General features: G+C 46.1%; 4 protein-coding genes across 4 annotated transcripts; 2 read left to right on the plus strand and 2 right to left on the minus strand.

Annotated features, from left to right (window-relative positions):
• Positions 1–1,014: 1,014 nt before the first annotated feature.
• fam228a (family with sequence similarity 228 member A) lies at positions 1,015–4,224 on the plus strand (the record flags this gene model as incomplete). The annotated part of the gene is made up of 8 exons (XM_084483926.1): positions 1,015–1,089; positions 2,017–2,124; positions 2,209–2,286; positions 2,396–2,590; positions 3,195–3,278; positions 3,358–3,445; positions 3,578–3,746; positions 4,031–4,224. 8 exons carry the CDS (start codon positions 1,015–1,017, stop codon positions 4,209–4,211), a joined length of 978 nt encoding a protein of 325 aa, XP_084340052.1. The 3' UTR covers positions 4,212–4,224.
• Positions 4,225–4,543: 319 nt separating this feature from the next.
• On the minus strand, positions 4,544–45,904 carry itsn2a (intersectin 2a). The gene is made up of 38 exons (XM_084483925.1): positions 45,844–45,904; positions 39,876–39,945; positions 34,444–34,536; positions 34,027–34,090; positions 32,954–33,129; positions 32,219–32,449; positions 30,242–30,335; positions 27,417–27,559; positions 27,137–27,200; positions 26,615–26,752; positions 26,263–26,357; positions 25,441–25,703; positions 24,111–24,248; positions 23,587–23,727; positions 22,573–22,660; positions 21,968–22,107; positions 19,618–19,757; positions 18,451–18,997; positions 17,837–18,036; positions 17,165–17,234; positions 15,862–16,112; positions 15,703–15,743; positions 15,293–15,459; positions 15,050–15,083; positions 14,802–14,923; positions 13,822–13,918; positions 13,222–13,413; positions 10,862–10,983; positions 10,421–10,527; positions 10,116–10,299; positions 9,555–9,653; positions 9,150–9,317; positions 8,436–8,666; positions 7,810–7,931; positions 7,588–7,670; positions 7,347–7,430; positions 5,646–5,819; positions 4,544–5,554 (listed from the first exon to the last, which is right to left on the minus strand). Exons 2-38 carry the CDS (start codon positions 39,880–39,882, stop codon positions 5,403–5,405), a joined length of 5,262 nt encoding a protein of 1,753 aa, XP_084340051.1. The 5' UTR covers positions 39,883–39,945; positions 45,844–45,904; the 3' UTR covers positions 4,544–5,402.
• Positions 45,905–46,765: 861 nt separating this feature from the next.
• On the minus strand, positions 46,766–55,351 carry ddx1 (DEAD (Asp-Glu-Ala-Asp) box helicase 1). The gene is made up of 26 exons (XM_084483697.1): positions 55,309–55,351; positions 55,139–55,190; positions 54,924–54,987; positions 54,702–54,731; positions 54,510–54,612; positions 54,148–54,195; positions 53,932–54,015; positions 53,744–53,827; positions 53,079–53,155; positions 52,929–53,001; positions 52,742–52,818; positions 52,495–52,609; positions 51,991–52,129; positions 51,700–51,760; positions 51,467–51,565; positions 51,276–51,365; positions 50,750–50,938; positions 50,110–50,161; positions 49,513–49,659; positions 49,006–49,100; positions 48,804–48,876; positions 48,594–48,666; positions 48,275–48,317; positions 48,098–48,193; positions 47,586–47,706; positions 46,766–47,460 (listed from the first exon to the last, which is right to left on the minus strand). The coding sequence occupies exons 1-26, from the start codon at positions 55,322–55,324 to the stop codon at positions 47,330–47,332; spliced, it is 2,232 nt and encodes a 743-aa protein (XP_084339823.1). The 5' UTR covers positions 55,325–55,351; the 3' UTR covers positions 46,766–47,329.
• A 273-nt stretch (positions 55,352–55,624) lies between these two features.
• LOC311364259 (NBAS subunit of NRZ tethering complex-like) lies at positions 55,625–60,687 on the plus strand (the record flags this gene model as incomplete). Its single annotated transcript, XM_084484255.1, has 7 exons — positions 55,625–55,719; positions 56,150–56,201; positions 56,423–56,459; positions 57,927–58,004; positions 58,671–58,718; positions 59,284–59,437; positions 60,682–60,687. The coding sequence occupies exons 1-7, from the start codon at positions 55,627–55,629 to the stop codon at positions 60,685–60,687; spliced, it is 468 nt and encodes a 155-aa protein (XP_084340381.1). The 5' UTR covers positions 55,625–55,626.
• Between the last annotated feature and the right edge of the window lie 341 nt (positions 60,688–61,028).

Genomic DNA, 61,028 nt, shown 5'->3' on the forward strand with positions numbered 1-61,028 from the left:
TCTCTGCAGGTCTCCTCCGGACAGTAGCCTAATCGTTAATGGTAAAGATTGGTGATGATGTGTCAGCTGCTCATTCTGATCGCCCTCCTACCACGGAAGTGGAGCTCATGGTTGTTGTTGGGTTAGGCTACTAGGTTTCGTTTCTGACGAAACCTAGTAACCTACAAACCAGCATGAGAAATGAATAGGCCTACGCCTTCTGTCAGGTTTACTAATACCTTTGTTGCATGATAGGCCAGGTCTATAAGGCATTATAATAAAACATGTGTTGTGTTTGTTGGAATTTAATTGCCTATTTCTGAAAATAAAACGTTTTACTTTAAGTTTCCATCGTAAAGTTGAAGTATAGGCCATGCATGCTTTATTTAGGACGGCGTTTTTTGTCAAACAAATCAGTAAACCGTTGACCGTTTTTGAGGTTGCGTGTGATCTGGAGAAAAACAACTGTTCGCCTTGCCTTGTTGTTCCTATTGCCTTGTTGGCTCGAGTGTCGCGCTGCCATGGTAACGACCAATCAGCCGGCCGTTACCTGGGCCGAGCTGGAGAAGGGGCGGCTGGTGAGGGCAGCTCAGCAGGTGTCTCCCCCGCATTCAGGCACCGCCCGGTGGGTCCATCTCTGTGGAGGCGCTCGTCAACCGATCTACTGGTATGCGATTATCCCATCCGTCTTTTTTTTTGGCTGTCACGATTTGTTTAAGGGATGGAATTCAAATGTGCATCGAGAACGGGGAACCCAACTCCGCCTGCTGTACAACATTCCTACTGATACAACGTTATGACGTAATGAGTAAAAGACGAGTAAAGACGTGTAGGTTATATACATATATATTATTATATTATCAAGTAGGCCTATGTAGGACAATACTATAATATATATCACTTATTCGCGTATTCTTGTTGAAGTAGGCCTCGTCTGTCTACTCATGGTTAATTGAGGTCAGCTTGACGTGTAACCTACAGGCTAATGCTTAGGCCTACAGCTAAAATTCGTTTTTGATATTTTACTATTTAGGCATGTCAACGAGAAGGAAAAACGTGTCTGATGACGTGATCACCCATACTTCTCCTCGCAGCTTTCTGCAGTCCGAGGTAAAGAAAACACCCATAACTATATATATTATATATATATAATATAATATATATATATAATATATATATAATATATAATATAATTATATATATAATAACTATTATTTTTTCAAATATGCCTAGATTACAACTTTACTATAGGCCTATTTGACCAATAAGGAATGGAATATGGAATATAAGGAGAAGTGTATGACGTTTATCTATCTATCTATCTATCTATCTATCTATTTTATATATATATATATATATATATATATATATATATATATATATATATATATATATATATATATAGGCTATATAAAGGGTGTCATGTCTAATTGTACAGCATTTAGACTTCAGTGACTTTGAAAAGGAGGCTTCCTGTTACTCTGATTGACAGACACAATAGACTAAACCTTTCTATTTAAATCAGTCTATTGAAAAGAATAGCAGTAGGCCTCAAGCAATTCCAATTGTTCCAAACAAATGTATACCCAAGTCTTGAGCATAAAATACATTTCAGAAGTCATTATGGATGATTCATGAAGGGAGATCCCATGTGTTTCATCAATCTGCGTTGCCAAGTCATGGTAAAACAGAGTGGGAAATCCCACCCACATTTCATATGTGGGTGCGCTTTAACGGTGAGACGCAGCTCAGGTTGCTGGGCAGTGACGTGATCTCTTACAGGCATGCTTCTCCTCTAGTGCTGTGCACCTGTATCTCTGGCACTGGCGAGGTGTACTCCTATAGGGGGAGAGTGTTTTTCTATCTTCCTGGCGTGGGAGATAAGGGCGACTCATTTTTACTTCTGTAAGACTTTTGGTTATTTCCCTATCCAGGAGGAGAGGACAGGAGAGGATGTAGGATGAGGGTGTATAGTGGTAAAGGCGCAAGCGTGTTACACCCAGCCTAAAGGTAGCCAAAAATAAAACGGTTTTTCAGATGAGCAGCAGGAGTGGACCATGGCTCCGGTCGAGAAGCCATGGGAGAAGCAGGGAGAATTTATTATGGAATGGCTGGCTCTCTAATCCCACCATGAGGCCATTACAGGTACTACAACTACTGACCGATGTTACACATGACATAAAGTTCAATTGTCTCAAATTAGTTATTATACAAACGTTATCTGTTCAGGAACAGTTGGAGGCCGAAAACCAAGAAGTAAGAAAAATTATCAAACCAATTCTGGATGCGGAAAATGGCTTAATCAAGGTGATTTTGGGGGACTTGGCAAATAGTTTGACCTCTTTTCTTGGTTGGGGGAATAACTACTATTAGTCATCCACATTAAAGTACGCATTTTGGCTGCGTGGATATGCAGGACCTGGAGCGCTTCCTGGGCCGACGGGCCGTGGTGGAGCTGCGGCGGAGGGAACTCCTCCACAAGCGGTGGACGGAGCGAGTGTGGCTGCCCACCCAGCGCCGGGTGGAGGACCACTTCTCCCGGCGGTGCGACCACGAGGCGGACAGGCTGCGCTGTTTGAACGCGGACTACATCAGTCACTGCAATGCCAAGGTAGCGCACTCGAAGCTACCGCAGAGCTAACCTCTTGTGATTGGTGGAGATTCATTGGATAGGCTGGAGATAGGCTCATTGGATAGGCTTGGAGACATTTTCCCGAAGAACTTGTGCATTGTTGTTTTATTCTTGATGGTGGTTCTCTGTTGATGTATGGTTCTCTGACCCGGCGGCCTTTTCAGGCTAATTAAGCCAATTCGGCACCCCATCAACATGGACAATACTTATTTTCAGATTTTTCCTTGTTGATTTTAAAACATTTGCTTGTAATACAATGTAGGTCCTATATGCCAATCATTCAATTGATTAAGAGGAAACCCCTTGAGATGAACCATCTCGTTTTTGAGGGGATTATGGCACCCATGTCACCCCATCCCATCACTGGAAGGAGGGATCCCCCTCTCTGCGTTCCTTCTCAAGATTATTTTCCTCGTTAATTAAGCGCTATATGGGGCTAGGGTTCAGGGTTGTCCTTAATATATGGCCTGTAAAGCCCTTTCAGACTGTTACTGTGATAAAGCTATACAAGTACCACAACATCCAGTCATTGAGGAGACTGGATCATGCCCCTGCTCTCCCCCCTGGTCATGTGTGTGTTCAGGGGTTCGTGTCCCTAGACTGTTATGATCCCCAGGAGTACGACCCGTTCCTCCTCAGCATCACAAGACCCCTCGACTACTACAAGGTGAGGAAATATACCGACCCCAACCACCACCACCTGCACCTGAGAACATATGGAGTATTTGGGGCCGGTTTATCCACAGCTCCAAATGCCTGTGTTAAAGGACCCACTATTGAAGGACCCTCGTGAAAGGATCAGGGATAAGAGAGCCGCCATCTCTTGTAAGACAGGTATTCTAAAGAATCCTACCACACACATTCTGAGCACCTCACCAAGGCATTTGCCATTTGACCGTTGATGAGACGAGTTTGTGAGGCCTCAAAGCCTGATGTGTGTCTGATGGGTTAAACCCTTCGTTTTAGGTCTCAAGTACACACGGGAGGAAGTGAAGGAGCTTCTATCCCATCTTAGTCCCAATGCAGGGACGCTCCCTCAGACCGCCCCGCCTCAGACCTTTTCATCTGCCTACCTCACCTCCACCTCTACCACTAGAGAGACTCCATTGGAGAGAGGGACAAAGTCCTCTCACAGGTAGTGAATTACTCCTTCATCATATACATGAATATGTCATGGGATAGAATAAACACATGGGTGCATGACAAAGGTGAAGGTGTGTGTAGAGTTTGGGTAAGAAACACCCTGTATAGGTAGTACTCGTAGGCATGTGCTATAGACTTGACTCCAACCTTCTCCTTAACAACATGCATCTGAAAAGTGATTCAATGAAAGTCGCTTTATTAAATCGTAAATAGTACAAACCAGATTGTGACCATTGTTTGTCATTGTTACCCAGGCCAAATGTAACGCTCTACCAGATCAAAGCAACCAGCACGGCTGATGGAAAATGCTATCAAGCCTGCTGTTGGTCCTCAAGAAGGAGATGATGGCGACTACAGCTGCAACCACAACCTCTGCGCTTCCATCTGTTCCGACTCACCCGTACCATGGATAGGCCTGTGGACTCCAGCTGTTTTTGCCATAAACTCACTTGCGTAAACTCCCAGTTTGTAGCCTCCCTCTGTGTCACCGCATCAAGGAGAGCACTGTTGCTGTGACGTCCCTCCTCATTACTGTCTTGTTCCTTATGGTGCTTAGTCCTTTCGGGTCGTGAGGAGATGGTTACTTTAAATGTCATCAAGATGGATAATTAGGGCTTTTAGCATCGAGGACAAAGAGGAGCACATGGGCCAACAATATTTTTATTATATATATTTTGTCAAAATATGTAACCAATTATTTCTTCATAAATGTCACGTTACAATTACATTTATTTATTATTATGTCATTGCACATTGCTGTGCAATGTTCAACCCTGAAAATGTTTTTTTTTTGAAGAAGCCCCCTGCTTTGAGCTCTGTGAGAAGGAGTCTTGTCACCAAATACCACTGAAGGAATCAGGTTTTTTCAGTTTTATTCACGCCTCATCAAGGTCACCCAATAGGAGACTTCGTGGCCCGGGACATCATATTGTACAGTAGTGTGCAACAGTTCAATAATGTAATTGGTTACATGTGTATTAGTATATATTAGAATAAAAACGGTGCCACAGATCTATATTTTAACATCCCAGGCTCAAAGAGGAGTATGGGAATTCTCTAACCACACATGATTCTTCGATGGCAGTATATGGTTATAAGACTGTACACCCTCCCAGCCATGGACATTGAGTTAATAAAGTGAATCAGCTCTCTATTATCAACCTTCCAAAAACCACCAAATCCTAAATTTGATATTCTCCAACAAAAAATTAAATAAATGAAAGAAAAGCAATTGCAATAAAATAAGGTACTTTGTTACTTAAACCCTTTATAGGTTTTTCTGTTATCACTGTGTGATTGGCCTCAACACAGGTAACCTTGGCTCAGGGCAGTATATGGCAACATATGAGAACAATCCTGGAGAATGGTACTATGTACATTGGGAAGAAGAAGGCACTTTAGGTGTGTGTGCGCAAGGTAATAAATCAATATTATCGTCTGGAAATATACATTTTTCTACAGGACATAAATGTATGTGTTTGTCTATGTTTGTGTGTTTGCGTGTCTGTGGGTTTTTGTGTGTGCGTCTGTGTGTGTGTGTGCATTTATGTTAGCGTGTGCATCTGTGTGTGGTGCGTCTGCGTTTGTGTCTCTTTTGTTTGTCTGTGTGAGTGTGTGTGTGTGTGTGTGAGTAAAGGGGCCCTGAGTTTCACGTGGGCTGCTCGTACAGCTGCAGGTCCAGCTTGACCAGCACCTCTCCGGTCGGGACCTCGTGCAGCAGCAGTCGGCGGGTCGCCGCGCCCTTGCTCTCCATCTCCTTCTTTATGGTTGCCACGGGAACCTCGGTGCGCCCCAGGAAGTCTGTATATTAACCAGGGGAAGAAGTTCAGTCTCGTCGCCGCAGGCTTTCTATGCGCGTGCGTGCGTGCGTGTGTGCGATCGGACCACCGACCGTCGGGGGAGAACTGGTCCTTCTCGAACACGGTGATGCACAGGACGTCCTGGTAGAAGTCCCGGACGAAGAACTGGCAGTTGAAGTTCCACTTGGGGTTGAGCGTGTCGCTGAGTGGCCGGGACGTGTAGCACTGGGCCCCCATGGTGAGCTCGCAGTACGGGTTGCTTTTACCTGAGGACGCGGAGGCAGGCAGGGTATCTCGTTAAAGGGTTGGCGGGTAAGCTGCAACCCTCTGCCCGGGATCAGAGGCACAACGTCACCTCAGACCGGAGGAGCTGCTCTCACTGAAGGCAGTCCAAGAAATAGCAAATGACTCGGGGTATATTTGAGGAAATCTCGAATGTTGACGTTCATTTTCATGTCAATTGTCATATTAATGTTTGCAGCACTTTCTGCCACCCTGCTCATGGTGCTGCTGCCCAACATGTCAAGTACTTTTTTATATATATCAAAGAGACTTATGCCGCTTTTCCACCGCCAGTACCTACTCGACTCGACTCGCCACGCCTTATTTGCGTTTCCATTGGCAAAAAAAGTACCTGGTACCTAGTACCGGGTACTTTTTTTTAGTACTACCTCCGTCGAGGTTCCATGCCAGCGGAGTAGGTACTTTTGTGTGACGTAAACAGGCTGCTGGTAACTGATTGGCCAGCGGCTGTAAATGGGAATATTCACTCAAGTTAAGTTGTGTCCGGCGTGGTTGGAGTCCACGAACCCGCTCCCGAGGGGGACACTGATCAGCGTTTCGCCGTGTGTGTCGCTCCTTTCCCGGGGCTAGAGTTAGGCTGCGCGTCGTTATGTGTGTCGGGCGTGGTTGTGTGTGTCCGGCGTGGCTGGAGTCCACGGACCGGCGTTTCGCTGTTTCGTTTCAGTGTCGTTCCTTTCCTAGGGCTCGAGTTTCGCCTCTATCAACGTTACCGTATGACAACAATAGACGCGCAGTCATTGCGCTTTTTATTTTATTTTATTTTATTTCCCATCATAACCTTTCCCGGGAATCAGGAAATAGTCTTGATCAGATTCAGATTTCCCGGGAATCGCGTCTCCCGTGATTAAAACCTAATGACGACCCACCCATGGTGGAGAGGTTCTTTTCTACGACCCGCCCACATTGAAGAGGTACTTTTTTAGATGGAAACGCAACCAAACCGAGTTGAGTCGAGGCGAGTCGAGTCGAGTCGAGTTGGTACTGGCGGTGGAAAAGCGGCATTAGAGACTGGTTAAATAAAGGTGAAATTAGGGTTATCAAGGCAAGGGTAAACAACTACACACCCAACATCAGTACAGATACACACACAGTTCAAGTGTCTCCTGGGAGGACCTCAAAATTTATGCCATCATATTTGATGACACCTTTTTGTTTTTTCATTAATCCCCTCACATCCTCTAGATTAAAGAGTGAGTAAACATCTGTTTTAATTTGGGGAGCCATGTCAGAAAAGTTTTAGAAAAAACAGTTGTCAACAATTTCACACATTCTAGTCCAAAAGAACCAGGAGAAATGTCACAGACACTTTGAGAGACCCAAACAGAACACACAGATTCAACTGAACAAAGTGGGGGGGGGGGGTTAACCTACTTGATAAAATATAAAAGACATGAATCATCCGTTCAGACAAGCGCTCCACTAGGATAATATAGTGTGGTGTACAGCGTTCTGTGTGTGTAGGGGAGCGTGGAGGTTGAGGCGTCTGTTACCGTTGGGCTTGCAGGCTTTGAGCTCCTGGGCCTCGGTGACGGTGACCAGGAGCCGTCCGATGCCGCTGGTCTTCAGAGAACGTGCTGGGAACACAGAGACGCGTTACTTTCAAACACACATTTGTGACCGAAGGGCCGCATTTCAAACGTTGCTGATACGTAGCATTCTTATTCTAGCAGGTCCTAGAGTAGATAAACGACATCAAGCACACACACAGAGTTCATAAATATCTGTGTTTACCTTGGTACGCCTTCTCTCTCTTCTTCTTCTCCGTCTCAATGAAGACTTCGGAGGCTGCTTTGATTCTCTGGACCCAGTTCGTCCTGTGATTAGCAACAGTCGTCGTGAAATCATTAGATCAAGGGTTAGGGTTAGGGGTGGTAGGTAGGTAGGTACTGTAGGTAGGTAGGTAGGTAGGTAGGTAAGTGGGTGGGTGGGTGGGTGTGTGTGTGTGTGTGTTACCTCTCGTTCAGGGTGTCCGCCTTGAGTGTGTACACGCGGTCGATGTGTGATATGTGGAAGAGCGGCTCGTCGCTGGATGGGTCCGGGGGGTTCTTCACCAGCACCTCGTTCAGGAACAGAGGCTGTGGAGGGGGGAGAGATGAGGGGGTGAGTGGCGGGAGGGGGGGGGGGATGGGAGGAGGGAGGCGGCGGGACGGAGGGAGGGACAGACGATAGATGTATAGGATGGATTCACAAGAACGGACGGAGAAACAGACGGATGGATGGAGGACAGCCATGGTTAGACGGAGAGAAGTACGGACGTGAACGATGAATGGATAGAACGATGCATGGATGCAGAGAGACGGACGGACAGTGATGGATGGAAGGATGGCAGACAGATAGAGGACATGAATGAATGGAGGGATGAACAGATGGTCACGAGAGGAGGGAGCGACGACGTGCACGCATGGCGTCACTTGTAATTAAAAACAATGCCCCAAGGGGCCCCGTGTTTAGATTTGGTTTCAGTTTTGTTTACGCAGTGTAATGGAGTTTACAGAAATCGACGACTAACCACATTAACGCCTCACAAAAAAAACAAACCCAAAAAACGGTGACACACACACACACACGCACGCACACACCGTCTTGTACATCTTGAGCTGCACGTTGGCCTTGTGGCTGAAGAGCCGGTCCGAGGCCAGGGAGGACGAGGAGGACGAGGAGAAGGACTTGGCCGGGCTGTGGGTGAGGAGGAGGAAGTCGTTGAAGAGGAAGACCCAGAGCTCGCGGCCGCCCCGCGTCTTGTGGAGCCGGCCGCTGTGCAGCAGCTTGCGCGGCCCCAGACAGTTGGTGAGCGAGTTGAACACCAGGTGCTGCGGGCCGATGAGAGGAGGAGGAGGAGGAGGAGGAAGAGAGGGGAGAGGGGGGTGGGAGAGAGGAACGATGAGGGTCCCGGGACGATCAACCGGCAGAGTGCCTGGGGGTTCGACGGTGGCTGGGGAGACGCCCCGTGCTGAGAAATGTACTCGTTTGGCGTGGACTCCTTTGCATTCAAAATCGCCCTGAACTAAAAGGTGAATGCGGATGACTAAACTTGTGCGTTTAGCATAGGGCTCTGTACATATACACGCAGCGAGGACTCAATGTAATTATGGCAAGAATAAAAGTTCAAACCCATTTTATTTGTATCGCCCATCATCCAAGCTACAATCCCTCTCAAAGGGCAAATAATGACCATTACTTACCACTATTTAAAAATAGTATTAAAAACAACAGTTTGACAGCGCATGAATTGGACGTGTCTATTACGACATGCGAGTGCTCACGTGGTGCACTTGCCCCGTGTTCCTGCGTACCTCTATGAGACCGTCACACTGGACGTGGGTCTGGATCCACTCCAGCCTATCAGAGTTCTCCTTCTCCCTGACCCCCTCGTTGACCTGAGAGCACAGCTCCTCCGCCCGCTCCAGGGCCTCCCGCAGGGCCCCCCGGTCCACGTGGCCCTCGGGGGTGTTCTCCAGGATCTGAGAGAGAGAGAGAGAGAGAGAGAGAGAGAGAGAGAGAGAGAGAGAGAGAGAGAGAGAGAGAGAAAGAGAGAACGAGAGAGAGAGCGAATGAGAAACAAACAAGAGAGAAAAATAATGAAACAATCAAAGACGAGACAAAAGGGATGATGTTTACAAAGAGATGACTCTGAAAGTTACTTTCAAAAAATGTCGATATTTTTGATTTGCTTGACCACAAAATGGGTGTCCACCTACGTTCTTTATGAGCAGAGGGTAGCGTGTGATCCTCTGCATGGGCTTCAACAGGAAGCTGGACAAGGGCATCCCTTTACAGCGGTAGTTAGTGGCTATCTTCTGCTCAGAGAGTGGGAGAGTGAGAGAGAAAGCAAGAGAGAGAGATGATGGGTGACTACTTTGAGGACTGGGGAATGAGCACCATAAAGAAATTGCTGATTGTTAGTTATTTATTGACGATGATAGGATGTGCTACCTTATGTAATTTCATGCAAATTAAATTTACATTTTAATTTACATTTACATTGAGGGCATTTAGCAGACGCTTTTATCCCAAGCGACTCACATAAGTACATTTGTCAGAAGAGAGAGAAGCAATATAGGTACAGTATATAGGTACAGTAAAGATATACAGCTGTCGGTACAGTAAAGATATCCATAGAAACAAGTGCTAAGATTTGACAATTGATAGGTGAGTCTGTAAAATCAACAATGGCTCACCTCATGGAGTCACACAAAAAAAAAAACACCGTATTGTGGTGGTTGTGTTACTGGAGCGGGATAGAGGGGAGCTCGGCGCACCTTGAGGAAGTCCTTGAAGTCGGGCTCCGAGTTGGTCCTCCTCTGCAGCAGGGCGGCGGCGTTGAGCTGGCAGGAGCAGAAGCGGATGTAGGGCTGCATGTGGGCCAGCTCCGCGGCCAGCAGGTCGCCGATCACCTGCACCGCCATGTTCTCTCCCCCCGTCTTCTTACGCACACGCAGGGCCCTGGGTACGCACACAACGGTCCAAGACGGTTTCAAGAGCCCTCTCTGAATAACACGTGGATCGTCAGGCTGGCCGATGCCGACGCCTGAATGGCGCCTACAGTACAGTGATGTTGACCTACTTCAGTAGTTTGGTGTTGCACATGATCAGCTCCCTCCAGTTGACAAAGATGGTCCCCATCTCTGTGGGGGTCAGACGGCCCGACTCGGACATGGGCTTATGGAACACCTGATCACATGGAGGGAGGGAGGGAGGGAGGGAGGGAGAGAGACTAAATGCCTAATCATTGCTCAGGACTAATTATTTATTATTTCCCTTGAGTCTTCATATGGCTGTGTTTACACTCTGGTGTTTGTGTGTGGTTACTGTCTGTCTGTCTGTCTTTGTGTGAGTGTGTTTACACTGTCTGTCTTTGTGTGAGTGTGTTTACACTCTGTCTGTGTGTCTGTCTTTGTGTGAGTGTGTTTACAGTCTGTCTGTCTGTCTGTTTATTGTCTGTCTGTCCATCTGTCTTTGTGTGTGTGTTTACTGTCTGTCTGTCTGTCTGTCTGTGTGCATGTACCTCCAGCACCAGCTCCAGGTCCTCTACGTAGGTCTCCTCGGTCTGGATCAGCTCATGGATGTAGCCCTGCCTCTTTCTCTCCTGGGGGGTCATGCTGTCCAAGCTCATCAGGTCAGCGCACCCTGCAGCGCACACACACACACACACACACACACACACACACACACACACACACACACACACACACACACACACACACACACACACACACACACACACACACACACACACACACACACACACACACACACTTTCTCTCTTTAGTTTTGTGGTTGAAATCTTGTGTTGTATGTAGATTAATGCTCACAATTATACAATAATAATACAATTATACTGACAACCCAAGTGCATGCATGCAGTAGAAATCAAACTCCTAACCGTGGCAGTGTCAAGCACTAACAATTGAGCAAAACTCTTGAGCAAATCACACACACACACACACACACACACACACACACACACAAATCAAACAAACAAACGTTAAAATCTCTTTTATTGTCAGATTTATGTACAACTTATGCAAGGACCAGAGTGAGGCACATCGTATGTCATAGAACACGGAACATTGAACCTAGAGATAGAAGAGAGGTTACCAGGCATTGCTAATCGATCACCGCTAACACCATCCACCGTCCACCGTCAGTCTTTAGAGAAGCACCGTTGGTGTTGGGCGGGGCTCGGGGTGGGGGGTAGGAGGGCTTGCGCTAGCCAGGTGATTGCATAGGTGTGGATGAGGAAACTCGGAGGTCACAAGAACGTTCCGGAAGACATTTGCTGTCATTGTTGTGACATTAACAACTGCCTGTTTAGTTTTTGTTTTAGCTGGTGTGTGTATTACATTTCAGAGTGGAACGCTTCTCAACTGTATTCCGAGCAAACAATAATATATGATGATGGTACAATGTTATTTGAATACTGGCAATGTACTTGGCGAGGGACAAGGTTATTTCCGCTGATGAGTCATAAACTGGGATGCTTGACATTGGTCCTTTTTAGTTCCTAGGAAGTCTTCACTTTGTTAGTGCAAAAATGATCGACTCTGCGGAAAAATATCTAGCGTGTTGACTAAAAGCTTCTATTTATAAAACTAGATAAATTATAACTTTGGACAGAGTTAGACACAACTAGAGACAGATACAACAGTTACATCGTGTTTATAAACTCTTTGCCATGCCTTTTGACATGATGGGTCAGAGGGGATAAAGGTTTCTCAACCCTTTCATTTGCGTTAGTAACTCGAGGGAAATAGTAGAACAGAGAGGACTTAGAAAAGACCGGAAGGGAGGAAGAGGGGAGATAGAAGGAACGAAACAGTAAACAGTTCAATGGAGCAGTTAGAAAAACAAAGCAGCAGTCAAAACGGACACAGAAGAAGGAAAAACAGAACCAAAGAGAGGACGGGACGCCACGGTCCTGAAATGAGGTTCGGAAAAAGCGCAGAGCTTGGTTTGTTCTGGCCGAGAGGCGGGACTTCCTGTTGCGACAGGGCAATCCGAGCTCTGATTGGCTCAGAGAGAAGCGTGAAGTAAAGGAGCAGCAGCAGGAGGAGAAGGAGGAGGAGGAGGAGGAGGAGGAGGAAGAGGAGCAGAGAAGAAAGCAAAGCCAGCGTTACTGTCCTGAGGAGGAAACAAACAAAGACAGAGGGCATGGAGTGGAGGAGTGGCAGGGGGAAGAGGGTGAGATGGCGGAAGGGTGGAAGACAGAGAGAGACAACAGGCGTTAAACACAGTTTGATTATTTTTGGGGGATTATTCACGTTGGAACTTCACAGGGTTTTTTTTTCACATGCGGGCACATTGATCATGGAGGTGATTGCTGATTGCTTTCAGTTGGCACACAATAGACAAGTAAGTTAACGGGTCAGGACATTACAAATGGGAAAACACTTTTATGGTTTTTCGTGTGTCTCTGAAGAGTTTTTTTTTTTTTACCTTTCTCGACTGTGTACAGTGTGTACAGTGAGTGTGTAAAGTGTAAATACAGACAGCACTGAAGTACATTTGAACATAATGATGTCCCAAAACAGTGAGAGAGTGGAGGGTGCATGGTGGGGCCCCATTCATTCATTCAGTCATTCATTCAGATGTGAACATGTACCAACATGTACCATCTCATGAGGCCAGTTTCCCCCAAACAAAGAATTGACACCACAACAACACCAAACCAAAACATACTCACCAAAGTCCTCATTTCCCTGCTCTGACATGGATAAACTACCCACTGGATCTGAAGTCAACCAAGTCACCCCGTCAGACATAATATGAATATATTCAGATTTGATCCATGTTAAATGCATAGCATTCCCCTCACCGTTAGAAACTTAGGGTTAGGGTTAGAAAACGTGTGATTCGTCCACTCACATTGCTGGCTGGGGTCAGACTCGGTCGTCATCTTCACGTAATTGGTCGGCAGCAGGCCAGTGACTCCGTTGACCTCGCCCTTCCACCAATCAGGGTTGGTCTTGTCCAGGACGCTGATCAGCTGACCCTTGGAGAAGCTGAGCTCGTCCTGATTGGCCGCCGTGTAGTCGTACATGGTGATGACCTGGCACACTGAGGGGGGTCGGAGGGAGGGATTTATTAGGGAAGAATACTACAATACCATCTAGAATACTTGTATAGTATTCCATCAATCATGCATGTTGTTTAAAGTTGTTTGTGTCAAAAAAAAATAAATATATATATATATATATATATATTAAAACTATACTTTACAGCACATTATCTTACATTTTTAAAGGTTGTTATGTTTTGAGTTGGTAAAAAAAGAACTTCATATATATGAATAGAAATAAAATATTTATTGGAGGGAATTATAACTTGCATGGTGGGGTTGGATTCCATTCATGTATTGTAATTATTCGTTGATTCATTCCAAAGGTGTGTGTTTAGGGCTATGGACCTCACCACCTGTAGACCCCCACTAAGTGTTTCTGTTCAGCGCTTGCTGGGTGGGCTTACCTGGCAGAGGAGAAGGAGTCGACTTGCCGCTGGTGGGGCCCAGCAGTTTGACGTTGGAGGAATGGAACCAGCCTCTCTGTCGCTTCTTACCTCTGGCCTGAGGAGAACCAATCATGAGACGCCCTTCTCTCAACAGTAGTTACACAGGTGAGGTAATACATGACGAATAAATGACTGAATGACAAACAAAAAAGGGGGAAAAGGTTAAGATTTTATTTTTTGAAAACTATACTTAATGAATAATAATAACCACCAACCCATATTTATAATCAACCAATAATAACAATGTGTGTAATAATCCCCCCCCCAAAAAAAAAAATCAAGCTTGTCATAATTGTGATTCAATTCTACAGGAATCATTACATCATTACAACATAAAAATACAAAGTGTAACCTGTGATGTATTACTTCTACAAATAAAATATAACAATTTAAGGATTGCAACTGACTGAAGATCTTCCAAACAGAGAATAAAGAGGGAGTCGAATTTGGACTATAAAACCACTCGTTGGTAAAGGGGCCACAGCTGTGTGCCCCTAACGAGCCGGCAGCCTCCGCACAAGCTGCCCTCTGCAGTGTTTGATTGGCTAGTCCTCCTGGGCTATATTGGAGCTGGGCGATAGACAGACATTTTTTTGTTTTTGCCCAGCCTTTACCTCTGACAGTCTCCTCATTAAGTTGGCCTAGGGCTGGTATCTTTGTCGTATATGCTGTCTTGTCTTGCTACATATTTTCTATTCTTTGTATAGAACGACGGTATATTTTAAGGTTAATTTTACTCTCTTTATGGGACATTTTTCTCAGCATGGACTGGAAAGTAAACCAGATTTTGACAAGAAAAATAAATTATAAAGTTGTTTTTGAATAAATTAAGAACTCAAATCAAGTATTATTTCATTTTTTTTTTAGGGTTTAAACATTTTAGGTATAACATATTTCTCCCTCAAAAGATGTAATAAGCAGACACCATAAAGACCAACCTGCAGTTCCCCCAGCCACCAGCCGGTGGAGTTCTTGGCCAGAACCACGATCAGTTGCCCTGGCGACAGGCTGAGCTGCTGAGCTGTCGGGGCAACAGTGTTGACCAGCGCCTGGGCAATCTCTGGCAAAACATGAGGGACGTCACACGTCAGCGCCAGCGATAACACTCACATGATGGTGTCTAGAGGAAGAGTGGGGGTTTTTATGTGTGTGTGTGCATGCGTGTGCGTGCATATTAAGTCCTCACCAGGTTTTTTGACTGGTCCTCCAGGTCTTGAAATCTGTTGAAATGTAAATATAAATACCACATCATTTACACAAATACATTATTATTAGCCGGCTGTCGCCTTGCATGGCTGACACCGCCGTCGGTGTGTGAATGTGTGAATGAATGGGTGAAGGTTAGCCTATGTTGTGAAGCGCTTTGGATGAAAGCGCTATATAAATGCAGTCCATTCCATTTACGTATGCGTGGATGCAGTGACTTCACCTCTGGCTCCACGGGCCTGACGTAGTTGGAGGGGAACACGCCGGCGCGGTCTCCGATGCAGCCCCTCCACCACTCCCCCTCCCGCTCCGTCACCATGACAACGTCCCCCTCGTCGAACGTCAGGTCGCCGGCCTCCGGGCTCTCGTAGGTATACAGGGCCACAAAGTCTGGGGCACGACGGAGAAACATAAACGCAGCGAGCGTTCATCATCCACCACTTACACCTATCGATCAGTCAAACGTATTATAGCTGCTCGTTCAATTGCGCTGCAGTACGAGCGTCGCGTTGACATCAAAAGCTTAGACACTGCAGTCACCGTGACACCGGCAGCAACGATCCGAACGTTCCGTGGGAATTCATGTCTTATTTCCTTTGAGAGATGATTCAAAAAACGATAGCGATGACTTACCCTCCAGCTGAACAGCATCTAAGGTGTCGGAGCCTTCCGTGCTGGAATCAAAAAGAAAAAGAGTTTAAGTTTGCCTCCTACCTCACCCCTGAGAGATGAACCCCTCACGAAAACATCAAAACAGGAACGTGTATATATAATCGCCTGTTATCGTCCTACTCTGTGTTATCCGGCTCCAGAGTGACGTAATCTTTAGGGAACCATCCCTGGGTTCCGGCGAGCTGCCCCAGCCACCAGTCCTCCCTCTGCTGCAGCACGCTGATGACATCACCCTGGGAGAAGCTCAGCAGCGCCGTGATGTTATCACCGCCGCCGCCGCCGCCGCCGCCTCCATGGGGGGAGGGGTCCGGCTGGGCGTCAGAGGCGGACGACCACGACGTCACCGCCCGGGCCCTCAGAGGAGCCCCGTGCTAGAGGAGGAGGAGGAGGAGGAGGAAAGAGAGGAGAAGAGGAGGGAGAGAGAGGAGAAGAAGAGGAGGGAGGAAGCAGAGAAAAGGATACGATAGAGCGATGATAGAAGACACGATGGGGAGAGGATTGAGTGGAGGAGAAAATGGGGAGAGGAGGAGCAGAGGGGGAGAGGAGAAGAGGAGAAGAGGATGGGGAGAGGAGAGGAGGAGAGAGGAGGGGATTAGGAGCGAATGAAGAGAGGTTGGGTAGAGCGGTTTGGAGAGGATGAAGAGTGAATGAAGAGATGAGAGAGAGAGAGGGAAGAAGAGGGGTGAGGAGGATGAGGAGAGGATGGGAAGAGGAGAGGAGGGCAGGGGAGAGAGCAGAGAAGAGAGGCCAGAGGCCAGGTCAGGATTATAGGAAAGCAGAAAATAAACTGTTGCATCTATTAAAAAATAATATTTTTTGATCTCCAGCCCAGGACAAATATAACCCTATAACGTCGTAGCTCATCCATCAGACACGTCCTATACATGCCAGACCTACTAACAGGGAGGCTTCTGGCTGGAGCTCCGTGAATGTGTGCTAGACCTCGGAGGAGAACGACCCTGATGCCCGTAGGAACAGGGCTAAAAATACTCTGCGGGTCCAGTTGTTGAGATGTGGTGTGTTTTTGTGTGTTTCTGTGTCAGCCAATGAACTGCCCCTGCCAGACCTCATTCTAACGCCGGCAGCAGTCCATATGACTGTCGAGGCTAATTTATAGCCCACATATAACTGTCAGGGACTTAAGTGTGCTACACCGATCCCATTGTTTTAACTGCTTGGTTTAGACTGAGACCTAGAACACTGATGTTTTCATCTATAGTTTATTATCAGTTTCTTGACTGAACTTAGTTATTCAACAAATGCCTTTTCTCAAAAAGACCAAACCCACAACCCCCCTCTCCGCTACACTTTCATAAAGAAATAACCCTGTCCTATAAATATCTGTCCTTCGCTGACCTCACTTCCAGAGGGCCGAGTGAGCGAGAGCTGAGTGCCGATATGTAAATAGTGAATGTTCTCCTACATGTGACGACTGTGGGACCGGGGGGCCGGCGCGGCTGGGGCCTGCCTCTGCCATGGCTCCGTCTGCAAGCCTGGGTGAACACAGAGCAGAGGACTTTGAGGAGGGCTGGAAGAAAACACCTGAACAACCGCTGTGTCTGCAGCATCTAAATACAAGACAAAAGCCTTTTCTGAACGGGAGCGACGGAGAGGAAAACGGAGCATCTCACGAACGTACCGTTGTCATCATCACGACAACCTTTGTACACATGAAACAAACAGAAAAAAAATAGAAAAAGTTGTTTCTCCTGCAATGCGCTATAAATACATTTCTAAAAGGCTTTTGTTATTCAATGGGATCCACATTGAGTAATGGGCTGAATCCTTGTGTATATTGTTATGAAACCGTGTCGAGTGCGAGCCGTGCATGGATTAACCAAACCGAGAAAAAGACGACAATGAGAAACAAAGTGGAGAAAAAACTGTTTTCCAAATTGGATCAACCGAGAGGAAAAAGACACCGCACAAAATAGATGGTGTCATGCTGGTGAAATCCTTTGCATTTTCCCCAACAAACAGAGAAACGTTAACCAACAGAAGGACGGGGTTGCTTTGGAAGACCCAGGCAGTAGTAGTAGTAGTAGTAGTAGTAGTAGTAGTGAGTCGTCCGTCCCGGACGGATGAGCTGACCTACCCGCTGACAGCTGTCTGCGGGGGAAGAGGACCCGCCGGGGACGCGGGCGGAGCTGCCTCGCTGGAGCTGGAGGTGTTGGTGGTGCTGGAGGTGGAGGAAGCAGCAGCACATCTCTCCGCATAACTCTGGGGGAACCAGCCCCGGTTTCCACGGTAACTCCCGCACAGCCAGCCGGGCTCACCCACGGTGGCCTCATCCACCTGCCACAAATGAAGAAATGTATTCAAATAGTGATGATATGATATAGAATATATATATATATATATAGTATATGATATCATATTGTATTTAGAGGGGGACAGGGGGGATCATGGGATGAGCAGCATAACAACTTAAACATAAACATATGTATATTTATGCACATGCCATTCCTGTTTGTAGTATGCTTCACTACTAGGCCGTTGAAAACTAATATTCAACAAAAATATACATCGAGAAACGTTGCATCTCTCCCTTTTGTGGAAGGGTAATGAGAATGTATTGCTTATTTCACGGCACAAAATATTTAGCTCCACGAGTAGGTCAGGGCATGGAACAGTGACGTCCTGAGGAGAGGGATCTCAAGGTCAAAGGTTGTGCTGTGCCGCGTGAACGCGTTTGTGTGTGTCCTCTACCTCGATGAGGCAGCTGGCCTCCAGGCTGAGCTCGTCGGCGTTGCGGGCCACGAACGGGTAGAGCGCTCTGTAGACGGTCATCACCACCGCCGACGCTCCACCTCCCCCCGCCTCCTTCTGCTGCTGCTGCTCCCTTCTCCTCCGCTCCTCCTCCTTCTGCGTCCTCTCCTCTTCCTGCCTCCGCTTCTCCTCCTCCTCCGCCGCCTCCTCCTCCTTCCGCCGTCGCTCCTGCTCCTTGCGTCTCCTCTCCTGCTCCTCCTTCGCCTCCTTCTCCTCCTTCTCGCGCCGCCTTCGCTCCTCCTCCTCCTTTAGCCTCCTCTTCTCCTCCTCCTCCTCCTCCTCGTGCTCCCGCCGCCTCCTCTCCTCCTCCTGAGCCTTCTCCTGGGCTGCGCGGAGGCGGGCCTGCGCCTCCCTCTCCTCCTCCTCCCTCTGCTTGGCCCGCTGCTCCTCCAGGAGCCTCCTCTGCCGCACCTCCTCCTCCTCCTTGTCCCGCCGCGCCTGCTCCCTGCGCTGCTGCTCCAGTCGCTCCTGCTCCAGTTTGGCCCGTCTGCGAACCAAACAGGAAACAGGAAGTTGATGCACCCCAATGCAGGACAGCTTGATAAGATAACGCTCCTCCCACCGTGGACAGAGCCAGCCGATTCCCCCTCATTAGTGGTACTTCTGTGGGTGTACAAGATGGCGCGTCCAGATGGTGGTGGTGGTGGTGAAACTCTGGGGGACAAAACGCTAACCCTCTGTACCTGAGTTTGTTTATTTGGTTTGACAACAGAGCCGTCTGAAGGCATCTGCGCACAAATCTGGAGAAAACGTAACTCAGAAACCAAATGATACATGAACAACACCTAAGGGGCCAATCGACACCGCACCACGCCGCAACGGCAGAGTGAAGAGGGCTTTATGAGAACAGCTCTGGTTGTTCTCGGAGTAGGTTTGAGTGGTAAAACATGAGCGAAGCTTTTCACGACTGAAAACACTGTTCTGTGTGATCGGACCCTAAAGAACGCAGTATAGACTCAAATATTGTGACTCCCAGTGTGATGCTCATTTGCATCTATGGGATTGAATCAACCACGGTACTCGCGTCGTTTCATTACGTCAACGACGAGGAAAAAAAAAAGAAGTCAAAGTCACACGCATCAGCCTTATCATTAAATTCCTGCACACCTGGCTGCCTCCTCTTCCTCCCTCCTCTTCCTCTCGCTCTCCTCCTCGCGGCGCCTCTGCAGCTCCCTCTGCTTCTGCTCCTTGACGCGGCACAAGTCGTCCAGGGCGGCCTGCTGAGTCACCTGCTTCTCCCTCAGCTCCTGAGATGACACGGTGGTGGTTGTGTTAGCGACAAGAGCTAATTACAGCGAGAAGCATCCTCCCCCACACAAACACTACAGAAATGTACACACACACACACACACCGCACGCGCACACGCACACACACACACACGGCAGCATGCATGCGCGCGTTAGCGAGACATGCTAATTACCGCACGTGTCGCTATAGCTTAACACACACAAGCACGCAGCGATGTGATATCTTGTAGTCGCAGTCGCACGCGTGCTAATGCAATCGCAAGTAATTAAATAAGTCATTTATTTATAATGAAGTCATTAATCAAAAAGTAGCCTGGTAAGAGATGGCGGTAGCCTGTGACATTCAAAATGGCTTGATGGGAACAGCACTTATTACAACTATACCAACAAAAAAACAAACACACGCACATAGAGCATCCAACAGACAACATGCAAACGGTGCAGATGTCCAGTGTGTGTTTTCAACCTAAAACGTGTTCCACGGGGGGGGGGGGGGGGGGGAATAAACACACAACGACCACAAAGAATAAACGTGGGAGGAAATGTCGTACCAAAGTGGGCATCCTCCACCACAAGGAACGCAAGGTGTCAGAGAGCACGAGCGATAGCTAAACATTACACGGAAGGAGCAACCAGGGACACGACAAGCAGGGGAACACCAGTGTGAGACAGCGGGCAGGGGAGAGGGGGAGAAACAACCGACAGTAGTGCAGGATGCAGGGTGGTGGTGGCGGAGCGGGGATCGGGGGTCTGTCAGGGCAGGGTGGGTGGGTGGTAACCAGGGGGTTTGGTTGGGAGTTAGGAGTAACCTTGATGAGGAGAAAAAGCTGGCTGAGACAGGTCAGCAGGGACAGCAGAGCCCGTAGGAGGCAATCATCCATGTCCCCAAACTACCACGGCAACGGCGGCGCAGAGGGGTGAGAGAGAAAGGGGGGAGGGAGGAGGGGTAGGTTGGAATTTTATGAGGGAGGGAGGGTGAAAGACAGGTGAGGAAAATAAACACAAAACATGCAGCATGAGGAGGAGAGAGAGAGAGAGAGAGAGAGAGAGAGAGAGAGAGAGAGAGAGAGAGAGAGAGAGAGAGAGAGAGAGAGAGAGAGAGAGAGAGAGAGAGAAAACGTTGACATTGAATAAGGGCAGGAGAGAGAGAAAGAGAGAGGAGGGAGGAAACGTAAATACATGACATGGACAATAAGAAGGAGAAAGAGTGCGAAAGAAAGAAAGAAAGAAAGAAAGAAAGAAAGAGAGAGAGAGAGAGAGAGCGAGAGAGAGAGAGACAAAGACGGAGAGAGACAAAGAGAAATAGGAGAGGAAGCACGGAGGGGAAACGGGCGGTGAGATAAGTGGAATGGAAGCCAGGAACGAGTGAAAGATGAAAAGGTTTTGAAGTAAAAAGGTACAGGGTGAGATACGGAAAATGGCAGGAAGGAGACAAAAAGAGCCATTAGAAGACTGCAAACAGTTAGTTTTTGACAAGAGAAGAACAAGCAGTGTTGATTTTGTGAAATCACAAGTGTAGGCGATTAATAACAACACGTACACAACCCTGTGTTTGTTGTGCTGACAAGACATTATGTCACTCCGTATTCCCCGAGGACGTATTCCTTGGAGATATCCAGTTTTCATTGCTTTGTGTCACTGTTTGCGCGCGTGCGAGTGTGTGTGTGTCTCTGTTCGTGCATGTGTGTGAGTGTGTGTGTGTGTGTGTTATCAACACATAGGTTGGATAACAACGTGTTTTTTAGCCCCAGGAGAGAAGTTACCGTGTCCTGTTTAACAGGAATTTCTCCCCATTAGTTCCACCTGACCGACCCCAGGCAAAATGATCCTTGGAAATTGAATCGATACTGCGGTAGATTCCGCTTCAAAGCAGTAGCAGAGTATTTTCACTTTGTATTATGTCTCATATAGTATAGTATATAACTTAATCCCAGATGTACACACCCATCTCAAGCCTCTGAAGCTGCAAAATGATCAGAATATGTATGTCGATACTAATATTTATTCACAGGATCTATATAAAAATGCTGATAAGCTGTTCAGACTTCACACTCTTCTGAAGTCCAACCGAGCACAGGTTAACAGATGTTGTGTTCATCTTTCAAGTTGCTTACCGTTCCCCTATTAATCTGCCCTCTAAGCAAATATACCTGTGGAGAGGCTTTACAGTTCCTGCTATGAGGACACACACAAACACACACACACACACCTTGAGCTCCTTGTTGTACTGCTCCATCTGTCCCAGTTTATCCGTGGTCTCCCGCTCCAGCGTGTCCAGCTGGTCCTTCAGGCGGCGGCAGGTCACCCCCTTCTCCGTCACGCTGCTGCCCAGCGTGGCCAGGGTCACGGCTGCGGGGGGGGGGGCGACAAGGTGCGGTCGGGGTTGTTAGGGGTCGCTCTGCCACCCGGCCCGAAGTTTATGGGTTCAGTGCCCGCACAACAGGGTCGGCAGCCTAACCTGATCCCCTACTGGGCTGCTCCGTAATGACATGCATCCCGGTTCACTGGAACTGGATCTTAGTATAACCGAAGAGTATAACGTCGATTAGTTCACAGACGGATAAAGAAATAGAGGAGGCCTGTACATACAGTATGAACACAGATGAACTCTTCTACGTCCTTAATGACATGTGTCTGAATAAACTGGTAACGTGCTTAAAATCGTCTCCTAAATGGAGTGAATAATGAGTAACATTCAGTAAGTTCATAGAGTTCACAATAGAGGTGCTTGACACAGAGCCTGGCTATGTCCATGCGCTGCTCCGTGGCGTTGCAATACGTTTTACTGTCCCCAACAGGCCATGGATCACCCACAGGGGAGGTTGTTCTGGCCGATGCTGCGCAGACGCTCCGTCAGCCTCTGCTGTTCTGGGACCAGCTGGGACAGCTTCCTCTGCCAGTCCTGTGGTCCCAGAGAGGGAGAGAGAGAGACCCAGAGAGGGAGAGAGAGAGACCCAGAGAGGGAGAGAGAGAGACCCAGAGAGGGAGCGAGAGAGACCCAGAGAGGGAGAGAGAGAGACCCAGAGAGGGAGCGAGAGAGACCCAGAGAGGGAGAGAGAGAGACCCAGAGAGGGAGCGAGAGAGACCCAGAGAGGGAGCGAGAGAGACCCAGAGAGGGAGCAAGAGAGAGACCCAGAGAGGGAGCGGAGAGAGACCCAGAGAGGGAGAGAGAGAGACCCAGAGAGGGAGAGAGAGAGACCCAGAGAGGGAGAGAGAGAGACCCAGAGAGGGAGCGAGAGAGACCCAGAGAGGGAGAGAGAGAGACCCAGAGAGGGAGCGAGAGAGACCCAGAGAGGGAGCGAGAGAGACCCAGAGAGGGAGCAAGAGAGAGACCCAGAGAGAGGAGCGAGAGAGACCCAGAGAGGGAGAGAGAGAGACCCAGAGAGGGAGAGAGAGAGACCCAGAGAGGGAGCAAGAGAGAGACCCAGAGAGGGAGCAAGAGAGAGACCCAGAGAGGGAGAGAGAGAGACCCAGAGAGAGAGAGAGAGAGAGAGAGAGAGAGAGAGAGAGAGAGAGAGAGAGAGAGAGAGAGAGAGAGAGAGAGAGAGAGAGAGAGACCCAGAGAGAGTAGAAGAGATCCAGAAGGAGAGAGAAAGAGCGATACAAAGATAAAGAGAGAGAGCGAGACAAAGGTAGAGAGACCAAGAGATAAAGAGAGATCAACGAGAGTAGGGAAATGACGGACAAAAAGAGAATAGTAAAGGGAATAGTGAGATACTGACAGATGTAAAACCATTGTCCCTTCCAGAGTACCGCGTCAGCAAGCACCTGATATGACTATAAAGTGTGTGTGTGTGCGTGCGTGCGTGCGTGCGCGCGTTCCCTCACCTCAAACTGAACCTGCAGGCTGTTGATCTCGGCGATGCGTACGTCCCTCTTCTGGTTGATGAGGTCCAGCTCGGACTTCTGGATCCTCCTCTTGCTCTGGGCGTCGCGGAGACGGTCCGAGATCTGCTTGTGCTTGCTGCCCTGGAGACGACATCCCCACGGCGGACCAGATGAACCAGCGGCCTATCCGTTTTATCTTTATTTTTTAAATCTTTCTCGTAAGGGTGTGTCTGTGTTTGTGTGTGTGTGTGTATGTGTTTGTGTATGTATATGTATATATGTGTGCGCGCGTGTAGTGTATGTATGTGTATGCATATGCGTGTGTGTGTGTGTGTGACAGAAGGAAACACTTCCTGCTCCCAGCACTCCTCCAGCTGGCCAACTTTGCTAATTAGCGATCAACTCAGGGGTGATGCTAATCACCCGGTGAAGGGACTCTTCAGCTCGGCGCGGTGCTGAGGGGAACGCCATTCGGGGGTTTTCTCTCTTTTGCATCTCATCAACTCGTGTGCGTTCAGTCTCACCACGGCCTCCAGCTCGATCTCCAGACACTTCTGCGTGCCCGCAGCTGGACGATCTCCTCCTGCTCGCCCCTCCTTCCTCCTCGACAGCTCCTCCCTCTTCCCCCGCTCCCAAGCCTCCTTGCGCTGACGTTCCAGCTCCTGCAGCCCAGAGGGAGGAGGGAGAGAGACGCAGAGAGAGGGAGGGAGGGAGGGAGGAGAGAGACAGGGAGAGAGAGGGAGGGAGGAGGAGGGAGAGAGACAGGGAGAGAGAGGGAGGGATTGGAGGAGAGACAGGGAGAGAGAGAGCGGGAGGGAAGAGGGAGAGAGACACAGAGAGAGAGGGAGGGATGGAGGAGAGACAGGGAGAGAGAGGGAGGGATGGAGGAGAGAGACAGAGAGAGAGAGAGAGGGAGGGATGGAGGAGAGAGACACGGAGAGACAGGGAGGGATGGAGGAGAGAGACAGGGAGAGAGAGAGAGAGAGGGAGGGAGGAGAGAGACAGGGAGAGAGAGGGAGGGAGGGAGGAGAGAGACAGGGAGAGAGAGGGAGGGAGGGAGGAGAGAGACAGGGAGAGAGAGGGAGGGAGGGATGGAGGAGAGAGACAGGGAGAGAGAGGGAGGGAGGGAGGGAGGAGAGAGACAGGGAGAGAGAGGGAGGGAGGAGGGAGAGAGACAGGGAGATAGAGGGAGGGAGGGAGGAGAGAGACAGGGAGAGAGAGGGAGGGAGGAGAGAGACACGGAGAGAGAGGGAGGGATGGAGGAGAGAGACAGGGAGAGAGAGGGAGGGAGGGAGGAGAGAGACACGGAGAGAGAGGGAGGGATGGAGGAGAGAGACAGGGAGAGAGAGAGAGGGAGGGAGGGAGGAGAGAGACATGGAGAGAGAGGGAGGGATGGAGGAGAGAGACAGGGAGAGAGAGAGAGGGAGGGATGGAGGAGAGAGACAGGGAGAGAGAGGGAGGGATGGAGGAGAGAGACAGGGAGAGAGAGGGAGGGAGGGAGGGAGGGAGGAGAGAGACAGGGAGGGAGGGAGGAGGGCGAGAGACAGGGAGAGAGAGGGAGGGATGGAGGAGAGAGACAGGGAGAGAGAGTGAGGGAGGGAGGAGGGAGAGAGACACAGAGAGAAAGAGAGAGGGAGGGAGGGAGGAGAGAGACACGGAGAGAGAGGGAGGGAGAGGGGGGGAGGGGAAGGAGGGAGAGAGAGAGAAAGAACAGTAAGAGGGGAAATGTGTGAATAAATATAATAGTATAATAAATAATACTTAACAAATAAATTTGGCTAATGAATCAAGAATTGTGTTGGTGTCCTCCATCAAGTGGAACGTCGTCCTCCTCCTCCTCCTCCTCCTCCTCACCTCCTTCCTCTCCAGCTCCCGGAGCCGCTCCTCCTCCCGCTGCCTCTCCATCTCCCGCTGCCTCTCCAGCCGCCGCTCCTCCTCCAGCCGGCGCCGGTTCTCCTGCTCGCGGGCCTCCCGCTCCCTCCTCTCCTGCGCCTCCCTCTCCTCCCGGTCGCGGCGCTCCCGCTCCCGCCGCCGCTCCTCCTCCAGCGCCAGGCGCCGCTTCTCCAGCTCGGCGCTGCCCCGCGCAAAGTTCTCCTTCAGCTTGTCCTCAAAGGACACTGTGAGGTGGAGAGACACAGGGGCACACAGCGGGGGGAGAGAGAGAGAGAGAGACATAGGGTCACACAGGGGGAGAGAGAGAGAGAGAGAGAGAGAGAGAGAGAGAGAGAGAGAGAGAGAGAGAGAGAGAGAGAGACACAGGGGCACACAGCGGGGGGGAGAGAGAGAGAGAGAGAGAGAGAGACATAGGGTTACACAGGGGGAGAGAGAGAGAGAGAGAGAGAGAGAGAGAGAGAGAGAGAGAGAGAGAGGAAGAGGGAGAGGGAGGGAGAGAGAGAGAGACAGATAAGGAGGAGACAAAAATATAAGTCAAATAAAGGGCAGGATGGGGAGAGAAAATTATAACAATCTAAAATATCTGGCTTGAGATTTTTTTTTTCGTTACTGTAAACTTGCATCTTTATTAAAAATGACAAAACAAGTAGCCATCCAGGCGACAATAAAGTGCCAGGTTGCATTGGGACTGCAGCTCTTCATCATCCAGTGTGTGTGTGCGTGTGCGTGCGTGCGTGTGTGCGTGCGTGTGCGTGTAATGTGTAATGTAAGCAGTGCTCTTGCCCTTGGATGCCAGCTCCATCTCAGTGGGGTCGGCTGGGCTGGGACTCAGATAGGGCCCCGTTCCGTTCACCAGCTCAACGCCCTTTCCTCCTGACCTGGACCACGTAGGGAGAGGCAGAACACATCCAGTGTACCGTAACACGCATGGACACCCACGTAAATACATACAGCATTTGGACGGAACTGAACATGTGTGTGAACAAGGAGTTGAGCATGTGGTAGGCAGGGAAGGTGTGTGTGTACATTTTTCTCTCTGTCTGTCCATCTAGGTGGGGGGGGGGGGGGGGTGTAAGCAATTGTGACAGTATTAGAGTGTGTGTGTTACCTTCGTGAGTGTTTATGTGTGTGTTACCTTAGGGAGGGGGGCACCAGGTCTTGTGGGAGGGAGAGGGGCAGGGGGTGGCCGGTCTTGGCCATGTCCACCAGGTGCATGGCCAAGATAAACTCGTCAGCACGCAGCTGGCCGTCCCGGTCCACATCTGCCAGCGTCCTGCGCACACACGCACACGCACACGCACAGTGGACACAAAGAGGCTGATGAGTAGAAGGACACTACCGTAGACAAGAAGCAGCACAGTCACTCACACAGCATTCACACTGCACACGTCCGACAGGTCGATGGATCTCATTGACTTTGCCACGGGCGCTCTCGAAATGCATTGTGGGTCAATCCGTTCCGTTGGCTCCATTGCCTGCATCAAAAAGTTGAGAAATGTTCAACTTTTCAGGCCGCGACGGATCCGTCGAGCAATCAGATTGTGTTACCCATACGTCAGACGCGCCCCTCCGTCATCCGTGGACGGACGTGTACAATGTGAATGTGGTGTAATCTAAGCACTCACTAACTCACTCATTCACTCACTCACTCACTCACCAGATGGTTGCGAGTTGGGTCTGTGTCAGGTTGGAGGCCAGCAGGGCGTTCCTTACTTGCGGTCCTGAAAACAGAAGTCCATATTAAGTAGTGTGCTTGTGTATACTGGTGTGAACCTGTTGAACTGGAAATGTTTTGAACGCAAACAGTAAGTGCTGTGTTAAATGTAAATATGAATTTCTCAAGAAGTGTCTGTCTGTCTGTCTGTGTGTGTCTGTGTGTCTGTGTGTGTGTGTGTGTGTGTGTGTGTGTGTGTGTGTGTGTGTGTGTGTCCTCACACCTGACAGGTAACCACTCATGAGCTTGTCCAGGGTGTTGAACTGCTGCCGGTACTTGAGTCTGGCGGCCTGGGGAACCGCCCAATCACACGTCCCCGTCTTGGGAGAGTTACTGGCCAAGGAGTTGGTGGAGGACGAGTTGGAGCTACAAGTGGACAAAGGGGGGCGGGGGGGTGGGGGGAGGGGATAGGTAGTTCAAGACCAAATAATATTTGCTGGAAAACAACCGGAAGTCCTCAAACAGTGAACGCAGCAGTATGTCCATCCTCCTCATCCGCTATTGACACTGCTGCAAGAGGGTGGTTGTGCTAGCTGTGGTGCTAAAGCTGGTGCTAGTGCTAAAGCTAGCGTTGATGCTAGCGTTGGTGCTAGTGGGTGGTGGTGCTAGCGGTGGTGCTAGCGGTGATGCTAGCAGTGGTGCTAGCGGGTGGTGGTGCTAGAGTTGATGCTAGCAGTGGTGCTAACGGTGGTGCTAGCGGTGGTGCTAGCAGGGGGGTGCTAGCAGCAATAAATTCTTGCTTTTTTTTAAAACTTTTCTAATTATCAAATATCACCTAGAGGACCATTAAATGTGGCAGCAATTTCCATAACCTCAAAGAGCCAAAACATTCTTGGTTCAAACCCCAAAGTCAACAGTTCCCCTATAGGCATCCTTTAACAAGATCTAACCCCTACCCGCTCCTTAACCATCTGAAATAACTTTCCAGTAGCTTCTGACTTGAGGATATGCTAAATGACCCCCGCCGTAATCATCGCCACACACACACGAGACACCTCGCCCCTCTCTCTCGCTCTGAAAGCCAACCCTAATACTCATAACGATACATGCTTGTAATACAGCAATAACATAGGAGTGGTATGGGCCGGTCGACTTAAAGCCACTAATTGATCAGAGACTCCCAGGTGTTATTGCTCGGCTCCTTAATTAGAGACGTAGAGGAAGCAGATAGAGAGAGGCAGGAAGATATACTTCTATGAAACAAGACGGCGCTGTTCACTTTGTTTCACTTTAAAAACAATAAAAGAGCGTTTCTATAGAAATGGCCGGGTCATAAGTTGACGGCCATCATTAGTATGAATGTGATCTCTTCTTTTATTCTTTCTCTGCGGTCATAACGGCAGGGTGGAAAATCTCCATCAGCACCACCCAACTCCTCCCTACACCCCGAGGGAGCAGGGGGATTTCTGGCAAAAGAGAACCTTCACTCCGACCTTTGGGTCCGGTGTGTGGGTCTATGTCTGTGTGTATATCACGGCCATGACCATAGGGCTGCAACCAAACCCTTATTTGTTTCAGTCATTCTTCTTTTTTGCTGTTTATGAGGAAACAATAGCCAAGCCGAGACAATGGGTCTCCAACAGTGTAGACACCTGCGGGTGTGTGTGTGTGTGTGTGTGTGTGTGTGTGTCTGTGTGTGTGTGTGTGTGTGTGTTGTCCCTGTTCTTTTTATGACACAGAACAAAGTGTCACCTCCAGGGTGTCGGTGGATGGGTGCTATTTCATTCTCTGATTACAGTCATCGCTCACTTCTGCACGGCATTGCATGCCACCAAAGATCAAGATTCATAGGACAAGATACAATTCCTAAAATGAAGTACAAAAATAAAAATATATATATTGATATCCTGTCCTATCCTGTAGTGTATTCGGTTCCACAAAGTTTGCCAAGATACTATAGTTAATAATTAAGTTGAAGAATACAAATATATTGATATCCTATCTTAACCTGTAGCTCATTTTATTCTAATCAAAAGGAGAGCATTGTGTGGATGTTCTTCATTTTAGGCTTTCCGCACAGAAGGGCACAAAAATACATTTAAAATAAGTAAAGTTGCATGAATGTATTGATTTCAACATCCTCAGCCATTAACACCATTCGCGTAAAGAGAGATCCTAACATCAGTTGACATAAAAGGTCTAAAATGTGTCTTCCTGTGATAAAATCCATCGGAAAGTAAATTCAGCAGAGCTGTCTAAAATACAAACTGTGCTGCGGCCATTTTGGATCCCAGCTGTTTACCAACATCCTCTATGACGCTTCCACCTTCAACACAACACTTTCCCCCTCAAGCTACGGCGTGATCATGTTTGTTCGCAACCAACAAAGGGGACCGTATATCTGCAACACAACCACCCCACGCAAGAACGTCATCACAGCTCCCTGTTGCTCCAGTGATGTTGGTTGCTTTGTACAAAGCCTCTTACAGAATGCTTTAGCATTCGGCTCCATCTGTTATCAAGCTTTATCATCTCTGCCTACGCTTCGATTGTCTCTTCTGAGCTCGGATCCTTCTTGATAACGTGTGTGTTATATGCCCAACACCACAGTTTTTGGTATTTTTTACAACATGTAGCAACTGCAGCCGTACAATTCAATTATATCAACCCCCACATTTCATTTCTATGGATCGGACTTAATGGATGCTGGGTACAACTTGGATTGTACCCAGAATCCAAAAACTGATTTCAGATATCATGCATGCAGAGTTGACTTGTTGAGAACTGTTTTTAGAACCCACTCAAATAGCCCTTAGAATTAGTTTGAACCTATTTGTATACAAAAAAAAGAGTATTTTCTCCCTTTAAAAGAAAACTCGATAAAATTAGCTTTACAAACATGCTTTGGAGCCCACGGTACACTGCAGTCACAATAGTTCCCGTAAACATTAAGTCTTATCAGACGTACTATATCCACCCCAGATGGCAAATGAAGGAACACAGAACACTAACAGATAAGCAAAGACTATGCTTAGCATTTCACATATCTATAAAGATGCAGATGACAACGCAAAGCTATGTAAACCAGAACAGAAGCCTGGGCCTCACCTGCTGGAGCCCAGGTCGAGCAGGGAGTTGGCCTGGGACATGCCCGTAGATGGAGAGAACATTGTGGGGGAGGAGAAGCCAGACATGGGGTGTGCTGTGGAGGGAGAGAAGGACAGACCGGAGGGCCAAGTAGGAGTCAGAAGCACAAAACACCAGGAAGTAGGCAGAAGTATTTGAGAGGCATATCCGTCTAAAAGTGTTAAAGGTAATATGGAGACAGGACAGTGTGGTGGTTACTGGTGTTTAATTCCCAGCCAAAGGATTTCATGTTGGAAGCCCAAGTCTAATTACTCTGTGTTATAGGTTTTAAACAAGTTATCCAAAGTAACTTAAACATTTATTGGTAAAAAGTGACCAATAAATGGTCAGTAAATGACCAGTAAATAATAAAATAGTATAAAGCCTTCAGCAATTGAGGGAGATGGGTATTTCCAACCGGTGATTAACTTCGGGACCACATATAAGAAACTAGAAACAAAACATAGGCAACATTTTTCAAATTGACGGTCTATAGAAAATACGGCTCTCTGAAATCAAATCACTATGATACCTTCAACATACCTTCAAATACTTTATAAAATTACTTGAAGAACGCTGTAAGCCTGTTTTTTTAAATGTTTAAACACAAACAAATATTAAAGGACTTGCTCGCTGGTGTGGTAGATCTGTAATTTCCTGGAGATATCCAGACAATTGTGCTGGGTGAGCAAGTCTAATACAAATAAATAAGTGGTCATTAAGACCACACGCACTCATTCTACTGTGCATAATAAACTTTAGTCGCAGATAAAGCAACCGCACTTGTCTTTTAGTGTTAGTTGGCAGCCATACAAAGTACAGGTGTCCTTGGAAAATGGAGTGTGTGTCCAACCCCTTATCTCTCCTATGTTTTCTAATCTTATCACAGTCACAGCACACAAAGTTATTGACTGAGTCTTAAACACTACAGCGCAGAGCGAGAGCGAGAGAGAGAGAGAGAGAGAGAAATTCTCCTGAGAAAGAGGTAAAGAACAAACGTAGTGTCAGGCACGTAGTGTCAGGTTGGGATAAACAGTGAAAGATGAGTGTTACACATGCATACACCCTTAGAATTTCAACGGCCATCCCTGCTTATATCCAGCTCTTATCTGCAGGTGGGGGGGATTATGACAAAGCGAGCAGTGATTGGACCCCACCGTCTATGGCCAATAAGTGCCCAGAAGTTTCGAACGATTAATCACATCAAGGAATCCACCGCCGATCCATTGAGACGCCGGGTGATGGATCACATCATTTAGCAGCTAGATCCTCACGAGATATGGAGAACACTACATCATGGGGGATGCACTACACGGTGGGATGCCTGGGAGAAGTGACCCGTTCAAACAGCATGCCTGCTCTTCACCTGGACATGCTCAGTGTTTTCATATTGTTGGGAGAAACAAAGACTCTCCAGCATCAGAGGTAAGGGCCAGAGAAATAAACAGAAGCCGTTTGGTTTGATTGTATACATTCTCAGCATGGGCAGCCCCATTGGGAATTGGACCACTAACCCTGGTGGTTTTAGTGCCTTGCTCTGCTCTCTGATCTGTTTAGCTAGTCAAGACCACTGGAGATAATGCTCATTGGTAAAGAATATTACATTAAATTACTCGTAATGTCATCTCGTAATGACTTGCGTGTTTTAAATCCCAAACATCTTAATCATCTTCTCCACATCCAAATCTTGATGCGCAGGCCGGTTGCACGGTGAGGCATGGCTACTCAACAAAGAGACTCCATAGTAACACTCCTATGCAAAACAGTTTAACCTATGTAGAACCAATCCACTAATGGTTCAACCGCAGCAGAACCAATCCACTATTGTCTCAACCGCTGCAGAACCAATCATCTATCGTCTCAACCGCTGCAGAACCAATCAGCTGACGGTTCAACCGCTGCAGAACCAATCAGCTATCGTCTCAACCGCTGCAGAACCAACCGGCTTACAGTACCAACCTGTGTTGCTGGGCACAGGGGAGGGTGTGAGCAGGTGGGCGTGGCCGTTGGGCAGTCCGGCGTTCCCCAGGGAGGACATGAGTGGGAGGGTCATAGGGGTGTGCAGCATCGGGCGCTGCCCAGGGACGGGCTGGTGCATGAGGGGGTGGTGGTGCACCGGGACGGGGGTTAGGATGGACATGGAGGGCATGGACGGCATGAGGAGGGAGAGGTTTGGCATGGAGCCCATCCCTGGTAGAAGGGAAGGGAAGAGGGAGGGAGGGAGGGAAGGAGGAAGGGGGGAGGGAAGGGGGAAAAGGGGGGTAAGGAGGGAGGGAGAGAAGGAGGAAGGGAGGTGGGAAGGAGGAGAAGGGGGAGGGAGGGAGATAAGAGGAAAGGGGGATGTAGGAAGGAAGCAGGGAGGGGGTGAAGGAGGGGGGGAGGAAGGGAGGAAGGATAAAGCAGGGAAACGGAGAGGGGGTGAAGGAGGAAGGGAGGGAGAAGGAGGTAAGGAAGGGGAAAAGAGGGAGGGGAATACACAGTGGTAGTGTGTTATAGTGTTACGGTATGAATTAAGTCATTATAAAATGACCATAAAAATTAGTCCACAAATCCTTTCTTAAGAAGTGTTAAATCATCGCTGTTAATCAACAAGTCCTAAAACACAGAATATTGAGACAGATGCTGTGAGGGGGGGGGGGGTTGGGTCGAGAGACGGGAGTTTCCTTTTCCCACGTATCATCCATCATCACTCACCGAAGCGCGACGATGATGTCATGATGGAGGCGGGGTTGGCCACTGGGGACTGCTTCATGACTATTGGCAGAGAGGTGGGGAGGCCCCGCCCCTGAAGCTTCAATTTAATGAGCTTCATGGCAATGGAGAACTCCAGTCTATCCATCTTCCCATCACAGTCCAAGTCAGCCAGGCCCCTGGAATGTGGGAAAGTACAGCATGACGATATTATATATTTTTTATTAGATTATATTCGGTGTGTGCCTGGGCATCTAGTTTGTCTACCTTTTTAGGGAAGAACACAAAAAGTAGCATAAAACAACACTTTGTATAGCAGGTTATATTTAGACAATAACAAATGTCAAGTCATGATGTCAATTCAAGTTGTAAGATTGAGAGAGAAAGATCGCATCTAACATGACATTTCAATTTGAATATTAAAAATTTAAAATGTACAAACATTCATGTTTCTTGAAAACCGAAGACTTTATCCGCCACATATTTTGGGTCACCAGGAAGTTTATCTAAGATTTACGAGGCCACAAAAGGCTGTTTCACCAAACTTTTTTTAACCTCCCAAGGGATTACAGTGTGGACAGGCATGATCCATTATACATTATGTAATATTTCAAAACTAGGGCGGGAGCTTCCTGGTTTATAACCGGTGACCTGCTCCAATGAGGTGTGTTTATACTCAGAACCCCACACACACATCTACATCCTGACGTCAAGAGGCTAGGGGCTCTGCTCCTAAACGCGCACACACACACACACACACACACACACACACACACACACACACACACACACACACACACACACACACACACACACACACACACACACACACACACACACACTGGGGCTGGAAGCCGGGCAGTCTGCACAGGAAGTGAGATCTGCACAGGAAGTCTAACATCATCAAAAGAAGAGAGTCTCATTGGCTCCTCTAGGGGCAGAAATCCCCTAGTGGGTCGACCGTGGCCCGGTCGGACCCAATGACCCGCTTGTTTTTTTTTTTTTCTCTTCCTCAAACAATAGTTGTTTGTTCCGATGACTCAACAGAACATTACACCATGACACCAGCTCCTCACCAGATCTCTGCCAGAACAGGAGGCGGCAGGCCGGACTGGAGGAAGAACTTCCTGGCCTGTTCCCCTGCAAACAAACAAACAGACATAGAAAACGAGAACAAAAGTGAGAAATGCTGCTGAAAACAAGTTCTGTTTGTCGGACCAATGGAACATGATTCTGCATTATTATTTTGAAATATGAAATACATTTTGAAAGTCTATTTTGATTTTACGTGACACACTATTATCTCCTTTATATATTTGTATCATTGCTCTGTACTTCTGCTGCAATACCCCCAATGTCCTGTCTGAGAGTAATAATTACAATTTTGAGATAATCATGATAAAAAAGTAAATCTTATCTTATCAAGCATAGATGCATGAAGGAAACAGGAAAGAACTATCTGGGTGGAAGTGGGATTAGACCCCAAGACCTACCCGAGACATGTCCCATGATGGGAGCCAGAGAGTCAAACTGTTTGTCATGTTTGCCCCTCTCCTCTGGAGTGATGGCCCACACACAGGCTGCACCTGGAGCACAAGGAGGAAGACCAGAGGAGGTGGTAGGGAGAGGGATTGATAGAGAGGGGTAGAGGAACCATAGGGAGAGAGAGGTAGAGGAACCATAGGGAGAGAGAGGTAGAGGAACCATAGGGAGAGAGGCAGAGAAATCATGGGGAGAGAGAGGCAGAGGAATCATGGGGAGAGAGAGGCAGAGGAACCATAGGGAGAGAGAGGCAGAGGAATCATAGGGAGAGAGAGGCAGATGAGTGGGAATGAGACAGAGAGACAGAGGGAGAGAGAGATAACATTAAAACAAAAAAGTAATGTAATGACCTCAAAGTCCCTGGATGCTAATGGTGCAACAACTATAATTCTATACTTCCTTTGCCCTCTTCCAAATAGCCAGAATAATTCCCCTCCTTAATGAATCATCACTCATATCAAACGACTCGGAACCTCGTCTTCCACTATTATTCATGTGCAGACACCCTCCATTCAGAGCCCTCTACCCCTTCAGCTGGGGTGAGGGAGTGCTGAATTAAATATGTACCGCAAGAAGTAGATCACTCTCAGAGCCATGAACTCAGAGCTGCCTCGGTTTCCTTCCCCAGTGGATTCAAAAACCGAGGCAGCTCTGTTGGCTTATAGATGAACGAAAAAAGACCCAAACTCTAAAAATGATAACTAACAAAACCAACCATCCTTTCCATCCCTTTAGACCTTGCCCCCGAGCCTTTAGAAAACACCAGACGTCGGACCTCCCTGTGTCTTGATTTTCTTTTTCACTTAAGGTTTTCATTCAAGCACAGGGTACCCAATGGGCAGTGGGAGCACGCTGGAAATGGAGTTGCCGATAGGTGATGGATTCAGCCGAGTGCGGTGGTTGAAGAAGCGGTTAACAGACTCTGACAGTTTAAATGGAGCGGTGGAGTGCAGAGTTTGATCGAGGGGTCTTCAGACAGCCTCGTCCACACCGGACCCTCCGCCTTCACAGCGCCCCGGGGACACACGGAAGTGAACACAATGGAACGTAGGCGGCTGTGTCGTGAGAGTGAAGCGGGATATTTGTTTTATATCGTACTCGGTATGACTTATGACAAACATTGGACCCAGAACACAGGGACTTTAGTCTTTGCAAGACTTTCCCCCTTCATACGTGCTAACGCACTCCTCCGCTCTCCCACGTATGAGCTAGCTGACAGGCCCGGACGACGGCAATGTGGGTTACCATAACAACACCCTCTGGTCCAGATCCCTGAAAAGTTTTAACAAAAATAACCCTCCTAGTTACAAGATAATAGTAGAAACAGCTCAGAAAAGGGAGGAAAAGGGAGGAAAAGACAGGGAAGAGAAAACGTCGGAGTGAAATCTCCTACTATACAAAAAAAAAAAAGGACCAAGGTGAAACAAATTGACAGTTGGAGAACAAATTGAAGAGAGTGTCAGAAGGACTTTCTGGGATCGGTTTGAGGATTGGACTCTGGGTTTGGTGAAGCAGTGCTAGCATCCAGGCTGTAATTTATTCACCCTGTACAGGAAATACCACTCTACCCAAGAGGAAACACCCCAACTGATGCCCTGAATACCCAAGCAGCTCTCTCTGCTGACCACACACACAGACATTCTCACACTAGCGCACGCGGACCATGCACGTACACGCGTACACACACACACACACAAAATGTGTGTGGTGTGTTTTTTGTGTGGAAATGGACACTATTAAGGAGAGTATTGGATATTAAGCATTTGCATTAGTCAGTAACAGAGGTTGTTCACCTGAGAGAGGTGTGCATTTGTTGGCCAACAAATCTACCGTGGAGTGGGATTCAACAGCTCAACAACGTCACACCTTCCAACCCTCCAGACGATGACAACGGCAACAACACCTGCTCCAGGATACACCATGTCCCTCGACAATGGCGGGAGCGAGCTAGCTCACAGCTAGCTACCTGACCTAGTTTCCGGCGGAGTCAGCAAAAACCAAACACCCAGGAAGGCGGGGAGGGGGGAAGGGTATATAATTCATCTCACGGAACGGAGTGAATTTAACTCCCATTGTCCCTCCCATTTGAGTTTTTTTAATGTCTCGTTTCGAAGTGACTGTCATTGAGCCAGAAGCGCTATTGAGCACAGTGCCGATGGGACCGATGGCATACAGTACAGCCGCACACATATAGCCCACTACACACAGGGCTATATACCCTGTAGCATGATATATGTGTGTCCATGGGATAGGTTAAGGCTGGCGGCTTTCACAAGGACTGTCTAGATGGGGAAAATATGTCAAAAGATGATTAAAGCCAGGAGGAAGAGCTGCCAGGTTCAATACTTATACTGGGGGAGGCAGGATGTATGGGGGTTACGGTGTCGGACTCCCAGACAGGAGGTGCTGGAGTTTGAAACCCAAGGTCAGCAGCAGTAATACTTGAGCAGGTCCCCGACCCGATAACTAATGACTAATAAAAAAGTGATTTTGGATAACAGCCAAAATAGTACAACACCAATATAAATATGAATACAAAAAAAGTATTTTTTGCTGTTTCTATTGTGATCCTCATCATAATCATTATTATATATTGTGATACAGGGAGGCCGTGAGTCTGTGGTACATGAAATAACTAAATAAAAATGGGAGAGCGACTGGAAGAGATATTCTGAATCTTTCTGGGAAGAGGAGAAGCGGTGATTCACACCGCTGTGAATCAAACATAATCACAAAAAGGTATTACAGGGAGATTGATGTTTTGTTTATTCCAGCAGCAAGGCTAATAACACTAGCTGCCTACATTCATTCTTCACATTAGCACAAACCAAATGTAATAGGACCCATGCTAATATAATTGCTTACATGGCCGGTGAAGAAGGAAATCCCTCAGCCGCAACTAAAAGGGGTTTGATCGTTTTAATCGCAGACATACAGATTCAACAGACAGACGGAAAGGATAAAGTCGGTCCCCCACACAACTGTAAATAGATTTCCACCAAAAGAAAAAAAGTGTGAATATTTGTCAGGTTGTCTGCTGAGCCCCTGGCTCTCTTCAGGGAGATTTCCAGTCTGCTTTATCTCTTCTCTAGCGGGTTCCGGTTGTCAAAGTGTTACACAGTGCTGATCCGCCTCAATTGTGCATACAACGTCTCGCAGGACCAAAAAAAACCGCGCCATGCAGCTTCAAGCCGTGAGACTACCGGGGCATTGATAACGCGCGCACGCGAGGGACAATGACACGGACAGAAGCGCGCCGCGGTGATTAATGTGGGGACGATATCCGCTTGCAAAACAAAAAAATCGCTTGTTGAAAAGAGTAAGATTCTTTCAAATTGTTCTTGCTCGAAAGACTGGATATTACTCAGTATTTCTCACCATTGTATCACTGATATGAATATTCAACAGGTTTTTTCCTTCACATTGTTTGTGACACTCGGGTGAAACATTGTCCAATGTCATGTGTACTCTTTAAAACAAGAGTGATCTGAAATAAACCGGCTCACATCTCAAGAGAGAATAGGTAGCAAATAAAATCTGCAAATAGGCCGATCGAACGTCAAACTGATTTCCCAGTGGTTAGAAGGAGATCAAGGGCAAAACCATTTAATTGTGTCTGTGAAGCAAACGATATACAGGAAATATCTCCATCTCAAATAGGCCATGTCTCTCTATAATATTATTTTATAATGGGCTATCGGCCTAATACAACTAAATACAATAAATGTGTTGTGTGTGTCACACAAACACCTCTAGATCCCTTAGATCCTACAGGCGGTCGTGCCAAGTCCTCCGAGTTTGAAACCTTAATCCCGCCCTGTAATTATTTACATATCAAACACTCCAGCCCGCTAAGACAAGGTGGCCGCGCTTCAGACGGGTGTATTTCAAACCCCCTTCCTCCGGGGCCTCTGCACAACACAAGCTCCCCCCTTTTAATAGCGATAGACTCCGGTGTGCACAGAGCCCTGTGTATTTAAGCCCACAGACGGATCCTTAACAAACCTCATTTACTCCGGCTGCTGCAGAATCCTTGCGCTTCGGCCTGGGGGCGGTAGCAGGTGGTTAACTCCACCATGTTTCACTGCGCTGTTTAGAATCGTTTCTATGGCCGCAAACAACATGAATATACAAAGAGCTACTCGGCGCCCCCCCCCCCCGTCCCATACGTTTAATGGACATTATACGACTTTGGCCCACCACAGTACATCCCTCATGACCTCCCAAGTCGAGCAGCTACACCGTGCCAAGCTGGGGTACGTGGAAGAAGGTGTGCTCATTAGGAATGACACGCATGTGTCGTGTCCATATATGTGTGTTAATGTGTCATCAACGCACCCGTGCATGCACAAGCACGGCTGGCGTTTCCCCAAGGAGGGCTGGGATAGGCTGTGCGATAGCTACTGTTCTCTCATCAAAAGCCAACAGACAAGAGGATTAACTCAAGTGCACTAACACACGCGCACACCCACACACAATTGAAGAAGTGTCTGCATCGGCCTTGCAGAAGGACAAACAAGACAGATCACCCAGGAGTGGTGCAGCTGCGTGCACACGTGCGCGCGCACACACACACACACACACACACACACACACACACACACACACACACACACACACACACACACACACACACACACACACACACACACACACACACACACACACACACACACACACACTTATTTCTTTTACCTTGCTCTTATTTTTGTTACTTTGCTCATTTGATTAAATTGATTTTGGTATTGGTATCTATTTTGGTATCTACACACAGAGCAAGGAAACAGTGGTTTCTTCGCTACGCTGCAGATCTCACCAGTGGGTGGACCACACACACACACACACACACACACACACACACACACACACACAGGTCGACAATTTCTTTTTTCATACTAACTTTCTCCAGCTGTCAATTCTTACACTTTTTAGTTTCTCTCTAAAGAGCAAGGCAACAGAACCACCGTGTCAGCAGGTTAAGGTACCCCTGACAAACACACGCATGCACACACACTGTCTCTCTCTCACACTCACACACACACACACACACACAGTCTCCAAGACACACACACACACACAAACACACACACTCTCTCTCACACACACAGTCTTTTCCTCTCCCACACACGCACTGTCTCTTTCTCATCTCTCACACACACACACACACACACACACACACACACACACACACACACACACACACACACACACACACACACACACACACACACACACACACACACACACACACACACACACACACACACACACACACACACACACACACTCTCTCTCTTGCTCTCTCACCCACACACACACACTGTCCCTCCCTCTCTCTCACAAACACACACACACACAGAGACAGACAGAGCGGTGTTCTTACCATTCATGGCTGCAGGTGGAGGGCTCGGGCAGAGGACGGTCCCCTAGTCAGCTGGCGACCAATCAGACATCTGCAGAGAGGGGGGCGGGGAGAGGGAGAGAGAGGTGGAGAGAGGGAGTGAGTGTGCGCCTCAGTGGAAACAGAGAGTATGATTGTACACACGAATCAAGTGGTGAGAGCAGTGTGTGTGTGTGTGTGTGTGTGTGTGTGTGTGTGTGTGTGTGTGTGTGTGTGTGTGTGTGTGTGTGTGTGTGTGTGTGTGTGTGTGTGTGTGTGTGTGTGTGCGCGTCTGTACGTGTGTGTCATTGGCTACGGGTGAGGGCAAATGAGAATGGAGAAGTAATAAAATGAGTGAGAGCGAGGGATAAAAAAAGAAAGATCACCGCCTCACCCTCTAATGACAACGCACGGAGGACACAGTGAGTGGCTTATAGCTCAGGGAGCGAGAGACTCAGAGAGACAGGGAGCGAGGGAGATAGGGGGAGAGAGATAGAGGGAGACATTTAGGGGTGGGAGCGAGGGGGATTACAATCCCAGCATGCAGACTTTAGATAAAGTAGGTTTTAGTACACATTCATAATAAGCCACTGCTGAACTCTAATTTCTTTGTTTTGGTCCCCTTATTGTATTACTGGCACGAGTACAGCGATGTGTCCTCTCCAAAAGTAACATGGTACCGCGAAATGGAAACACAGTTACAGAGCACAGTTATTCAACTGATAAGGTGCAGGATGCCTGAATGCACGCGCACGCACACACACAGACGCACACACACACCCTGGGTTTGTCATATATCACCAAAGCCAGTCACATAAACAAAATGCCCAAATATCTCACAACAATAACACTTTTAAAAAGCCGAAAAGAAAAACACTGTAACTGTGTGTGCACACATGAGGTAGCGAGAGACATAAAGTCCACCCCCACCTCACTCTGCGTCTTTTCAGTAACACGGTCGCAGTGATCCCAAATTGATCCTCATTTGCATGTGATTAATCCATCAGAATCTGAAGACACACCTGGTCCTCGGAATCACTGCGTAGAATTTCAGCGAGACCTCCAACAACCCCCCCCCCCCCCCCCCCCCCAAGAGGAAAACACAGAGGGGATGAAAGGGAAGCAGAGAATGCAATACATTTAGTTGAGGCAGAGAATGAAAATGTGTGATGGTTTTTACAACCCCTGCATGTTTGTACAATTGAAGTTTCAGCATTTCGCCATACGTGGGAATATAAGCACCCATACAGTGAAACTCCAGCTCACCCATCATTCATTTTATTGCATACTTGCAGATTGTACCCTGTGTTAATTACATCCCTTTGTCTTTCATGCGTTTGCCCTTTGGCTTCTCATATTCCATTCTTCATTATTATTATTTATTATTTCTCTGACTTCATTGACAAAAGTATGTATCGTGTATTTTTTTGTCCACTTACTGTTATAGTGAAACTGATACTGATCATGTGACAGCATCCGCTACAAATGAAAACACCGGAGAACAATGTATGCGCACAGAGGATACAGTGTGCTAGCAGGTAAGAAGTACGGATGTGAATAACTCAAATTTTTCATGGTTGAACAATCAGTGGGTGGTATGAACGAATAATCGATTATTCGATGTGTGCCGACATTCACAAAGGCAGCCATGGATCATCTGCAAGAAATCACTTAATATCTTAACCGCAAAACAACAAACTTTAACAGCGATCATGTTTGTGTTGTATGCATATATATGTATTAATATTTATGCTTGTGTATTGTGTATATTGTTTTTCTGTACATGATTAATAATAATAATAAAAAAAACTAATAGTGCTACAGAACCAACATTAGTTCTGTCTGTTAATTCTTGTTTATTTGAATGGGAAAAAATGTTAACGGTCCAAATGTTAAAAATCGACTTTGACCCTCAGGAACGAATTATCGAATATTCTGACCCATACCTAGTAAGAAGGAAACATTTCATGTTTCACTCACGACTGGAAAGTTACGCCAGAAAATTGGACCACTCTACAGTAACGCAGCCAAGACACAAGGCCAATAAAAAGAATTGGATTCCAAATCTATCACAATGTTACTCGCCACGAATCCTGTGGCTGTCAATCTTCCCTTCTCTTCTCCACCACCCCTCTGTTCATTTATCAGACTGCCTTTATATCCAATCATTTTCTCCAATCCCCTCACACAGAGCCCCAGTCATCACCCCATTGTTCCCATTCTCAGACAGCAGCTCACCCTCACCACGCTCTCGAGACAGACCCACACAGACAGAGAACCTGGCTCTGTGCTGCGGTCCATGCAATCTCCACCCTGCTGCTCCAGATCACTGCTTCAGACACCCCCCACACACCCACCCCCCGAACCCTGTCAATCGCTTTCCTCACCTGACCCCCACTGCCAATCTTTAATTCCTAATTCCTTCCTCCTGTGCACTTGCCCAATAGGCTTATATATATATATATATATATATATATATATATATATATATATATATATATACATACTCTGTTCTGATATGACTTCTGGAGCTCAAGGCTCTCTCTTTCTCCGTCAGTTCTCGTTACACTATTGCTTTATCATTAGACAGCCTTCTCTGCCTCCCTGCCTCTCTCTCTCTCTCTCTCTCTCTCTCTCTCGCCCCTCTCCCCTCTCTTGGATTCTCATTGGATTCCTTGGAGTCAAAGTGAGACTGTTGTTGTATAAATCATTCTGTGCACATTCCGACACTGCCAATTACTTAACAGCCATGAACGTCTCTCTGGAGCATTTGTGTGTTCACGTGCGTTTGTGCGTACGCATAGCTTTTTGTGATAACAATGTGCATGCACGTGCACGCACATACACACACACACACACACACACACACACACAAATGAGTGATAGACATCAACATAGCCAAACGATAGTGACATCCAAAGACCACAACCGTACAAAAACAAAGCCACAAACTATTTCTGCATGCATAGTCTCATACCCGTGGGAACTAGCATGTTTGAGTGATCTTAGAATAAATAAGCATGGGACAGATAAGCAGAACAAAATAGAACATCTATTATTTAAATAAACTTAACATTGTGATGAACATATATAGTTGTATGTCGTACTTTGAATGTTCCAGCAGGAAGATGTAAGCCACTCATTGGTTGACTCTAGAAAGATTTAATTGGCCCCTGGAGCAGAGGGAGGAATTTGTTATCATGATAATGTTTTATTTTAATATCTTTTTGTATATATTATCTCTAAACATTCATGAACACAAGTTGGATGATCCAACTGAGGTTAATCATACTATCATACATTTTCAAGCCCCTTTTTCATCTACTTTTATTAACAATTGCATTCATTAACAACAATTTTCATTAACAACAACTTTCATCATCATTAGTTTTGATCAGCAAAAGCGAATTACAATGTGAAAATTATTTCATTTTGATTCACAGAGCCACAAAACATAATAGCATAATAAACACTTTTGCCACATGGCTGGCGAAAGAGATCTGTGAAAGTGTGTGTGTGTGTGTGTGCTTGCGTTTGCATGTGTGTGTGTGCGTTTGCACACCATACTAAGTAAACATTTACAGCCTTTCTGCACCATCCTTTCTCTCCAAAGCCACATAATCACTTTTGCAGCCTAACAGTGTGTGTGTGTGTATTTAGGCGGTGTCACCAGCACCTGCTGTTGGTTACACTGAGATAGTTGAGATAGATAGGCTGTATTCCAACGGGAGGGATCCTGGATGGGACAGCACAATAGACTGAGGGTAAACCCGTCCTGTCATGCTCTAATTTCCCCTCCCATGCCATCGGTCTTCACACCTCCAATTCCCAACCTCTCATCCGTCCTCAGAGCGGCTGGTCAGCAGCCAATAAAACGCATGTAGGTCAGGATTTTATCCAATGGGAAGCCATGATAAGCACTTAGCATGGTTAGCAAAGCCACAAGGTGCTAAAAAGGGGTCAACCCATGTTATCTGACCCCTGTCTGCAACATGTCCTTTTGAAAGTTTGGTGGCTTTGTCATAAACAACTGCTCTACATGGTGTACTTTAGATACACACCGAGACTAGTCAATATTGACACTAGGATATTCGGCTGGGATTTAAAGTCCCCATATATCATGCTGAGCAGGATAGTATGGCCGGCTGGATGGATGGCTGAATGGAGAATCCCTAACAAGAGACTGGGACGTTCACCCTTGTGTTGTGGCATGCGTTTGACATGGTCTGACACTTTTCACCAGCCACGATATGACCCATGACCAATGGGAACCCATTGGGTTGTTCAGCCAGTCACACCTTGGTGAGCGGTAACGATCACTTCAGCTCATGTTGCAATGAAAACGAAAGTCAACACTCTCTTGTCTGCACTTAGGTAAAGGATGGGCGTTGTAGGGGAACAAAGTAGACAAGGAGGAGGACACAGTCTCTGGCTCCGGTGACAGGGCACCCACAAGACACGTGACATGACCGTCAAACACCCAGTGCGGCCCCACTCTGAATGCTGAGTGACACCTGGGAGAGCCTGACTGGGATCAATGGGAAATGTATGTGGAATACGTGTGTGTGTGTGTGTGTGTGTGTGTGTGTGTGTGTGTGTGTGTGTGTGTGTGTGTGTGTGTGTGTGTGTGTGTGTGTGTGTGTGTGTCCTGTCGAAGACAGAGGGACACCCTGTTCTAGAAGAGACACGGCCCAGGAAGCTACATAGTCAGAGCAGAAAGAAGCTTCTGTCTGTGTGTGTGTTTTTTCTTTGTTGTTTTGTGCATGCACACACACACACACATGCACAAGCACACGCACACGCACACACACACACACACACACACACACACAGAGCGTTGTGTTGCAGGTGAGCATTGAGAACACAGTATCCTCCAAGAAGGAAGTAGCATCCTTTTGATACATTTCTGGGTCAACTCCAGGAAGAGATCACACATGTCCTCCTCTCTCTCCCACTCCCCTAGATTAAAGTGACTAGCTACTGGTCATAACGGACCCTTAGAGCTAGTAGTGGCCAACTAGTGGTCAAGAATATACATAGCATGTTTAACTTTACAGAGGCAAAGGGGTTAATAACACCCAGGTCAGGAGGTATGTCGACTCACACCCAAATCGTATGTGTGTGTGTGTGTGTGTGTGTGTGTGTGTGTGTGTGTGTGTGTGTGTGTTTAGTTTTTGGCAGGTGAGTGCACACTGGGCCTATCTGGGACAGAGCCAGATGTCATTGAGCTGCAGTTGAGACTGACTTTGCCCCTTCAGCAAGGAAGGTCTATCTTTCTCTGCATAACGTAGACACAAAAGACACGTTCACAAGCCACTGTGTGTTCCCAAACTGCGTTTGAAATTGACCTTCCTAATTGGACCTTGTTTTGACAAGTTAATTTCCACAATACAACATGAAAATCTATTAATACAAGCTCCCTAAATAATATTAGTGTACAATCGATTCTAGCCTCTGATACAGCCTTAACACCTCTACAAAGACCTGCTTTTATAGAACTGCTGTTTAATGGCATGTCTATACTGATAAAGTGGAATTAATTACGGTCATCCGATTTTTTTCGTTCTATTTACTCAACCGTGCAGGCTTTGTCTTTCAGCGGGCAATTCTCAGGTAAAGAAAGGTAAAAGCATATGGCAAAAAAAAAAAAAATCCTAGTTGTATATTTTTGCGTAACATCAAACATCACATGCCAAGCTTCATAAAGTCAAGGACGTAAGAACACGCACAATCTCTCTCTCACGTATCGCGAACTGTAGCGTTGCAATTAAACCTTATCATGATTACTATATCTCCCGGCACACCAGCAGGCTGCTGTGCGTCTGCTCCTCAAGTAACACCCCGTCAAATGTCACGGGCTACCCACTACGGACAAAGGATAACCGCAATGTAACGCACGATTCTACCCAACGTCGAATACGTATTTTCCCCCCTTTCATCATAAGTAATAAGAATAATAGCAGTCATTTACCTGTTGGAGTAAAAAAAAAAGGCGGCGACTGTGTGATCGTACAACCAGGGCTGACGTTGTGTCCTCCGGAGTGGGAGGGGCCAGCGGCGCCGTGGCTCTCCTGCGCGGGGCGTGTGGGAAATGGGAAATGGGCGTCAGTCCGTCGGATCGATGTGGGTCCACACGGCGATCAGCGTACAACGCTCGCCCACAACTGACCAGGTGTTAAACGTGATGACCACTGTTCCTGTCAGAGAATATCATTTTATTCAGACCGTTGTGTTCATGGTATGCTATAGCCTGCGTTTCGGGATGATTTGCTGGGATAATTTAATTTTTTGGTGCATGTGATTTGACTTTCGTCAATGTGATGATTACATTTATCCTCCTTCTAATAATGTTTGTCTTTCCATGAATGCGTTACTTGCGTTCACATTTTGTGACCCTGTGCTGCGGCTTGATAGTGTTGGCTGCCCCCAAATGAAAATGATGGTATTGCACAGAGAGTAGACAGGCTTGACACGAAACAAACAGCTTTGGCAGAATTGTTATCTTTCATCCATGAGTAAATATTAAACAAATATCGCTCCTTACCAAATATTATGATGGATCAAAGTAGCAAAACATTTGTAAATGTGATCTGTAAAACGCAAGATAGCCTACTTCATAACCATTAGCAAAGAAAACATAACATTCTACTCACATGACAATAATAATCTATTGGCCATAATATTTACTATGATTCATAGTCCTACTGGTTAGCAATACATTTCTAAGTCATGTCGTTGTGCATCAGTTTACATGCATAACACTCAGTTTCAAATATGATTGCCTCCATAGCTGATCCGCTGCTGAATTTGTTGTAATGATTCACAAAGAATTTGGCTGAAAATGTCTTGTAATCCGTATACAATCATTGCCCAAATAATTCACAAATTAAACATGCCTTTGCAAGAAAAGTTTATTTTCTTTCCTGGAAATGTTTCTGTATTTTCAACACAGGGAAATGCGACCCAAATAAGGGAGACAAATGAAAACGATTCAGCCACCATCAAATGCTTGAAACTATATTGCAGAAACTTCATAGCCCTAGACACCTCTTTTTTAAATCTAAAATTAAATATACATCAGGTAACAACAGGTAAATGATATACATATATTCTGTAAACCCTGCAATATGAAATCCTGCAAAGTGATCATTCATAATTGACTTTTCCCCATGAAAACACACACTGTCTCATCAATCATCTACTCATCAATAACCATCCACAATGAGCGCCCCATCACTTGAGACAAATCTCATTAACCATTTTAGTTTCCTCTCTATAACTGACATAATACTAAGTGCCGAATGGCCTCACAGGCCCCCCGATAAAGAAACAGCACATAATACCATCTGGTCCATCCTCGTCCTTAACGCATAACAACAGAACGTGCTCGCGGGGTCCGGCTGACTCAGCCTAATGGCGTTCCGGTGGTCATCAATAGTGCGGTGTGTTGCAGGGTTCTAGAATGCTCTGAAGAGTTGGTTTGGCATGTATCCCAGATGCAGGAAGGAAGTCTGGGCCTCTCGCTCCAGGTTGGCCAGCTCCTGTACCGTCGGGGCCAGGGCTTCCACGTGACCCTTGTAGTTGCTCCCTGGGGGAGAGAGGGGAGGGAGCCATTTAAAAAGGTCACATTTGAGAGTCCGCCCACAGAGGATTCCTATGAGGGAACGCTTATTGACAAACACAAAAAGCTCTTTTTTTTGTTCCGGCCCGTACCTCCCATGGCCCTGCGCTGGCCGTAAGTGACCTTTCCATCAAAGTCGTCCAGGGGCACTTTGATGTCCGCCTCGCACTGCGTGATGGTGCACTTGAGATGCTCCTCGATGTCAGACAGGAGCTGGCGGGTCGGGACATCAAGAGAGAAAGAGAGAGAAAAAGAAAGAGAGAAAGAGAGAGAGAGAAAACAAAAGCAAATGAGATCGTAGTGTAGTGGGGATCTATCCAACAACAACAACAACAACAGATAAGTGCAAGCTGTTGGCGTTGCTAACCATCTGCGCCCAATATGAAGAACATCTTAATATACACGTCTGTGCTTCTTGAGGCAGTTATCTGGCTATCATAAGAATACTTTTGATTCCCCGCCATTCCCACTATCACATCCCTCCTCTGTGCAAAGGGATCAACTCTGCCCTGTTTGTGTTTGTGCCCAGAAAAGCTGTTAAAAAAGCGCCACCATTGATCCATGGTTGGTTTGTTTGTTGTTGGGTTTGTCTGTTGTTGTTTACCTCCTTCTCGTTGTACCAGATGGTGCAGCCTCCTTCCTCCTTGAGCCGTGTGTTGTAGCAGCCTCTGCCGCGGTTGGCACAAACATGGTACCACACCTTCACCATGGAGATAGAGACTGTTATTAACCCAACACACACACATACTGAACAGGACCTCAATGCTCATGTTATGTTTACCTTCTCCTTTTCCATGGCAACCAAAGAGATGGCCAGTCCCATTCTGTGGGAACAAAGGGAGAATTGGATGACTTACAGTATTGATGCTGGACACAAAGCTTAGGGTCAATCCCGGCAAGTGAAACCCAGATTTAGTTCTAGACCAGAGCAACTCTTTCAAAGACACACACACACACACACACACTCCCTATATTTACTTTCCTCTAACAAAGATGTGGACACTTACAAAAGATAACAAGAGCATGCCCTACTTTCTTGAGCCATGACAAGTTAATTGGAGCAATACCCCTTCCCCACACTTCAGACCGGGAACACTTACCTCTCGGCTCTTCCAACTCTGCCAATACGATGGACATAGTTCTGCTTTTCATCGGGGAGGGTCACGTTGATCACTGGGGGAGAGGGTGAAATGTGTTAAACATTGTTATAGACATCCAAGCGATGACCCACTCATGGCCAGTTTATAAAGTAACGTGTCCTCCCATTGAGGCGTCATGTCGGGGTACCCCATCACTTTTCCTTCTCTTACCGTAAGGGACTCCGTGGATGTCGATTCCTCTGGCGGCAACGTCTGTGCAGATCAAGTGCCTCACCTCCTTCCTCTGATCAATACAAACAGAAACCCATAATGGTGAGCAATACAAACAGAAAGGACCTTAGGATGAATTGGTCCCATAACACCAGATTGCTTTATTTTCTTTATTTGACCAATGCAGGCCTTCCGTCCCCACCTTGAAACGCTCCAAGTTGTTCTTCCGCTCATGGGGCTTTCTATCACCATGGAGACAGACACAAGACAACTGGTGTTCCTTGGTCTTTTCCGGACCTGCGGATAGGAATGAAGAGTGCGGCAGGGCACACAAATTATATTTGTGAATCATTACATTATTATGGTAAATGGTAAATGGACTGCCTTTATAGAACACTTTCCTAACCAGTGGCCATCAAACTCTTTACAATTATTGCCAAACATTCCCCCACTCATTCACAGACGGCGGTCCCAACCATGCAAGGCAACAGCCAGCTCATCAGGAGCAGTTAGGTTGAGATGTCTTGCTCAGGGACACTTCGACACTCCCACCCTAGGGGGAGCCGGGGATTGAACTGGCTGTACGTCCTGAGCCACTACCGCCCGCGGTGGCATTATAATTATAACTTTATAACAGCAACACATACCAAACCCCCAATCTGTGTCTGTGGATGGGTAGCTCCACTGTGGATCCTCACAGCACACTCACCCCCGCCCTGCTGGATGAAGTACTGCTCCATGTTGTCACAGTCGATCTTGGTGCGGCAGAAGATGATGGCCTGGTCCATCTTGTGCTCGTTGATGGCCCTGATGGTGTACTCGCCCTTCAGCACCTTGATGGCCTCCGACCAAGCCTCTAGGAAAAGGAAAAAATTGTGTTTTCAACTCTTGAAGCCGGATTCTTTGGACTTATCGGACTGAGTCTGTAAATGTGACTGTTCCCTTTCACACACTCTCCCTTTTGGAGGCAAGATAACTCTTCAGAGAACTTTCTTCTGCAGAATTGGTTTATTATTTTGTTGTATGGGGCTTGAAATTGTGAGGCCTTCAAGCTATTCTAGTCAGGCACAACGTGAAAGACATTAGGACAGGTCTAGACACTGAAGTAGGGTTTCTAGCCAAGCCTCATCTCTCTCTGTGTGTGTGTGTGTGTGTGTGTGTGTGTGTGTGTGTGTGTGTGTGTGTGTGTGTGTGTGTGTGTGTGTGTGTGTGTGTGTGTGTGTGTGTGTGTGTGTGTGTGTGTGTGTGGCATTTTAAAAGGAAACAGGTCTTAATCATCATCATCGTTTGAAAGTTTGGTTCTAACCTGCAGTGTTGGTTCCTGGTCTGGTGTTGTCTTTGGCATGGACCTCGTCAGTCTACACAAAGCAAAGACAATCAATTGTTGTTGTACACAGTGAAGTCCAATTCTTGTGCCTACTAATTATTTCATAATAACCACAATATAATCAAACAATAATTATTTTTGATCAATAAATTACTAATTGAGTCCATTCAATGACATCAGTAAGTTCAGTAAGTTTTGCTTAGCTTTGGGCTAATTTGATCCAGTTCCTTAGCACTGGTTTAATGTGAACTGGTTCCTTATCACTGGGCTAATTTGAACCAGTTCCTTAGCACTGGTTTAATGTGAACTGGTTCCTTTTCACTGGACTAATATGAACTGATTCCTTAGCACTGGTTTAATATGAACTGGTTCCTTATCACTGGGCTAATATGAACTGATTCCTTAGCACTGGGCTCATGTGAACCCGTCCCTTAGCACTGGGATCATGTGAACCCGTTCCTTAGCATTGGGCTAATGTGAACCAGTACCTTAGGATTTTGCTCGTTTAAACCAGTTCCTTTGGCTCATGTGAACCAGTTCCTTAGGATTTTGCTCATGTGAACCAGTTCCTCAGCATTGGGCTCATGTGAACCCATTCCTGAGCCCTGGGGCCACGGACCTGGATGTGGTTCTTGCCCAGGCGCTCCCAAAGGCGGTCCTTCTTGGGCACCACGGGGACCACCACGTGGTGCACCGTCTCGGGTACAGAGTCCTCGCCCTTCAGGTCCACCCAGGTGGGGAAGTGCATGATGCGCTCAGACAGCTTCTTCACGTCGAAGGAGTGCAGCGTGGCCGAGCACACGATCACCTGGGGGGGGGGGGACACACGGATGTTTAGTCGTGCAGATTACGGGTGCAGAAAGTGCATGTTTTATGGACAGAAACAAAAAAAGGGAATTTTCCCAAATGTTGACAAAGAGTTTCTCCAAAAAATGACATTTTATAATGTGACATTGGCTTGTTTTAATGTGCTGAACCAAAATGCAAAGCACACTAAAACACATCAACAAAAGTCTACAACTATTTCCCCATGCATATCTACATATACTTCCATCATTTTCGATGAAAGTAAAAATGAACTGCCAAATGAACAGGAAGGTTTGTACGACCTTCCCCGATAACTACACTACCCATCAGCATCCTACCTGCAGTCGTTTCCCGTCGGAGGTGACCTGAGGGATCTGGTTATGCAGCCTGGTGATGAAGTCGGTATAGCCTGCAGACAGGAGACCGTCCTGGGGAGCAAAGATTTGAGTGAGTGTGTGAGAGTGATTAACTATCATCTTCAAAATGTGTCCCAAGTCAAAGGATAATTTCATAGTCACGTTGTACATACACACTCATCCAGGACCAGGAAGCGGATTTGAGACAAGCTGAGTTTTCCGGTTGATATGAGGTCATCTAGTCTCCCTGGGGTTCCGACGACAATGTCAACCTGATTGGAGAGCACATTAGTCAGGAATAAAAATTAATTAATTATAAGAATTCTCTTTTATTTAAATCTCTCCCACTTTCACATCTGATGAGGAGGACAAAATAAAACCGCTTGTTCGTGCTAACTATGCATACCCCTTGTTCCAGAACCGCCAGCTGTTCTTTGGCAGCCACGCCTCCAATTATCAGCAGATCTCTGCAGTGATTGAGATGAAGGGTGTACAAGTAAATTCAATGGCACCACCCACTGGCGGTTGGTTGGAATTGCACATCCACTGTGGCAAACCACACAAGAATGATGTTTACTACTAAGCACTTCCTTCATAGAACAATACATCCCGCATAGTGTGTTAGGGTTAGAAACCCTCAGCATTATTCTATCCAACCGGGAGAATCTGTTTTACAGGAGCAGCCGACTAGCAGTACCTGACTTTGGGGTTTTCTACATATTTCTTGAACTGTTTGACCACGTTGAGGGTCTGCTCTGCCAGCTCCTTGGACGGCTCGATGATCAGGGCTTTGGGAGCGTTTGAGACCACCTTCACTTGGCTCACCTTGGCACTGCCTGAACACAGCAAGAGAGAGATAGCCACAATCATCGGAAGTTGTTTATTGGGATGAATTTGCATTGCAATTCTCAGGTGAGTGACAAAAAAAGTTTTATTAAATTTGAAATAAAAGTAAAGTGATGGTTGTAATTACAGGATCCTGAAGAGCACTTAGAATTAACAATAAACTCACAGCACAAAAGTACTATTATTTGTATTAGGGTTAGGGTTGCTACATTTGTTATTAATACGTAATAAAAACTGCCATGTCACCATTACTATCTACAGTTGACATTATTGTATTCTTTCTGCCAAACTCTCATAAATCTCCCCCACTGCTTTTCTTCATAAGTGACATTTTCCAAATTGACAAACCACCCACCTGCCTGCGACGACTTGACACTGTGCCCGTCCGGGGCTTGGGACAGGGCCATGAAACCACTCTTGGGAGGGTTCTTAAAGTCCTCATCTCCAAAGTTGAACTTCAGCTCTGCATTCTAGCCGACAGACAACAAAGGAAAGGTCAATGCAACAACATGAATGGAAAACAAAACGTCCCATAATATCCTGTCTCCCTGTCGGGGCAGACGTTGCGATAAAGTGATTTTTATACAATCATCTACATTTACCTTGAGGACACAAGAAGCAAAGAGTGGCTGATTCTTGATGTGGGATGGGATCTCAAAAGCCAAGCCGAGGTCCGTACCTGACGAGAGGGATGTGTTGAGAGGCATTGTGGTTAGGGGAGAAACAATGCAATCAAATACACATGGTAAATAACGAGTGCCATAGGAGGAGTGATTGGTAATACCACACCGTTTTTGGTGAAAGAGATCTGGCCCTTGTCCAGATCCAGGTAACATCCAATAGTATCATGCATGGTGAACTCCTATGAAAGAGGATGAAGTTAAAACAAGGAAAAAGGTTATTTTTGAAGATGACGTGTTCACTTATTCACATACTTACCTCGCCATAACTGTCAAATTGTTTGTTGTGGGACTTCTTTCCCGTTCCGCCAAAACCAAAGCCGAATTTATCAGTTCCTAAAGAAAAACAGAAAAGTGAATTGATTGGTGAAACAGTGCAGGGCAATTTCAATATCTGCACATTATATGTAATTTATTATTTACCAATCTATTAATTTAACCGACTTTTATCTAAAGCGACTAACAGTGAATTATAACCACATTATTACAGAGCCAGTAGAGGAACTCAACATTTTTTGACCCACAACACCATATTTACGTCTACAAACATAATACAAATTATAATGATAAAAACTAATTTTATTTGGCCAAGTCAAACCTCCTAACCACTAGTCTATCCAGGCCCACGGTCTAGGCCAGGGATGGGCAACTTTCATGATAAAGAGGGCCAAGATTTTTCATCATCACCATCAGAGGGCCACATGACTGTACTCTTCACCTTATCGGATATGAGAGAAGCTACAAAATAATTAAAAATAAGAACAAATTATGTGTAGATATATGTCTGTGTCAGTGGTGGCTGGTGATGAAATTTGTTGTTGTGGCGTAGTCATGGACGGGGGGTCTGCGGGCCTCACTGAGTGAGGTTGCTGGCCGCCAGTTGCCCATCCCTGGTCTAGGCCGTATAAGGAGACCGTTCCGTACCTAGGTCCAGGGCAGCCAGGCTGGAGGACCATCCGATACGACACAGACCCTGATCATGGCAGGACACTTCATAGTAGTACTTCCCTGGGAAAGGAGGTAAACAAGAGGACAAGGTAAGAAACCTTTATAATATCCACCAGTCTCGTTTGTCTCATTAGAAAGGTGACATTGTGTCTTTATCGTTTTACCTTTGGTGACACCTTTAGTGGAGCGGCAGCCGTGCCACTCTTTAAACTCCCTGCTCTGGCAGCACATTCCGTCCGCACCGATAGCTGAGGGTAAATGACACAACAGATGAGAAAGGTTAATACAAGGATCTATCTGAATGAAATACAATATCGCCATCTAGTGTTCAGACACAACCATGATCAGTCTAAATGTATGCAGTCATTTTGGGTACTCACCAAAAGCTGGGCTGCGGTCATATGGATTCATCTGCCATTTGTTAAAGACTGAGGTAAAACAAAACAAGAGAATTGGTCACATGAACAGCAGCAACCCATTTTTTAAATATTATTAGCCAAAGAATATTCAGTAAAATATTTAGTAGAGGTGTCTCCAGTGTGAATAAATATTGTTTGACCAGAAAGTCTATTCTGAATAGGAACTCGGTATTAAAACTCTTAAAATGTACATGTTATTTACATCAAATCAAATAAAATTAGATGAATTGAAACATTTCAAAGTTATACACAACTATTAATAAGGCTACTAGAATTACTTTAAAATCAAATTAATGCCACATTCCTGAAATACTTGGTCTTACTTGCTCCTCCAGACTTTACAGATGATTTTCCTTTTCCTGTCTTGCCCTCTTGTTCGTCCTTAAGAGTTTCGTACACAATCTGAATCACTGGAATACTGAAGGCCTGGAAATGAGGGAGTGAAGAATATGTTAACTATGAACACATTTTTCGTGACAAAGACTAATTAAAACGCTCTGAAAGTGTGAACTTACCCCCGTTTTGCCGCTTCCAGTTTCTGCTGCCTGGAGGTAGAAAATTAATGAATATTTTTTAATGTATTTATTTGTTTTGGGTGAATTTGAAAGGGTTTATTTATATTATTTTAATAAATGTTTTTTTCAAAATCACAAACCAAAGTCAGCAACTACTTAAAAAAAAGAACGTGCATAAATAATTATAATATTATTATATTATCTATTAATACTTATTCCTACCATGAGGACATCACCGCCCCCGAGGATGAGTGGGATCGACTCTGCCTGGATGTCAGTTGGCAGTCTGAAAGCCCATGGATAACAAATAAATGCCACGATCAAGTATTATAAAGTCGAGCTTCTTAAGTCTATGGTTTACAGTACTTGGAGTTCATATAAAGGGGAAATATATAAAACACGAAGCTCATAGCATGACGTTATAGAAAGTAACTCACAGCCAGTCCAACTCCTCCACTGCCTGCGCAATTTCAGGCATAACACCCATTTCTGAAGAGCAAAAGCACGACCATTAATACATGGGTTGGCTGAGATTTAATAATGAGTTCGACAATTATGACGTTAGATACAAATGCTGATAATATCGTATAAAAGCAATCTGAAATACCAGAGAAGGCTGCCATTCTTGCGACTGTGAATTCAGCAGGACCGGATGCAACGTGTGACAAGGTGCATCCTATTCAATAGCCCGGGCTAAGTGTATGGTTCCGGAATACATATTATATTGATTTAAGATAGACAGTAACCTTTTTTTATATTACAGATTTTTTTTGTGGTATAATACAGAATTATCTATGCAATTTTAAAACATATCCATACATACTGTTTTTATACAATGTGTAACTATCATATGCGCTTCTGGTTTCATTCTTATTTGTCCCTCCTCGAACACCGTCGATACGTCTGACAGCTGCCTACGGTAAACATGGCCGAAAAAAGCGTTCTGGATAGCGAAGATGAAAACATTTTGTATGATTTACTTATTAATACTGAATGGCCGCCCGAGACGGACACTCAGGTATGTACAAACCAAGCTTAGTTTACGTTTAGAATCGAAACGAGATACTGAATGGACCTTAAACTGTTCTGAAAGTCTTAATTAAACACTGAAGTGAAGCCACGTCGCACCTATGAGTCGCACAGATTAACTTCATCACCATCGTTACCCACATAAGGGGATTGCTGCTGTGGGATGTGTTGAGAAGTTGCTTTGGGGATTGCTATTGGGGTTGATCATGTTAAATCATAGTTTGCAATACAATATTAGCAATACAGTGGGATGCGTGCCATAGCATTGCATACTAGCATGTGTTTGTTTTACCACTCTAAACCAGGCACTTGTTTTGGACATAAACCATAGTTTCATCATCTATAAACTTGGTTAACTCAACAATTGTGGTTGTAACATGGCGTGTATGTTTGTGTTGCAAACTTCATGATATTTGCAGTTACGAGGCAACAAGGAGCACAGTACATCGGTTATTGCAAAGGCAGTAGCAGGTGAGAGCTTTCTTATCTTTTGTTAGATGCATGTGTAATTCATCAAATTCGTTTTGAAAACAGTGTGCCAAGAAGTGACTACAGATTAATTAATCCAACACAATGAGGGCCTAATCAGGTTTCCATGAGAAATATTCAAAATATTGCAATATATAATCAAATATAATTGTTCCTTGTTGATATAGTCAGATATGGATATTGACAGATTTTGTTTATTGCAGGGCCATTCCGGTTCATTTTACACTATTTGTGGTATAGGTAAGTCATACTTTTATTACAATCAGCAACAAGTGTATCAGTCAAAGCTTTAAAAATGAGTTTATGACCCCATTATTTAGTGGGTGCAACCACGTTTTTCTAAATGTGTATTTTAGATGTTTCCATCAATTGGAAACACCTTACCTTAACCCTAACATTGATAATTTGACCAAAATATTAACTATATTAAATCATATGTATTTGCTTCATCCAATAGTAATATAATTAATAACTTAACTATTAAATAACATATTAAAGTTAGAGTTATATAAAGGTGTTATTAAGTTGCTGTACCGCTGTGTTATTAAGTTGCTGTTATAGGTTGTCAATGATACTTTGACATTGCTGCACCTGAACATAATTGATCAGAGATGCTAAGTAAGTAAGTAAATAGCTGATAATTGAAGATTGTATTTTGCTTCTAAATTAACATTTCCAGAATTTAATTAGCGATACAAGATCTGAACATTATCTCTGCTCACGCTGTAAAGAAAAATCACTGCCTGGTTCGTTCATATTTCTTTTGAGGGACTCATTTGTGTTCTTGTTTTACTACTTTCATGTCAGGTTTGATGTTAATTGACTTTAATATTTTTACAACTTTATTTGTTTGCTTCTTGAGTTCATAATAGTTTAGTACACAAAATGATATGCTGTAGTGTTGTTAAGGTTTTTTTTTTATTATATTGCACACTGATTTAAGTCCAACCAATTTAAAAATGTTGTTTTGTAAGCTCTCCAACAGAGACACATGACTTTCATTTTATCGCAGCATTCTCACACTGTATTTTCCACAAAGTCTATTTTGATTTTGAACAACAATGCCAGCTTGCTCTTCTATGCCAGCTGGAGTGTTTGTTTCTATTACCAGCTTGGCTTTGGCTACGATACCCTCTTTGCAATCCTCTATTCCCTAAGTGGATGAAAAATACTCGCCCTTCTTCCTGATGCCTCTAGTTATTCTGCACTTCATTTAGTTTTTTTTTGGAAAGTTGGTCGTTCAGCACTTGAGTTTTTTGTCATGGCTCCATCATTGATTACTTGCTGCTGTTGGTCTCAGCCTCAGTACAAGTAACTTCAGATGGGAGACCTGCTGAATGTAAATGCCAAATGTACATTTTGCAGAGAAGAAACCATGCCAAAGTGAAAAATAAGTTAATGAGAAAATTTAATTAAAACAATTATCTTAATCCCCTGAAGCCAATTTGACAAAATATCATAGAACATTAAAATAAATTAAGTTAGCTTAGTTATTATATTGAATCATTTTTTTTACTGCACATTTATTGGATAATACAAAAATCATAATCTGAAAAATCTAAATTAAAAGTAAACGCATTTACAAATAATTACTATATATATATATATATATATATATATCATATCACATCTAAATTAAATACCAAAAACTGGAAGTGAAGTAAAAAAAAAAAAGTTCATCGTTTTTTCATCATTCTGTCAATCCAGCCCTTCGAGCTCCTCTCTGCCACCTGGACTCATTCGCCTGGCCAGCAAGCAGATCAACTGGCAACTGGTCCTGGCAAGGTATGCACACATGCACGCACACATGCACGCGTACACACATGCACGCGTAAACACATACACACGCACACACGCACACGCACACACTTGTGATCAATGGCTGGACATTGGATACTTTGTTGCAGACATCCTCTAAGCCTCCTTCTTCCTCATTATAGTCTTCTCCACCAATCATTGAGTTGTTCTCATTACAGCAAAAAAAGCAAGCAGGGAGGCGGTACTTAATTGGCTATCGATTTCTGTATCTCGAGACAGTGCTAAGTGTGGACAATTGATGGTGCAGATGTCCTGGACTTTAAAGCACTTGATCTTTTCATTTACTTTCTATCTTATCTGTTTAGTTTCTATCCTCTGTCTGGTTAAATCTCTTGTGGAATAATCTCTGACCCCTTTAATGTTTCAATCAGTATCTGCTCCATCGCTGTTAAAGCCCTTTGATTTTATTCCACCTTTCAAAATCTGTCTTCATCACCTCAGTTCAACCGCTCAATATCTCCCTCTTGCTCTTCTTTCTCTTTCTCACGCACTAATGCACACACAGATGCACAACCAAGATGCACACACACAATTTTGTATTCATTCATTAGCACGGAACTACATTGTTTTACAGCTGTGTTTTCTCATTCTTATCTCATTAATTTGTTAAACTCTCTCCCTCTCTCTCCACAGTAATGGCAAACTATTGGCAGTGGTTCAAGACCAGTGTGTGGAGATAAGGTGATTATTGAACTATGTCTCTCCCTCTATCTGGATTTCTATCTTGGTCTCGCTCACATGCTCTCTCTCCCTCTCCCTCCCTTCATACGTTTGGGAGTTTGTGTTATGTCTGAGGTAATTAATTATGGGACGTGTATCAAATGCTCTTGTATACAATCTGCAGGCTCAGCTTGTATTAACTGAAGATGGAGGAGGGCCTGCTGTTTTTTTCATTAAGCTATTTGCTAAACTTCCAAAGCTCTTAAGAGGATTTGCACATACCTCTGTTGTATGTAATAATAATAATAATACGTATTATTGTTAATGTTATTATCATTCATGTTTTACTTAAAGAATATATAGTACATTATCTACATTTATTAATTTGTATTTGTAGTTTATTTTCATTATCATACTATTTACTTCTATTAACTTAAAAAGTAGTTACACATCGTGTATATATATACTATATGCATCTTATTTGGAATGTGCGTGTGTGTCCATGTACTTTTAGTGTGTGGGTGTAATTGTGTATGTGTGTTTGCATGCTAATTTCCGTGTGTGTTACGCCTCCCTCCTCTCCAAGGTCTGCCAGAGATGACTTTGGCTCCATCATCGGAAAGTGCCAAGGTGAGGAACAGAATCCACATGTATACGAACATGCAGTTCAATCTAAAGTGAAACCCCTGTGTGCAACATACATGTACCATCCTTGTTCCTTACCATCCATGAGCATTGGGGCATCATTAGGTTGTGTGTGTGTGTGTGTGTGTGTGTGTGTGTGTGTGTGTGTGTGTGTGTGTGTGTGTGTGTGTGTGTGTGTGTGTGTGTGTGTGTGTGTGTGTGTGTGTGTGTGTGTGTGGGCACACTGCCGGCTGGAAGTTTGTCTCTGGGAATACTATTAACTATTGGAAGTTAATTAGAAGGGGTGAGGGAGGGCGCACCCTCCAGTCATTAACCAAGTCGTCCCAGCGCCTGATGAGTTTAAATCACCCTGGTGCATTGATAAGCTATGGAAATAGCCTGCCACAGAGATTTGAATTGCTCCTTCTCACACGGCCTAGCCCCGACTTTGCGTAAAAGGAAAGTGGAAGTGGGAAAGAAAGGACAGTACTGTTACAGGATTTGTACGAAATACCGTATGTGGTAACCCTTTTGTGATTGCAAAAAAAACTTTGGAGACAGGCTTGATGATGAACAAATGATGCGTACGGATTCCCTTGACGTACATGATCATCAACAGGATGCTTCCTACGCTCGTCCCTTGAATTTCCTCATTTGTGCATATCATTCCTCTGGTCGCTCTCTCACCTAACTACCTCGGTCCCCATTCTCCCAGTCCCCTCCTTTAATTTGGCTCTCCCTCTGTCTATTCGTTCCACTCCGTCTGTTCTTCCCCGCGGCTCCGCTCTTCTTATAGTTCACAGTGTGGATAACAGTAGCCCCCAGGCCCGCCGCCGCCCCACAGCCTCTCTCTACTCCTTCTTTTTTATTATTATTCCATTTCATTTCTCCCGTTTTCATTTCACTTTCACTTTATTTCATTTCACAGAGATTTGTCCTAATGGATTTTCTGATGATCACTGCTTTTAATGGCGTTTGCGTTTAATGGAGGTGCGTGCGCTCACCCCCCCACACACACACACACACACACACACACACACACACACACACACACACACACACACACACACACACACACACACACACACACACACACACACACACACACACACACACACACACACACACACACACACACACACACACACACACACACACACACACACACACACACACACACACACACACACACACACACACACACACACACACACACACACACACACACACACGCGCGCGTGTGTGTGAGAGAGAGTGTGTACACACACACACATGGTTTTTTCTCATATTCCATCTCTCTGGCTCATGTTTGCCTGTACATAATTCATAAGCGATGAGCCTTGATGCCTCCGCCTGCTAGGCTTAAGATAGGGAGCTGCATTCGGGCTGTTGGGCATATTCCTCCCCTTGCCACGACGATAGGGGGAAACAGGACTCTGAGAATGGATAGAAAAAGAAAAGTTGCATTCCAGCAACTTGCCTCCCCCCCAGCCCTAGAGAGAGAGAGAGAGAGAGAGAGAGAGAGAGAGAGAGAGAGAGAGAGAGAGAGAGAGAGAGAGAGAGAGAGAGAGAGAGAGAGAGAGAGAGAGAGAGAGAGAGAGAGAGAGAGAGAGAGAGAGAGAGAGAGAGAGAGAGAGAGAGAGAGAGAGAGAGAGAGAGAGAGAGACGTACAAAGTGATACCGATCCGCCACAGAGAGGAGGGAGAA

Source organism: Micromesistius poutassou (assembly GCF_964030765.1).
Source record: "Micromesistius poutassou genome assembly, chromosome: 19".
NCBI lineage: Eukaryota > Metazoa > Chordata > Actinopteri > Gadiformes > Gadidae > Micromesistius > Micromesistius poutassou.

Excerpts from the sequence above, each read along its gene's own strand:
- itsn2a (XM_084483925.1), bottom strand. Across the intron at positions 26,358-26,614 it reads CTGGTGCCCCCCTCCCTAAG|GTCAGGAGGAAAGGGCGTTG; the intron begins GTAACACACACA and ends TACGTGGTCCAG. Across the intron at positions 5,820-7,346 it reads CAAAGCCTGCAAGCCCAACG|GTAAAAGCAACCCGTACTGC; the intron begins GTAACAGACGCC and ends CCGCGTCCTCAG.
- ddx1 (XM_084483697.1), bottom strand. Across the intron at positions 48,318-48,593 it reads AGAGTTGGAAGAGCCGAGAG|AATGGGACTGGCCATCTCTT; the intron begins GTAAGTGTTCCC and ends TTGTTCCCACAG. Across the intron at positions 47,707-48,097 it reads TCTGGTACAACGAGAAGGAG|CTCCTGTCTGACATCGAGGA; the intron begins GTAAACAACAAC and ends CCGACCCGCCAG.